Source organism: Dipodomys merriami, unplaced genomic scaffold, assembly GCF_024711535.1.
Source record: "Dipodomys merriami isolate MVZ:Mamm:240054 unplaced genomic scaffold, mDipMer1.0.p SCAF_59, whole genome shotgun sequence".
NCBI lineage: Eukaryota > Metazoa > Chordata > Mammalia > Rodentia > Heteromyidae > Dipodomys > Dipodomys merriami.
In genome coordinates this window covers 2,614,494-2,675,441 of record NW_027206168.1, presented here as the reverse complement: position 1 = coordinate 2,675,441, position 60,948 = coordinate 2,614,494, and the positions used below count along the sequence as shown (strand labels likewise).

Below are 60,948 nucleotides of genomic sequence, written 5' to 3'. Positions count from 1 at the left end.
CTTACGTTCATATTCTTTTTTTTTTTTTTTTTTTTTGTCAGTTGTGGGGCCTGAACTCTGGGCCTGGGTGCTGTCCCTCAGCTCCTCAGCTCAAGGCTAGTACTCTACCACTTGAGCCACAACGCCACTCCTGGCTTTTTCTGTTTATGTGGTGCTGAGGAATAGAACCCAGGGCCTCATGCATGCAAGGCAAGCACTCTACCACTGAGCCACCTTCCCAGCCCCACATTCATATTCTTTATAGTACTTTTATAACTCTAAGTTTAAGGTGCTGCATAATGAGTTAGAAGAGAGACAGAGAAAAAGCAGTCATCATACAATGGAGAAATATGGCGACATTTGACCAGATGACCAAAATCAACCTATGAGGAAACAGATAGAAACTCTACACCTGCAGACAAGATGACTCAAGAAGGGCACCAACCCACTCCCTCCCCCCACCAGAAACAACAACAAAAACCCAGTAACTATACAACTGTTGCTCTCTTCCAACTCAGAAGTGACATGTAGGGAAATAATCTACCCACCTTTAGCATCTACAGATGAGTCTCATCTATCCTTTACCATGATAGTTGAGAAAAAACTCATTTAAAAAGTTTGGTTTTTTTTTTCATGTGTATGTCTGTAGCCTGGAGTTGAGTGTGTATGTGGTGTGAGGAAGGGATCTGATTTTATTTTCCTCCCTTATGCAGTTAGCTAATCAGATCCAGGCTGGAAGCAAGACAGATGCCACCCCAAGAGGTGAACTAGGGGCTCCCATCCTCCACTGGCATGCCTCTCTCTGACTGATTAAGGGATCCTAATCAGCTTGGGGGATTAAGGGCTCTGGCCGGCTGTTCCCACACCCCGCCCTGGGCTGGACAGACGGAAGGGGGATCGACCTGTGACCCCTCACCCGGGCCCTGGGCCCGAGCCCTGGACTTTCTGGTGAGTGGCAAAGGCTCCTCCGCTGGGCCGGGTCTTAGGCCCGACTCAGGACTCAGGTGTGGTCTAGGCGCCAGGGTGTGTCCCTGTTAGCTCCTGTCAGCATTGACATTGTTGACAGGAGAAAACGAGCTGGAACCAGAAGCAGGGGAGGGCAGAGGGTGCGTCCAGGTTTCGCGCTATCCCCTCTCCCCCTGGCCAATCTGATCGTCCAATTCTGCCTATGGGGGTGTTGTGGAAGTGGAAATACCCCGTGGGTCCATGGGTGAAGTGGGATGTAAGAAACAGGCTTGCAGGTGTATATGGAGGGGATGAGGAGCCCTAAGGGAGGTCTGGGGGGAAGAGGGGGTCCTCGATCTCCCGGCCTGCGGCGTCTGTGTTCACAGGAGCCGGCGATGACCGTGTCCGCTGTCCCAGAGGGTGGCCTTCCCGACCCCTCCCTCGGTGCCTCGGCCTGGAGCCCCGAGTTTCCGAGCGGCCTCCCGCGGGTCCAGCCCCGGAGGGGAACGCAGCTGCTCAGGTTCCTGCTCTTCCTGCTTCTCTCATCCCACTCGGCCCTCTCCTCGGTGTTCAAAGTCGGGGTGCTGGGTCCTTGGGCTTGCGACCCCATCTTCTCCCGGGCCCGCCCCGACCTGGCCGCCCGGCTGGCGGCCGATCGCCTGAGCCATGCGCTGGCCCCGGAAGGCGGCCCGCGCTTCGCCGTGGCGCTGCTCTCCGAGCCCTGCCGGACGCCGGGGGCGCTGGGGGCCGTGTCCCCCGCGCTGGCGCGCGTCTCGGGCCTGGTGGGGCCGGTGAACCCTGCCGCCTGCCGGCCGGCCGAGCTGCTGGCCCAAGAGGCCGGGGTCGCGCTGGTGCCCTGGGGGTGCCCGGGGACGCGGGCGGTGGGCACCACGGCCCCCGCTGTGACCCCTGCGGCGGAGGCCATCTATGTCCTCCTTCGGGCTTTCCGCTGGGCGCGCGTGGCCCTGATCACCGCGCCCCAGGACCTGTGGGTGGAAGCGGGGCGTGCTCTGTCCGAGGCACTCAGGGCCCGGGGCCTGCCAGTCACCCTGGTGACCACCATGGAAACCTCGGACCTATCCGGAGCCCGCGAGGCCCTGAGGAGGGTCCAGGATGGGCCTCGGGTCAGAGGTAGGTTCCCCTGCAGGGTGGCCGCAGATTGCTGGGCGGGTCCTGCTGGCAACCGCGCAGCGCAGCGAGTCGCGTCTCTGTTCGCAGTAGTGATCATGGTCATGCACTCGGTGCTGCTGGGCGGCGAGGAGCAGCGCTACCTACTGGAGGCCGCCGAGGAGCTAGGCCTGGTTGATGGCTCCTTGGTCTTCCTGCCCTTCGACACACTCCACTATGCCTTGTCCCCAGGCCGGGAGGCCTTGGCTGCACTGGCCAACAGCTCCCAGCTTCGCCGGGCCCACGATGCGGTGCTCACCCTCACGCGCCACTGTCCTCCCGGCGGCAGCGTGCGGGACAGCCTGCGCAGAGCGCAGGAGCATCGGGAACTGCCTTCAGACCTGGATCTGCAGCAGGTAGATGGCCCCCAAGGAGCAGCGAAGAGGGAGCAGAGCCAGGAAAGTGGACGGGAGAGAAGGGTGGATAGAGCCAGTGAGACGCGGGAGGAGGCGGCCACTGAGGAGGGCGGGGCCCGTGAACCACAGCTCTTTCTGGAGTTTCCTTTGGTCTTGCTTGGGGACATCTTAGTGTATTGCACTTGCCTTGGAAGTATTTCCTATAGGCCCTCAATGTTTCCTCTGGTATCCAACTGAGACAATTGAAGATCAAGGGCTTTGGCAGCTTGTAAGTGCCCAAAGGCCCTAGGTGAAGCAAGAGGCTCCCATGACCAAATCTAAAGATAATTTCCGATGTCTACCTAATACCCAGGATTCCCTATGTTTCCAGAAACTCAGATCAGACAATCTAAGCACAAAAGAGTAGGAGCTTGAAACAATGTAGAGAAGAATTTAGATACATGGGCAGAAAAGTAGCCAACACAAAAGGCCATAATTCGAAAAGGGGACTATAGATCAAAGGGACTGAGATATTCTCCATCAATACCCTGGCTTTCCCCCCAAGAGGATTTAGGGTAACCAATGGAGAGAGAGAGAGACAGAGAAAGAGAGAGAGAGAGACAGAGACAGAGAGAGAGAGAGAGAGAGAGAGAGAGAGAGAGAGAGAGAGAGAGAGAGAGGAGAGAGAGAATGGGAATAGATTGGGATGGGAGGAAGGATCAGACAGTGGAGAAAGAAGAGAAGTGGAAAGAAACTCTCTTTAGTTGTCGGTAAAGACAGTGAAGTGATGGGCTGGGAAGGTGGCTCAGTGGTAGAGCACTTGCCTTACATGCATGAGGCCCTGGGTTCGATTCCTCAGCACCACATAAGCAGAAAAGGCCAGAAGTGGCACTGTGGCTCAAGTGGTAGAGTGCTAGCCTTGAGCTGAAGAGCTCATGGACAGTGCCCAGGCCCAGAGTTCTGACCCCATGACTGGCAAAAAAAAAAAAAAAAAAGACAGTGAAGTGAGTTGTGGCTAATACAACTTTCTACTAGTTGCCCAAGTCAGACCCAAGAGAGTCACCCTGATTCTTTCTACTTTGTCCTCCCACATCCAGACACCAAGCCCCATCACTTTTACTTCCTAAAGCTCACTCAAATCCATTCACTTTCTCTATCCTCAATGACCCTAGTTTGGGCCATAGCATCTTTGACCCCTCTCCCAGAGCATAATCTCCCATATGGTCTCTGCTTCAATCCTCAGGCCTCTCCCATCGAACAACTAGATCAAGCTCTGTACACACTCCACACATCACAACCCAGTTGTAGCCTCCCAGTGGCTTCTGCATAGCTTATTTCAGCTTGGATTAGAGACCCTTGGTGCCCATATAGATGGAGGTCTCCTCACATGATTTATCAGGACTTGAGTCTCTCTCCTCGTTTATGAACTTCAGCCAAACGGAGCTACTTCAGGTTCCCTAAAGTGCCCTTCTCTTTTGCCACTGAGCTTCTGGGGTGTGTTACTTTCTCTCTCTTGCTCAACCCTCTCCTGAATAGTTCTGCTTCATCCCCTAAGGGATGGTTACTTACTTCTGGAACTCTCCTCCTCCTCTTCCTCCTCCTCCTCCTCCTCCTCCTCCTCCTCCTCCTCCTCCTCCTCCTGCTCCTGCTCCTCCTCCTCCTCCTCCTCCTCCTCCTCCTCCTCCTGCTCCTCCTCCTCCTCCTCCTCCTCTTCCTCCTCCTCCTTTTCCTCCTCTTCCTCTTCTTCTTAATTCTGTCACTGAAGCGCCATCACTTTCCCCTATCATTATTTATTGCACTACTTTAACTTCCTCATCTGTCTCCAACTAAATGAGAAGTTTTGAGACAGGTACTGTTTCAATATGTCTCTTACGTTACACATTGCTTGGCATGCTAACATAGTAGAGGCCCAATAAGGCTGTAAGGTACCATTTTGGTAAAAGGAAAAATAAGGGGTGGGGTCGGGGGTTCCATAGAAAACAGAAGCTAACTAAAGGATTGATTAGAAAGGAGGCTTTTAGATGAATAGCAGGTGGTAAGATTGTGTGTGTGTGTGTGTGTGTGTGTGTGTGTGTGTGTGTGTGTGTGTGTGTGTGTGTGTGTGTGTGCAGGACAACCAACTGGAAGGGAAAAAAACAGACTTAGAAGATGCAGTTAGAATCAACAACCTTGAGAGAAGAACTTAGGTCTGGGAAAGAGAGATTGGGTGGGGGGAGGGGGGGAAGACGAGGGGGAATAACCAATAAGAGAAGCAAGAGCCAATGGGGAGAAAGGAAGTGATGGTCGATGGGAAGGGATGTGGGAAGTCGTTGACTAGGAAGTGGTAACCGCCAGTAAGCACAAAGCTTGAAGGTTGTGTGAGGCACAATGAATTCCATTGGCGTATGGATTATAACTCTGGTCCCTGGGTTTGTACTACCTTCTCCAGGTCTCCCCGCTGTTTGGCACCATCTATGATGCTGTCTTTCTATTGGCCTGGGGCATGGCAGGAGCGCTGGCGGCTGCAGGTGGCGGCTGGGTGTCAGGAGCAGCAGTGGCCCGCCACATCAGGGATGCTCAAGTCCCTGGCTTCTGCGGGACTCTGGGAGGAACCAAGGAACCTTCCTTTGTCCTACTTGACACAGACGCGGCAGGAGACAAGTTGTTTGCCACATACATGCTGGACCCCTCACGGGGGTCTCTCCACTCCGCGGGGACCCCAGTGCATTTCCCTTATGGTGGTCCAGGGCCTGGGCCGGATCCCTCCTGCTGGTTCGATCCGGATGTCATCTGCAATGGAGGTGAGGGAAAGCACTCCAGCTCTCACTGAGACTGCTCAGAGCATTCACCAAGTGGTGAAAAATAGTTCTTCCAGATCTTTCTCTGTCATCTGGCTTGCTCAGGATCCCTCTCTTGAGCAGTCCCAAAGGCCTCTGGAAAAATTTCCAGGCCTTCTCCCAAAGTACCCCCCCCTCCTTCCCAACCCTTACCCCCATGTCCTGGAGTCTCCTGGGATTGGTCTGACTTCATGCCTTCCTGGAAAGGGGTTCCTGAGAGTCTCTCCTCTCATTGTCTCTTCAGGGTTGGAGCCAGGTCTAGTCTTCCTTGGTTTCCTCCTGGTCATAGGGATGGGGCTGACTGGAGCCTTCCTGGCCCATTATATGAGGTGAGTGGGGGAGTGAGGGGAGTGGAGGGGGACCAAGGCTCTCTACATGTTAGAAAAGTAGAAAAGGAGGCTGGGAATGTGACTTAGTGGTAGAGTGCTTGCCTAGCATGCATGATGTCCTGGGTTCAATTCCTCAGTACCACATCAACAGAAAAAGCTGTGACACTGTGGCTCAAATGGTAAGATGCTAGCCTTGAGCAAAAGAAACTCAGCGACAGTGCCCAGGCCCTGAGTTCAAACCCCAGAACTGGCAAAAAAAGAAAAAGAAAAGTAGAAGAGGGGCAAGACACCTGTGGGTCATATCTGTAATCCTGATATCTGAGGAGCAGAGTTCAAAAACCAACCTGGGCAGGAAAATTCTACCAAAAATCTGGGAGTGGATTATGGTTCGAGTGGTAGAGAGCCAACTTTGAGGAAAAAAAATAACAGCTAAGGGACAGTGCCCAGGCTTTGAGTTCAAGCACAAAAGGAAGTACCAGCACAAAAGGAAGGAAGAAAGGATGGACAGAAGGGAGGGAGAGGGAGAAAGGAAGAAAGGAAGAAAAGAAAGCAAGGAAGAAAGGAAGGAAGGAAGGAAGGAAGGAAGAGAAAGTGGAAAGTTTTCTTACAGAGGGGAGTAAGGATTCTGGAGAGCTGGCAGAGTTCAGGGGATGTCTACTTTGGGTCTAGCTACACTTTGTTGGAGCTAACAGGACCCCTCTCTCTCATCCCTTGCTGGCCTCTTCTCACTGAACTTGGTCCTCTTTGTGGGAATGACTTCCTTTCCCCCACCAGGCACCGGCTTCTTCATATCCAAATGATCTCCGGCCCCAACAAGATCATCTTGACTCTGGATGACATCACCTTCCTCCAACCACTGGGAGGCAGCTCTCGAAAGGTGAGGAAAACAAGGGGTCAGGACGCAGCTGTCTTCTCCCTACGTATTTGGTCCCTGGCCTGAGCCAGCCCTCACTCCAGTCCCCAGGTGGGAAGGCTAGTTTCTGCCTCCATCTCTGTCTCAGCTCTGAGCTCTGAGAACCTCAATACGTGCAATGGGGATAACAGCCTCTCCCCTGACCACTTTCCTGGGAGCAGTGTGAAAGTGTAAGACAACGAACCTTGGGTAAACTGTAAAGTGTTGTGCGCTTGGGGAGTAATGTCATTATCACCTTTTGTAACTGAGATTCCTTCATCTCCCATCTTTAATCCATAAAACTCAGCCTGACCTCAATCCAGGACTCTGACCTCAGAATACTTGTGATCCCTTGTATTGACCTCTGCCCTCCAGGTGGCCCAGGGGAGTCGATCAAGTCTAGCTACTCACAGTGTGTCAGACATTCGCAGTGTCCCCAGCCAGCCCCCGGACAGCACCAACATTGGCATCTATGAGGTGAGCTTGCCCCTGAGTTTGGCTTTGTTCTGCTCTGGGAGGATCAGAAGAAGGAGGGGGCACACTCTCAAGGAAAACAAACAGTCATGTCAAACCCTGACAACTCCAGATGGGGATAGAAACCCAGTCCAAGAAAAGGATGATGGGCCAGGTACTGGTGGCTCACACCTGTAATCTTAGCTACTCAGGAGGCTGACAGCTGAGGATCATGGTTTAAAGGCAGCTCAGGCAGTGAAGTTAGTGAGACTCTTATCTCCAGTTAACCACCTGCAAACTGGAAGTGGAACTGTGGTTCAAACTGGTAGAGTACTAGCCTTTGGCAAAAAAAGAAAACCTCAGGGATAGTGTGCAGGCCCTGAGTTCAAGCCCCACGACCAACCAGAAAATGAAAAGATGATGGATTCTGCATCCAGTCCTGATCCAGGTGAGGACTCCTCAAATGCTAGTCACACTGCCCTGGATGCTGGAGGTGCCATGAAGCATGCTGGGACCAGGCACAGTGCTATTCCACACAGCCATCAGGCCATTCTCCTGCCATGTTGGGAACCCTGCCCCTGCCCCTCTGCATTTTCACTCAGACTAGGCTTAGAAACACAAGCATTAAAGCAGAAAAAGAACATCTCTTGATCTTCAGTTCAGGGAGAAAATGTAGAAATGACACTAGGTCACCTTCGGACGTTGTGATCCTTTGTCAGAGAGAACATTATTGTCATTTTGAGCAGGTTGTTCTGGCCTTATCCAAAACATGTAGTTTTGGGTGGCAATTAAAAATGTACCATTATTTCCAAATGCTAATTTGAAGTCAGTACTAAACTTTTATAACTCTCTTCTAGTCCATATCTCTTACCAATGAATAGGTCTGTCCATATCTCTTACCAATGAATAGGTCTGCCTGTGATTTGCAAAGGCAAAAGAAATCAGATCAAGTGGCTTCTTGGTCATTCCGATGACAGCAGTAGATACTGAGCCAAGGTCAGGTCCTCTGCATGTTTTTTTTTTTGGGGGGGGGGGTCTGGTCGTGGGGCCTGAACTTTGGGCCTGGGCGCTGTCCCTCAGCTCTTCAGCTCAAGGCTAGCGCTCTACCACTTGAGTCACAGCGCCACTTCCGGCTTTTTTCTTTTTGCTTATGTGATGCTGAGGAATCGAACCCAGAGCCTCATGCATGCAAGGCAAGCGCTCTACCACTGAGCCACCTTCCCAACCCTCCTCTGCATGACATGCCATGATCCTGCCAACAGCCAAGGACAATAAAGCCAGAAAGGAAACTGCCTATTGGTTTCTAATACCCAGACACCTAACACTAGCCCAGTATTCTCTTGTTGCTGGGGATAGTGAGGAGGGCTTTGTCACCATTCACTTTTGCTGGAACCGATGGCTCATGCTTATATTCCTAGCTACTCAGGAGGCTGAGACCTGAGGATTATGGTTCGAAGCCAGCCAGGACAGACAAATTAAGAGACTCTGTTCTCCATTTAACCAGAAAAACACCAGAAATGGAGCTGTGGCTCAAGTGGTAAAGCACTAGCCTTGAGTGAGAAAGCTAAGGGACAGTGCAAGGCCCTGAGTTCAAGCCCCCAGTACTAGCCCCAAACAAAACAAAACAAAATTCACTCAGTGAGACTCTTGGTGGCCATATCTTGTGTGGCAGGGACTGCCCTTCAGGTCTTACACATCTGTCTCACCTCGATACTCACTCAGATAGGCAGACATGGAGCTCCTCATTCCTGAGGCTCTCTAATGGAAGACATATTCTGGGAGAGTGGAATGAGGAGATTCTAGAGTTCCTTGCATCATGGGGCTTCAAACATCTGAGTTCCTAATTCTGTCCTCTCTGCTGCAGGGAGATTGGGTTTGGCTGAAGAAATTCCCAGGAGATCATCACAAAAGTATCCGCCCAGCAACCAAAACAGTTTTCTCCAAGGTAAGAGTCAGACCCATGATGGAGGATGTGATAGCCATCAATTTTCCCCACTCCTTGACTTCTCTTCATAGTGGGGTGCACAAGTGGGTTTCAGTTATGTGTTCCCTCCATTCTACAGCAAGTTATCTGTCATTTTCTCCTTTTCATGGTCTAATCACAATTTAAATGTGATAAATCATGTATTAACTAATCATATAAGCTATATGTTCATCTGTGGGCTGCCTTATTATTATTCTTTTTTTTTTTGGGGGGGTCCGGTCGTGGGGCCTGAACTCTGGGCCTGGGTGCTGTCCCTCAGCTCTTCAGCTCAAGGCTAGCATGCTACCACTTGAGCCACAGCGCCACTTCCGGCTTTTTTCTTTTTGCTTATGTGGGACTGAGGAATCGAACCCAGGGCCTCATGCATGCAAGGCAAGCGCTCTACCACTGAGCCACCTTCCCAGCCCCCTTATTATTATTCTTTACTCTGCTTCTCTCATGGACTTCAAGCTGAGTGAGGGCTTCCCTCTGCCCCCCTCCCCTGCATTTCTAGCTTATTAGAGAGACCCAGTGGATATTTGCTGGCTGTTGGATGAATGATAGGAAAATTTAAAATGAGTGGAGCTGTGGCTCAAAGTAGTAGAGCACTAGCTTTGAGCACAAAAGTTCAGGGACAGCACCCAGGCCCCCAGGTCAAGCCCCAGGACTAGCACACACAAAAAAAATAAAGTTAAAAGTGAGCTTCAAGTGCTGTCAGACCTTTTTGTGCAGAATAATCCTAGGTGTATTGACCCAGGCTGAATAAAGTAGAAAAAAGTTGCAAGGCAGCAATAGACTGGCTTATTTTAGTCCTTTCAACCTTGATGTCCCTCTTCTTCCTAAATACTTGGCAGCCCTTTTTCCTGGCCTACTTCCCAGAAGCCTCTAAGGGAGCCCAAGGTCACTGCTTAATATTGACTTCAGTGAACTGCCTATATGAGACTAAACCATTTAGTACCTGGTGTTTTAAATAAGAAGCCTTTTTCTGGTGATGTGGATCCAAGAAAAGCTAGAAAGAGCACTAGTCAACTTCTAGGCCTGCCCCCCTCCCTTATTTACCAGCTTTGGAAGGCACTCTATCCTCACTAGTGCGTGTGGCCTTACTCCTCAGACTGCTCATTCTCATCTTCCCTAATCTGGGGAGGGTGGGAGTCTCAGATGCATCTAACAATGATACAGGGAAGCAAAGCACCCCAGCCAAGTCCCCAGAATGCGCTCTGAAGATGGTCAGCCTCTTTCTGTTCTCCCTGAAAAGACTGTTACAATGCTGGTCACCGGTGGCTCATGTAGTGCCTGGCATTGTAGCTACTTAGGAGGCTGAGATCTGAGGATTATGATTCATAGCCTGCCCAAGCAAACAAATCAATTAACCACAAAACAAAACAAAAATAGCCCGAAGTGGAGATGTGGTTTAAGTGGTAGAGTGCCAGCCTTGAGCAAAAAAGCCAAACAAGAGTACAAGACCCTGAATTCAAACCCTAGTACCAGCACACACACACACACACACACACACACACACACACACACACACACACACACACACATTGTTGCATCAGGTGGTGGTGTGAGGGACTTCTTCAGGAGGCACTTTCCCCTAAGACTTGACTTTATTGTTAATGAAAGAGAACCAGCCTAGGTTCTGATCATCGTTCTGTGGTTTGTCTTTCCCTTATAAGTTCAAGTTCACTACCTGATGGGTATGTGATCGGCCCTTGACTATATTGTATTTCCCAAAATACAGAAGTCCCCTCACCAACACACTAGATGCCCTATAAACCATTTCATGCATCTTCAATCCCATGTTCCCAGTGTACACACTGGGGCAGTACTCAATAATGCCCCTTCCACACGTTGCCCCCTGTCAAATGCCTGTCAGCTTTTACCCCTTTCAGCTCCAAGAGCTCCGGCATGAGAATGTGGCCCTCTACCTGGGGCTTTTTCTGGCCGGGACAGCAGAAAGCCCCGCAGCTCCTGGGGAAGGCATCCTGGCTGTGGTCTCAGAGCACTGTGCGCGTGGCTCCCTGTACGATCTTCTTGCCCAGAGAGAAATAAAGCTGGACTGGATGTTCAAGTCTTCTCTCCTCCTGGACCTCATCAAGGTGAGTTGCGGGGCTGGAGGGTGTTAGGGAAGGGGAGGGAGGGGGGAGGAGAGGAAGGTGTTCTCACGGAAGAGAGGTGGACAGGCGGGAAGACTGAGGCTACCTCTCACCCCGGTCCAAGGGAATGAGGTATCTGCACCATCGCGGCGTGGCGCACGGACGGCTTAAGTCCCGGAACTGCGTGGTGGACGGGAGGTTTGTGCTCAAGGTCACCGATCACGGCCACGGGAGACTGCTGGAGGCGCAGAGAGTGCTGCCGGAGCCTCCCAGCGCCGAGGGTACGAGCTCCCCTCCGCACTTCAGGGCTGCTCTGATTGGCGGTTTGACTGAGGGGGGCGGGGTCACTGCCTGGCTCGCGGGGCGTGGCCTGCTGGGGAGGGCGGGGTTTTCTCTGAGATGGCTTCGCCTTCCTGGGGACTACACTTGTTGGGCTGAGGGGCTAGAGAGTGTGGAGGTCATAAACCTGCGCTTTCTGGGTGCGGATGAGTCTGTGGCTAGCGCCGCCGCGGTCCTCTGTGAGTTCACGCACCTTTCCCTTTTATCCCCAGATCAGCTCTGGACAGCCCCGGAGTTGCTTAGGGACCCAGCCCTGGAGCGCAGGGGCACTCTGGCCGGCGACATCTTCAGTCTGGGCATCATCATGCAGGAGGTCGTGTGCCGCAGCACCCCTTATGCCATGCTGGCGTTGACACCCGAGGGTAAGGAGAGTTCTGGCCAGGTTGGCACTCAAGTTAAGACAGAGCCAAATCAGACCTAGGCTGGCTTTCCCCGCCTGATTCTTTTCATCAAAGCCCAGTGATGAAAATTAGATGGGAGCTCCCTTAAAGCTGAGGTCTCCTGGATCAAGGCAGGGGGAAACCAAGTGTGGAGGAATGGGTAGATGGAAGCAGATCTGAAGGAGTTTTTCTTTCTTGAGCTTCTCCTGATCCTAGACTCAACCTACTCGTTCGTTGGACTGAGCAGACTTCTCTCTGCATCTCAGAGGTCCAAAGGAGACTGTGGGGAGTTTGAGGGGTTAGGAGAGCAATCTTACCAGATTCAAAGCTACATTTACTAGCTGAGAAATCTACTTGATCACCCTAACCCTTCCTTATCATGTGTGCAATAAATGTTTATTAATGTCACCTCTTACTGAGAAGCCCTAGGTTGAGGGTCTTCTTATTGTTCCTAGAGATCCCTTTCCACACAGCACTGAAGTTCAGGAATAAGAGGACCCTTTGTCAGTCCCTCTCCTTAGGCGTCAACAGCTAGGCCAGAATTAGAAGTAGCTTCTGGCCTGGAGTACCAGCCCTCACAGTCCCCTTATGCTTCTAGAAGTGGTACAAATGGTTCGGAGCCCTCCTCCATTGTGCCGGCCCACAGTGTCCATGGACCAGGCGCCCATGGAGTGCATCCAGCTGATGACACAGTGCTGGGCAGAGCAGCCAGAACTTCGGCCCTCCATAGACCGCACCTTTGACCTGGTCAGAGATTGGGATTGGGCAAGGACTTGGCTAGCCACTGGGATCCTAGATTTAGCATCCTGGGAAGGCCACAGGCAGGCAGGATCTATGTCAGTCCAGGCTACCTTCTAAGGGACAACCTGAGGAACAGGAATTTGGTGGAGCAGATTTACAATAGGAGTGAGCTGGAATCAGGGCTATGGAGACCTTTGGGTGGACAGGCAGTCCTTAGGGTGGGAGAAATATTTAATTCAAGTAACACTAAATGAGAACCAAGTAGGTGTTTGGCTTACTGTGATAGAAAGTCCCTTGGCCTGGGAGTTCAAAGAGTCAACTGGCTCTAGTGCCCTGTCAATTCCTAGCTGAAAATGACTCTTAGGAACCCCCATTTCCCAATAATATCTGAAAACACATAGCCAGAACCTCCAGGTATTTGATGAGAAGATGAATGGGGAAAGAGGGCTCAAGAACATAGCCCCAGAAGAGGGCTTACAAGACAGGGCATGGCAGCTTTACCAAATTCTCCTCCTCCTCCTCTTCCACCTAGTTCAAGAGCATCAACAAGGGCCGGAAGACAAACATCATTGACTCAATGCTGAGGATGCTGGAGCAATACTCTAGCAACCTGGAGGATCTGATCCAGGAGCGCACAGAGGAGCTAGAGCTGGAAAAGCAGAAGACAGACCGGCTGCTTACACAGATGCTGCCTCCGTAGGTGCCCATCATGGAGAAGGGTGGGTGGAGAGGCAGCTGGAGCCCTGCCTGACTGGGACAGCCTCCAAATGACACCTCCCCCCAACACACACACACACACACACACACACACACACACACACACACACACTCACACTATCTTGCCCCTGCCCAGATCTGTGGCTGAGGCCCTGAAGACAGGTTCATCTGTGGAGCCTGAGTATTTTGAGGAAGTGACACTGTACTTCAGTGACATCGTGGGCTTCACTACCATCTCAGCCATGAGTGAGCCCATTGAGGTGGTAGACTTGCTCAACGACCTCTACACACTCTTCGATGCCATCATTGGCTCCCACGATGTCTACAAGGTAGTGTATGGTAGACACAAGACTTCCTGACCTCTGTTTCAGCTGCACCAGTCCCCAGCCCACTAGCCCCAGGCCATTAGCCTAGTCCTCTTCCCCAGCCCTCCCTTACTTCACTCTTCTTGGCCCAATCCCTGACTTAAAGCCTGGATCTCCAGGTTGTCAGTAACAATCCCGGTTGAGCCTAAGTTAGGCCTCTCTCTGTGTACTGGGACGAGGGGGTGCTCAGTACTGAATTGACATAACCTCCAGGTGGAGACAATTGGGGATGCCTACATGGTAGCCTCAGGGCTGCCCCAGAGGAACGGGCAGCGGCATGCTGCAGAGATTGCCAACATGTCCCTGGACATCCTCAGCGCAGTGGGCTCTTTCCGCATGCGCCATATGCCGGAGGTACCCGTGCGCATCCGCATTGGCCTGCACTCAGGTAACTCACAGTACCTCGGCCCTCCCTGTCTTCCTTTGAGACTTCCTTCCCAGTCCACATTCCTGTAGAGGGAGTATTAAAGCCTCAGATGGAGTACCATCCCTCCAAGCCCGCCCCTCTCCGCAGGTCCGTGCGTGGCAGGCGTGGTGGGGCTCACAATGCCACGCTACTGCCTGTTTGGAGACACTGTCAACACTGCCTCACGCATGGAGTCCACTGGGTTGCGTGAGTGTCACAGGGGTGGGAGGAGTTAGGGGGTGTGGAGGTGGGGGTGCGGGGCTTAGGTGGAGATGGGGACTCGGGATGTGAGTTCTGGGCTCAGGGCCCCCTGCCCCGCCCTGCCCTGCCTCAGCTTACCGCATCCACGTGAACATGAGCACCGTGAAGATTCTCCGTGCTTTGGATCAGGGCTTCCGGATGGAGCTGCGAGGCCGCACGGAATTGAAGGTGAGTTTTGGGGTCCTCTCTCCCGCTCCCCACTACCTTGTCTCCTCCTGGAGGTGTCGACCTGGGCCCTGAGCCTCCAACCCTCTCCCAGCCCGCCTTAAATCCCCCTCTTCTCTTCCATCCCTCCAGGGCAAGGGCGCTGAGGACACATACTGGCTGGTGGGCAGGCTAGGATTCACAAAGCCCATCCCCAAACCACCTGATCTGCAACCTGGGTAGGTCTGGCTGGGAAACACTGGACGGACCCCTTTGCCCCTGCTGGGCGTGACCCCCGTAGTCCCCTCCACGCTCCCACAGCCCCCTTCCCTGAGGCCACTGCCCTCCCTCCTCCTATAGGGCCAGCAACCACGGCATCAGCCTGCAAGAGATTCCTCTGGAGCGGAGACTGAAACTGGAGAAGGCCAGGCCGGGCCAGTTCTCCGCCAAGTGAGGTTGGTCCTGAGCGGGTATTGTCTCTCCCCTCAGACTCCTCCCTCCCCATCCCCTCTGATACACCAGTAAGGAAAACGCTTCCTAAGTGGGCCTATACCTCCTAGGTGGGCCTAATGCTGTGGGCAGAATGCCCCAGCCAAGCCAAGTGTATTGATTTCTCTCCTAGTAAGCCCAGGCTGGGTCCTGAATCTAGGGATTTCCCCTGGGAGGGAAGCATGTGTTACAGGGATACTGGTTCCACAGGCCCCGGGTGGCCCAGGAATCAGGACTTCTATCCCGACCTCAGTACATAAACCCAGGCTATGCACTGAGCAAGAGCTGGAACTCTAGGGGTCAACCTCTGCCAGTGCTCAGAGTGAAAGTTGTCTGTGGATTTCTGTCCATCAGAAATCCTGCCCAGAAGTGGCGCTGTAGCTCAAGTGGTAGAGCACTGGCCTTGAGCTGAAGAGCTGAGGGACAGCGCCCAGGCCCAGAGTTCAAGCCCCACGACCGACCAAAAAAAAAAAAAAAATCCTGCCCAGGAGCCTGGGGCTGGTGGCTCTTGCCTGTAGTCCTAGCTACTTAGGAGGCTGAGATGTGAAGATTGCAGTTTTGAAGCCAGCCCAGACAGAATGGTCCTTTCAATGAATTAGCAAAGAGCCAGGGGTAGAGGAGTGGTTGAAGTGGTTCAGCATCAGCCTTGAGCAAAAAAAAGCCAAGTGAGAGTGCAAAGCCCTGATCCAGACAAAAAAGAAGAAAATGCTGCCCATTACCGCTCCTGCAAGAATGTCTGACTCTCCCCTTTCTATGTGAACCCCCTGACTTTTACCTTCTCTTTCTCCTAAAACACTGATCTTTCCCCCAGGATTCATTTGGAAGGCCCTTTCCTGAAAGCTGCTGTTCTAGGTGATCAAAAGTCTGGCTAATTCCAGTGGCTTCTGTCCAAGGATTTTTGAGCCAAGACCCAGCTGCAAACCAGTTTCATGATCTTGGGAAAGCTCTCCAGGATTGAGTTCCCCTCAATTGTGGAATGAGGAGAGAGGGGATCATGCTAAATGGTTTCCATCACCCTGTGGGTCCTGATGGCTGGCCTTGGGATACAGCTCCCAGGCCCCCGAGTCTGTCTGGGGATGTTGGGGTGGGAATTCTCCCCTTTCCAGGGCCTCTGGAGTGCCAGTAAGGAGAATCAGAGTTTGTCTGGCCTGGAGGAAATGGAGGCCCATGTTCAGCCCATGTTCCACCAGGCAGGGGTTGTCATGTGGCTGCTGTTAAGCTTTAAGTCTCTTTCTCATTTCCACTGCACCTCCTCCCCATCAAAAACTGGCTTCTTCCCCAGTGAGCAAAAACCAAGGCCTTTGGCCAAGTGCAGAGAAAAGCTTGCTTTGAGACACTGGGGAAAGGAAATTGAACTGCACCAAACCTTTACTAACCAGAACAGCCAAGGAATAGGTCATTCTCGGTTTAACTGGGTGCTACTAAGCATGTAGTTGGACAGAAAATCCTCTCTGCTTCCTTCTTTGTGATATATGACATTGCCTTGTCCTGTGAAGTCCTCAGTGGATGTTTCTTTCTTCTTTTTTGGGCGGGGGTCCAGTCATGGGGCCTGAACTCTGGGCCTGGGTGCTGTCCCTCAGCTCTTCAGCTCAAGGCTAGTGTTCTACCACTTGAGCCACAGCGCCACTTCCGGCTTTTTTCTTATGTGGTGCTGAGGAATCGAACCCAGGGCCTCATGCATGCAAGGCAAGTGCTCTACCACTGAGCCACCTTCCCAGCCCCCTCAGTGGATGTTTCTTTTGTGGAACTCTAAAGTTCTAGAACCTGGGCCTTGGTATGTTTGAATCCTGGTGTCCTTTGCCATTGCCACAGAACCTAGAAGAAATTGAGAATAGCTGAAACTACACAGTTAATAGTGAGGGTGCATGCCCTGGTGGTATGTAAGTGGATTTGGACATGTTGCCAACGGAAGATAGGAGAATCAGTCCTAGGTGGGAAAAATGAGCTAAGTCAGTGGCGGCAGCATCTGGGGTAGCCACTGAGTCAGAATGCATTTTTAACCAGCCCCCTCCAAGTGTTGTAGGTCCACCAAATCTTCTGACCATAAAAATAAACAACTATAGGATTCTTTCCATTGCAGAATCATTAGAGTTTATAAAACATAAACTAAAATCTAGGTGTAGTGGTACATGCCTATAATCCCAGCTACTCAGGAAGCAGAGATAGAAGGATCATCGTTTGAAGCCAACCAAGGCAAAGTGTGAGATCCTATCTAAAATACAAACCAGAGCAAAAAGGGTTAGGTGTGTGGCTCGAGTGGTAGAGTATTGAGGCCAGCCCTGAGTTCCTACCCCAGTACTACCAAAACAAACAAACCCCAGCCATTAGATTTGCTTTGTTTGGTGCTGGAGTGGTATTCTGAGCTAACATTTAACAATAAATGCTAAATCTGTATCTTTAAAAATGTATATACTCATCCTTCAGTATCCATAGAGGACTAGTTCCAGTATTCCCAAGGATACCCTTGGATGCCCAACTCCTTTATATGAAATAGTATTTGCATAAAAGCTATGCACTTCCTCTTACTTTCTTTAAGTAATCTCTAAATTATTTAGAATACTTAGTACTATGTAAATGCTGTGTAAATATTTGCTATACTATATTATTTAGGAAATGAGGACAAGAAAAAAGGTTCGTATGTTTTCAGTACAGAGGTAACTCTCATAGATCTCACTACATAGTACACACGTGATCCTACAAGGTAGAACCCAGGGATAGGAAGGGAAAAGCATGCTGATTACACCAGGATCACGTGGAGCTTGTATCTCCCCTTACCAATAGTCTGTTGGAGTGAGACAATCGTTTGATTTATACTTTGTGTCAGTACTGGGGCTTGAACTCAGGGCAATGGGCACTGTCCCGTAGCTCTTTGGCTCAAAGCTGGTGCTCTACCACTTGAGCCACAGCTTCACTTCCAGCCATTTGTTGGTTAATTGGAGATCAAATTCTCATGGGCTTTTGTGCCCAGGCTGACTTCAAACATCAGTCCTCAGATCTCAACCTCCTGATTATAGGCTTGAGCCATTGCTGCCATGTTCCATCCATCACTTTAATCCAGGTCTTCACACTTATTTCCTGAAAATCCCTGTCTGCTGCCTGTAGACACTTCGAGTAAAGACTAATGGAGCCACAGATATTAAAATAGTATAGGCACTCCTACAAGTTGCTTTGCTTTTTGTTTTTATTTTCTGATTGATTAGTTGGCTTCTTTTGCTTCCTAAATAGTAAAGAAACAATTTATAAGAAATAGCAGGAAGTGGCGCTGTGGCTCAAGCGACAGAGCACTTGCCTTGGGATGCAGAGCTGAGGGACATCGCCCAGGCCCAGAGTTCAAGCCCCATGACTGACCAAAAAAAAAAGCAAATGCAGTCCTTATACATTCTGGTTACCTAAGGTGGTGTTGTTGTAGTGAGTAATTTAGTACGATTTAAATTTTTTTCAATTGCATTTGAAGATGAATTCAAGTTGAGAACAAAACAAAATAAGAAAAAACCTAATGTGCACATATAACGAAACATTATTTACATTGTTAAATAGCTCCTGTAAGATTTTTCTCTGTACTTAGGTCCCAGGATTGAAGGGCAGATTTCAGGCTGCTGGCCTTGAATCCTGGATGTAACTCAAACCCTACTCTTCCCTTCTTCCCACTCCCTCCTCTCTTACTTCTTCCATCTACCAAAAGATTGGTTATTGCTGTGTGATTCAGGGGGCCCGCAGGGAAGAGTCCTCCAGGGTTAGATATTAAAGGACTAGCTTGGGCAGGCTGGGGCAGAGCACCCCCAGAAAAAGAGGATAAGCAAAAGCCCAAATCACCTTGCAATAGAGACAGAATGGGCAAGGCTCAGCAAGTCCCTCAGATGTTTAAATCAACCTCATTTTCAGACCAGCTGCCGAGAGCTAAAATGATTAAATGAGCTGGGGGTGAAGGGCGAGGGACCCACCTTCCCCCACCCAGAACTTACAAAGCTAGTTGAAGAAGAGAAGGAATGATGGATCCTCATGGTTCAATTCTTTCATCTCCTCCTTTCTCTGTCCCTGACCCTTCTCTCCCCCTGCTGCTGTCCCCAGAGCCTCCTTTTTGCCCACCCAGTCCTCCCTGCCTTTCTCTGCAGTTTTCCCCATTTCTGGGGAATTATTTTGGGGCCCAGACCATCACTGTTAGAGCCCCAACTCAGGTCCTCTCAGGACTCATTATTCCCCAGACCCTGGAAACTCGCAGCCCGTGAGAGCACCTAGCATGCTTACTGGCCCTCCCCACCTTCAGATGTGTTTACACTACTGGGCCAGATGGCCTGTGCCAAGAGCCCACACTTGGGGCTGCCCTCACTTTTGGAACAGCTCTGTAGCTGGGGCCAGCTATGGCCAAAGTAAGGACCTTTCATAGCTGCTGCTTTGATGTCCTGTGGCCCATCTGGCACCTTTTCTTTGTGTTGCTTCTCCTGCCCATCTGTGGTAGGCCCCAGCTACCCTCTTTTTGTGGCTGTGAGGACACTGCATTGTAGGGCAGTGTTCACTGGGGTCTTCTGCTTCTTGCACTGAGGACTCCCAGGCTATGTGTTATGTGTGGTGTTTGTTTGTGTCCTGAGTTGGTGGGGCCTGAAATAAAGGTGTGCTTTCTTCCAGTTTGTGGTATGTGATCCTTTTTGACCCCCCACCTGCTCAAATCTAGCATTGCCAGAAAAGGTTTCAGATAGGGGTGAACCCTAGAGATGACTTGGGGGAGATGAACAGGGGCTAAAGCCCTTAGTGGTACCTCTACTGGGGGGGGACTAGTTCTGAGGGACTAGGCAGAGAAGTCTCAGGCCTCTCAAGCTTGTGGAAAAGATGAATGTCTTTGAAGTACTAGAAGTGGATGACATAGCAAGGTACCTGTGGCTCATACCTGCAATCCTAGCTACTCAGGAGGCTGAGATCTGAGGATCGTACTTCAAAGCCAGCCTGGGCAGAAAAGTCCCCATGAGACTCTTATCTCCAATAAACTACTCAAAAAAAGCCAAAAATGGTGCTGTGGCTCAAGTGGTAGAGCGCTAGCCTTGAGCACAAAGAGTCCCAGGGACAACACTCAAGGCCCTGAGTTCAAACCCCAGGACCAGCAAAAAGAAAAAGAAAAGAAGTGGATGATGTGACTTAATCCCCACCATAGGCAAGAGAGAGGAAGAGAAGAGAAGAAATTGTCTATGGCAGTAACCCATGCTAAAGTCAGAGTCAGAGGACCCAGAGTCTCTCACCTGAGGGAGAAAGTGAGGTCTCTGGACAGAACCCGACCAACAATGTACAGTCTAAGCCCTCAGAACTACCCTTGGGGATTAGAGTAAGGCACAGGCACCCGTGGGTGACTATCTCATAAATCTCAGAACCCAAATATTTCTGTCCTCGGCTCAATGCTCCTAACACCATCACTTGAGAAGGATGTGGGGGCTGGGGGTTTAGCCTAGCGGAAGGGCGCCCGCCCAGCAGATGCAAGGCCCTGGGTTCGGTCCTCAGCCCTGGGGAAAAAAAAAGAAAGAAAAAAAGAAGGATGCGGCTAGATCGTGAGGAAGCATTTATACCTCATTCTCAGTCCCATGAAACTCTGTAGAATTGACCTTTGACTCCCCCCTCCCAGCCTAGCCCAACCAATCACTTCATTCCTTTGACTACAGGGATCGTATCAAAGACAGGGCTGCAAATAAAACTTGGTGCTAAAATGTTGCTGGAAACAACAGGAAGAAGGTGTCTCTCTTCTTGGGTTGCTGAGAGGATAGAACATGCCTCTAGGAGGCTGAGATCTGAAGATCACAGTTTGAAGAAAGGCAAGAAACTCTATGGACTCATTTCTACTTAACCACCAAAAAGAGGTGTAAGGGGGCGGGGGAGCTATGGCTCAAGTGGTAGATGCTAGCTTTGAGTGAAAATGCTAAGGGACAGCACCTAAGCCCTAGGTTCGAGCTCAGTACTAACTATGGCAAAAAAATTTGATTTTTTTTTTTTTTTTGCTTAAAGGGGCAACAATGTCAGCCCAAACTGAATTGAATGTCAGCTCAAAATGCCCTGACATTTTTTTGAAGTTTTGTAGACTAGATGAGGCTTAGAATAGTGTAACAAGAAAGAAAAGAAGACTATCATAGCGTGTGAAGGACGTTGGTAAAGGATGGATGACCAAGGAAAGATGGTTATTAAGGACTCCATGGAGAATCAGTCAAAACCCTCTCTTGTACAGTGGCTGTTCTGTTGATTGGAAACGTAGACAAAGGGAAAAGTGAGTGAGAAAATGAGCACCGCATACAGCCTTGTCAGAGTACGGATCCTGTCTTGTCCCGTGTAAGGTGGAAATGATGCGAATGGCAGTGTGATGTAGTAGTCTAAACTCAGAACAGCACTGTGTTGACATCTTTAGAAGTTAAATGTCTAGACTTACAAAGCAGGGAAGTAGGGGTAGGGACAAAATAATTGCTCCCTGCTCCCAGAACTGGGAAGGAAGCAAATAAAATAGGTTAGATAGTTGCCATAACTAGGAAGTCTAGAATCCTGCAGGGCAAACCCATTTGTCGCCTTGTCACATTCTGCCTCAGCACCCACCCTTGATCATTAGACTCTAGCCCTGGATCCAAAGAAGTGTGTGCTACCCAGCATTCCAATTCCTTCTACTTACAGGGAACAAAAGCTGTGCACCACCAGTCTCTCGAATTCTGTGACCTATTTTCACAGAGCACAACTGAGGTTCCTAGCATAAATGACTTGCCCAAGGCAGATCATCCAATAAATGCTGGAAAAAGGGAGCAAATCCAGATGTTCAGACTCTGGATGTTGAGCTGCTGTCAAGGGTGTGCTAGAGAAGGGTGTGCTGCTGCTGCTCCTTCTCTTCCTCCACCTCCTCCTCCTCCTCCTCCTCCTCCTCCTCCTCTTCCTCCTCCTCCTCCTCCTGCTCCTGCTCCTGCTCCTCCTCCTCCTCCTCCTCCTCTTCCTCCTTCTCCTCCTCCTCCTCCTCCTTTCTATTTCCAGGGCTCTAGCTTAACTTTCTTGATCACAGCTGGCACTCTACCACTTGAGTTATACCTCTACTTCTAGCTTTTCTCTCTCTTTTTTGCTGGTTAACTGGAGATTAGAGTCACTCCAATTTTTCTGCTTGGGCAAGCTTCAAATTGCTCTCCTCAGGTCTCAGCCTCCCGAGTAGCTAGAACCACAGGTGTGAGCCATCAGTGTCTAGATAATGGCTTCTTGATTCTTCGCTGCCAAACACGCAATTGAGACTCGAAGTCACTGCCTGTAGTGTCACATTATTGAAGGCACTGGTCTGATGGACTGTGAACCTGAACACAGTTTACATCTCTCCCACCTCTGCCTTCTGAACTCCAGTTTATTTCAAAGGGCCAGTTTTCCACCTGCTAGAAACGCTTGCTGCTCTGATGGGGAAGGTCATGTCTGTCCCCCACTCCTACCCCAGCTCTGACTGCTTAGCCAGGAGAAGTGGGATGTGAGGCAGCATCATGCGATCCTGGAATCCTTGTCTCCTTAAAGTAAGGGACATAGCAGAAGCTTCACTGATCACCTGTTGGGGAAGTTTCCTGGTCTAGCTTAGCTGCTGCTGTCTCTCAGAGATCATGTCTGTCCAGATGGGACATCTGACGTTGTGAGGCGTGGTGGGGGCTTCCCACAAAGCTAAAACAGTTAAGGCTTCATGGTCTCTGTATAAGTCCATCTGTGTCCCCCTACTTAATTTGGGGGAGTGGGATATGAACTCAAGACCTCATACTTGCTAAACAGGTATTGTTCACTTAAGCCATGCCTCTAGCTTTCACCTACCTATTTTTGAGTATTTTTAAAAATATTTTTATTGCAAAGATAATGTACAGAGGGGTTACAGTTACATGAGTAAAGTAAGGAGTACATTTCCTATCGAGCATTGTTACCCCCTTCTTTGTTTTTCCCCTACTATCTCTTCCCTTCTCACCTCCCCAACTCCTTCCTCCCCCCACCACCCCAAGTTGGAAAGGTCATTTTCAACCCAGTGCCTTGTACATCTAATTGCTACAATGAGTCAACCTGTATCCTTGTTTCAGCATTTTGTTATTTCTCTTCCCCTCACCAAATAGAAAAATGTATATACAAGATGCAGGGCACCAGAATCAAATACAGTGACAACAAGGGTTATACCATAGGGGGAAGAACATACCAAAGAAACAAAAAAAATCACATAGTACATTAAAAATAACAGCAACAAAGAAAAAACCTCTTGTGTCCATATCTTGGGGTTCATTTCGCTTAGCATCATCCAGCTTTTAACCTTTTCTGCTTGTCTGGTAAGATTATCCTAGACATATAATAGTTATTACATCCTCTGCCTAATGTTATCTAGTCATTCCTTCGAATCCTTCGGGGATTGGCTCCAGAACCCCCAAAGATACCAAACTAAGGATACACAAGTCACTTATATGACATGATACAGTATTTGTCTATAATCTATGCACTCCTCCCATATGTTTAAGATCATAGCTAGACAACTTATTATATACAGGCAGTCATAGGGCCTGAACTCAGGGTTTGGGCACTGTCCCTAAGCATTTTTTTTTTTTTGGTCGGTCGTGGGGCTTGAACTCTGGGCCTGGGCGCTGTCCCTCACCTCTTCAGCTCAAGGCGAGCGCTCTACCACTTGAGCTACAGCGCCACTTCCCTGTCCCTAAGCTTTTGTGCTCATCTAGTGCTTGATCATTTTGAGCCACAGTCATGCTTCCAGTTTTGGGTGGTTAATTGTAGATAAGAGTCTCAGAAGCCGGGCGCTGGTGGCTCAGGCCTGTAATCCTAGCTACTCAGGAGGCTGAGATCTGAGGATCGCGGTTCAAAGCCAGCCCGGGTAGGAAAGACCGTGAGACTCCTATCTCCAATAAACCACCAGAAAACCGGAAGTGGCGCTGTAGCTCAAGTGGTAGAGCGCTCGCCTTGAGCTGAAGAGCTGAGGGACAGCGCCCAGACCCAGAGTTCAAGCCCCACGACCGACCAAAAAAAAAAAGAGTCTCAGAGACTTTTCTGTCCAGGCTGGCTTTGAACTGCAATCCTCAGTTCTCAATCTCCCCTTTTCTTTTTTCTTTCTTTCTTTTCTTCCTTCTTTCTTTCTTTCCTTCCCTCCTTCTTTCTTCTTCCCTTCCTTCTTTCATTCCTTCCTCTCTCTCTTTCTCTCTTTCTCTTTCTCTCTTTCTCTCTCTCTTTCTTTCGTTCTTTCATTCTTTCGTTCTTTTGTTTTTTCTTTCACCAATCCTGGAGCTAGAACTCAGGGCCTGGGAGCTGTCCCTGAGCTTTTGTGTTCAAGGCTAGTGCTCAAACACTTGAGCCACTGCCCCACTTCCAGCTTTTTCTGAGTAATTTTTGGAGATAAGAGTCTTACAAATTTTCCTACCCAATCTGGCTTCAAACCAAGATCCTCAGATCTCAGCCTCCTGAGTAGCTAAGATTACAGGCATGAGCCACCAGCACTCTGCTATAATATTTAAAACAGTGTTAGTACTAGGTAAATAGTTGTTATTATTGTATTGCTTAAGAAACAATTAGGAGGGAAAACATTGGAACTGGGAGTGTTGCTCTCTTGGTAGAGTGTCTACCAAGTAAGTTCAAGGCCCTGAGTTCAAGCTGTTGTACCACCAAAAATAAAAGTTAGATTAAAAACACTTTATGGATTCGTGTTTGTCACTATGCACTAATATCAACTCAAAGTGAGTCAAAGGCCTCAGTGTCAGACCTGAAAGTTCAAAATTACTGCAAGTTGGAACAGGAGAAACACCAGAACTCATAGGCACAGGCAGAAACTTTTTGGAAAGAATTCCATGGTCACAGCATATAGGAGTGAATCTTGACAAATGGGACTATGTGGGCTGGGAAGGTGGCTCAGTAGTAGAGCGCTTGCCTTGCATGCATGAGGCCCTGGGTTCGATTCCTCAGCACCACATACGCAGAAAAAAAAAGCCAGAGTGGCGCTGTGGCTCAAGTGGTAGAGTGCTAGCCTTGAGCTGAAGAGCTGAGGGACAGCGCCCAGGCCCTGAGTTCAGGCCCCACGACCAGACCCAAAAAAAAGAGAAAAAAAATGGGACTATGTTAAAATGGAAAAAATAATGCACAGCAAAGCACATAGTTACTAAACTAGAAAGACAGCCAACAGATTCAGAAATCTTTACCAGCAATACATCCAACAAAGGCCTAATATCCAAAATATACATGGACCTCAAGAAACTAACCTCTCCCAAGCATAATAAACCAGTCACTAAATAGGCAAAAATGCTAAGGAGAGACTTCTCAGAAGAAGAGGTAAGAGGGTTGGGAAGGTGGCTCAGTGGTAAACTGCTTGCCTTGCATGCATGAGGCCCTGGATTCGATTCCCCAGCACCACATAAGCAAAAAGCAAAAAGCCGGAAGTGGCACTGTGGCTCAAATGGTAGAGCGCTAGTCTTGAGCTGAAGAGCTGAGGGACAGCGCCCAGGCCCAGAGTTCAGGCCCCACCACGGACCCCCCCCCCAAAAAAAAAAGAAGAAGAAGAAGAAGAAGAGGTAAGAATGGCAAGGAAACATATGAGGAAATGGTCATCATCCTTGGCCATAAAAGAAACACAAATCAAAACAACTCTGAGATTCCATCTCACCCCAATTAGATTGACCAGCATCATGAATTCAAGCAACAAATGTTGGTGGGGATATGAGAGAAAAGGAACTCTATTGCACAGTTGGTGGGAAGGTAAACTAGTACAACCAATCTAGACAGCAGTCTAGAGGTTCCTCAAGAAACTAAGCATAGATTTTCCCTACGACCCAGCCATTCCACTCCTGGGCATCTACCTGAAACATCACCATAAAGACACTTGCACATCCATGTCCATTGCTGCACTATTAAAAATAGCCAAGCTTTGGAAATAGCCCAGAAGCCCTACAATAGATGAGTGGATCCAAAAAAAAAAATGTGGTTCCTATAGACAATGGACTTTTACACAGTCATTCAAAAGAATAATCTTATGTCATTTGCAGGAAAATAGATGGAAGTAGAATAAATTGTGTTAAGTGAGGTAAGCCAAGCACAGAGAGACAAACAGTGCACAGTTTCTCTTCCAGCTTTTTTTTTTCTGCTTATGTGGTGCTGAGGAATCGAACCCAGGGCCTCATGCATGCAAGGCAAGTGCTCTACCACTGAGCCACCTTCCCAGCCCCCATGGTTTCTCTTATATATGGAAGTTAGAGCTAAAATACCCTACCCTAGGACATAATAAATTATACAGGACTCTGTATACAGGCATTCACACATAGTGAGAGGAAAGGAGGATACTCATAGGGGAAGACTACAAAGATGCAATGCCTTTGTGCCTCTAATCATATAAAATAATATTTATCTAAATGAAGTCCAGGAAATAGAAACAAGAGGTTTTTTTCTTTGTTGTGTTTCTTTTCTGTTTGTCTTGTTTGTTTATTTGTCTTTGGGAGGGCCAGGGGGACACAGAAATGGAAGGACAAAGCGTGAACAAATGCAACCATGATACTAAGACACCACGTTGATAATGAACTATACAACTTGTGATTAGGGATGGGAGGGGAAAACTGGGAGAGAGTAAGGGAAGGAGCAACATTGTCTAAAAAGAAGTGTACTCTTTACCTGACTTATGTAACTATAATCCCTCTGTATATCACCTTAATAACAAAAATAACAATAAAAATGAAAAATAATTACTTAAAAATAAAGGCTGGGCATGGTGGTACATGCCTGTAATCCCAGCACTGAGTTTGAGGCCAACCTGGGCTATCTAGGGAGATGCTGTCTCAAAAGCAAAAACAAAAATAAAAAAGTCTATATCTATTCAGTACAAAGACACATTTTTCCCTTTTTTTTAAAGTTGTGGGACTTGAACTCTGGGCCTGGGCGCTGTCCCTCAGCTCTTCAGCTCAAGGCTAGCACTCTACCACTTGAGCCACAGCACCACTTCTGGTTTTCTGGTGGTTTATTGGAGATAAGAGTCTCACAGACTTTCTTGCCCGGGCTATCTTTGAACCACGATCCTTGGATCTCAGCCTCCTGAGTAGCTAGGATTACAGGCATGAGCCACTGATGTCCAGCAGCTCCCCAAATATTTTAGGTGTCATGTTTGTTGAATCCATGGATACAGGACCTATGGATGGAGAGGGTTGGTTATTCTTTTTCTTTTTTTTTTTGGGGGGGGGGGTCCTGTCATAGGGCCTGAACTCTGGGCCTGGGCGCTGTCCCTCAGCTCTTCAGCTCAAGGCTAGCACTCTACCACTTGAACCACAGCACCACTTCTGGCTTTTTTTCTTTTTTGCTTATGTGGTGCTGAGGAATCGAACCCAGGACCTTAGGCATGCAAAGCAAGTGCTCTACCTCTGAGCCACCTTCCCAGCCCCTATTCTTTTTCTTTTATTTCTTTCTCTTATTCTTTTTCTTAAAGAGCATCCTCCTAGCCGGGCGCTGGTGGCTCACGCCTGTAATCCTAGCTACTCAGGAGGCTGAGATCTGAGGATCACGGTTCAAAGCCAGCCTGGGCAGGAAAGACTGTGAGACTCCTATCTCCAATAAACCACCAGAAAACCAGAAGTGGCGCTGTAGCTCAAGTGGTAGAGCGCTCGCCTTGAGCTGAAGAGCTGAGGGATAGCGCCCAGGCCCAGAGTTCAAGCCCCACGACCAACAAAAAAAAAAAAAAAAAGAGCATCCTCCAATACAAATAGGCTTCAGATGTCCATATTGGAATCCACTGCTGTATGTGGTTGCCTGGGGTCAGCCTCACTCCAGCCTTCTCCATCACTGAGGATTCTCAGAAAGAAACAATCCTATCTCCCTCTGGGCACACGCCTTCTATATCCCATGGCTGCCTGGGGAGCCTGGGCAGTGATCAGCTTAAATTCACCTTTTGACTTTGTTCTTTTTCATGAACGGATGCAAGAATTGTCCTCATCCTCAGCTTCTCAAGCAGCTGGGCTGAGGCCCCCTCTGTCTTCTTCCCAGATCTCTACCCTGTGACCCTATTTCCTGTGTTCTGTGACAGACATACTTCCTGTTGTCAAAAGTTTCTCCACCCACACACCAGGGGCTCTCACCTGTCATCCTAGCTACTTAGAAGACTGAACTCGGAGGGTCTCAGGTAAAAGCCAGCCAGAGCAGAAAGGTTCTGAGACTATCACGTTACCCAGCAGAAAGCCAGAAGTGAACATATGGTTCAAATGGTAGAGCACTTGAGCAAAAAATAAATAAAGCCAAATGAGAGTGTGAGGCCCTGAGTTCAAGCCCCAATACCAGCAGGCACACACACATATTAATAATAATAATAGTAATAATAATAGTAATAATAACAATAAGCTTCCCCATCCCAGATCAGTTAGTTCTCTAGAGAGTCGGCACTTGGCTTCATAGGGCAAAGGTCATTCTCACCTAGATGTTGCTTCCCCCCCCCCCACTCCCTCCAGTTCCTCTCTGGGAAGTAGAAATCAGGAGCACTGAATATATTGGGGCCAGTGCATAAACTCTCAGAAGCCCTCGGGCTGGTGGCACAGGTCGGGGCAGCTGGGCTATTATTCTGTTTTTTGAATGTGGAGATCTCATTTCAGTTGTGGCCCTAGTTCTAGTTCTGTGGCCACAAGAAAATTTCACTATACATTTTCTTTTTTTTGGGGGGGGGGTCCAGTTGTGGGGCCTGAACTCTGGGCCTGGGCGCTGTCCCTCAGCTCTTCAGCTCAAGGCTAGTGCTCTACCACTTGAGCCACAGTGCCACTTCCGGCTTTTTGCTTATGTGGTGCTGAGGAATCGAACCCAGGGCCTCATGCATGCAAGGCAAGCACTCTACCACTGGGCCACCTTCCCAGCCCCTATACATTTTCTTATAGTAGAATTAATATACAGTTGGATCTCCATATCTGCCACATCTGCTGGTTCAACATCCTTGGCTTCAACCAACTGCAGATTCAAAATATTGGAGAAAAACTACCTTCTTGTACTATGTATTTTAGACTATGAAGGTTGTATCTATACAAAACCTATGCAGACATTTTTTGTTATTTTTTTCCTAAACAGTGCAATATTATAAGTATATGTATAGCATTGACATTCTATTAGATATTAGAAGTAATCCAGAGATGATTTAAAGCATAAAGGAGCCCAGTGCCAGTGCTTATGCCTATAATCCCACCTACTCAAGAGGCTGAACTCTGAGAGCTGTGGTTCCAAGCCAACTTGGGCAGAAAAGGCTATATGACTCTTTTTTTTTTTTTTGTAAAAATGCTGTACAGAGAGGTTACAATTACATGGGTAAGATAATGAGTACATTTCTTATCAAGCATTGTAGCCTCCTCCTTTGTTTCCCCTTCCCATCCCTTCTCATCCTCTCCCTGCCCCCCCACCCAATCCTTCCCGGCCCTCCCCCCCCCCCCCCCGCCCCACACTAAAGTTGTAAAGTTTGTTTTCAACATAACGACTTGTACATCTCATTGTTGCAATGGGTCTGCCTGTATCCCTATTTAAACAATTTGTTTTTCCCCTTCCCCTCCACAAATTATACAGACATCAAATACAGTGAAAGCAGGGGTTATACTGTGGGGGAGGGACATACAAAGCAACAAAGAAATAATCTTATAAATGTGTTAGAAACAATTGCATGAAAGAAAAAAACATTTGAATGTATATCTTAGGGTTCATTTCCCTAATATCACCTTATCTGACCTTTTCTGCTTGACTCAGGCATATACTAGTTATTGCAAATAAGGGAAACCATGGGACCTATGTTTCTTTAGGCCTGGCTTACTTCACTTAATATAATTTTTTCCAAGCCTTTCCATTTCCTAACAAATGGTGCAATGTCATTCTTTCTGATGGAGGCATAGAATTCCATTGTGTATATATAGCATATTTTCTTGATCCATTCATCTACAGAGGGGCATCTGGGTTGGTTCCATATCTTAGCTATAGTAAATAATGTTGCAATAAACATAGTCGTGCTGGTCTTGTGTGGTCTTATTTGTAAACATTTGGGTAAATGCCCAAAAGTGGGATTGCTGGGTCACAGGGGAGCTCTATGTGTAGTCTTTTGAGGAACCTCCATACTGCTTTCCAAAGTGGTTGAACAAGTTTACACTCCCACCAACAATGCAGTAAGGTTCCCTTCAGTCCACATTCCCTCCAGCAAGGCTGTATGACTCTTATCTCCAATTAACCAGCAAAAGTCCCTAAGTGTGGCTCAAGTGGCACATACTATGTCCTTTTATACAATAGCTATGAGTATTCTCCTGTGTTGGTATTGATGGGTCTTGGAACAAGTCCCCTCTGGCTACTGAGGGATGACTATGAGTACTTTATGAATATATTGTCCAGTTGGCATGGGTTGTTAGCACATACCACTTTTAAATGTCAAGTGAAAAGGACTTCTTTTCATACTACAAAGCCCTCAGGATCTTTTCATCTTCACCCACATACTGTTGGTCTCTTGAATCAGAATATGCTTATGACTGCAAGTTCAACAAGAGGCTTTCCCTTGTGTGTCTCCTTACCCAAACCACCAAGCCAAGCAAATAAATATCCACCCACTTTCTGCTTGTATCATGCCTCACCACTCTTCCCTTTATCCCCAGCCAACATATTTCACAGGGCTTCCCTCTGGGTCCTGATCACCTGCTCCTAAGTTGTATGTCTCCATCAGTTTGACTTGGTCACCACTACAATACCTGGTCATCTCTGGGGCCACGTGGGTTGTAGAACGTGACTATCAGGTCACTCACCTGGGTCCCCGAGTGACCTTTTCTTGAACTTAGCTTTCATCCCAGGATTAATGAATAGCTAGAACTCCTACCACACTCTGGACTAGGGTAGGCCTTGAGAATACAGCAGGGACCCAAATGAAATAGGACCTGAGGGGCTGCAAATATGACATGAAGACTCTTTAGTGAAAGGCTCCAGATCAACTTTTTAATTTTTTTGGGGGGGTCCGGTCATGGGGCCTGAACTCTGGGCCTGGGTGCTGTCCCTCAGCTCTTCAGCTCAAGGCTAGCGCTCTACCACTTGAGCCACAGTGCCACTTCCGGCTTTTTTCTTTTTGCTTATGTGGTGCTGAGGAATCGAACCCAGGGCCTCATGCATGCAAGGCAAGTGCTCTACCACTGAGCCACCTTCCCAGCCCTCCAGATCAACTTTTACCAAGACCTGAAATGGGAATAAGGAAATAGTATGGAGAACTTTACCCTCAATACTCTACCAAAGGATGAGAGCCTTCCTAACGTTAGAGAACAGGCCTAGTCCAGTCTCCACTTTGCGGTAGTTTCCTGGCCCTGGTTCCTGAGCATAGGATAATATCCATGTACCTCAAGGTGGCTGAACTGGATGATCTTAGATTCTCCCCAAATCAGAGCTGGTTCCAGAAACCGATCATTGCAGGAAGCAAAGAGAAGGCTCAAGAATATACCCTGCGATGACACAGCTGAACTGATGCTCCTTCAAGAATCAGAAAGGAGGGAGGGTAAGGATGCTTCATCTTTGAAGAAGGGAGACATTTGAGCCTGATCACATGTTGAAGGGAAGGAGCCTGTAATGAGAGAAAAATGCTGGTCCTATGCCAGCAGCTCTCACCTGTAATCCTGTCTCCTCAGGAGGCTGAGATCTGAGGATCACAGTTTGAAGCTGGCCTGGGCAGGAAAGTTCATGAGATTCATATCTCCAGTTAATTGGCAAAAGTCAGAAGTGGAGGTGTGATTCAAGTGGTATCACATCAGCCTTGAGTGAAAAAGCTAAGCAAGAGCTCTAGGACTGGCACAAAAGAGAGAGAGAGGGGAGGTGAACTGGAGCTGAACTGAGTGACCAGATAAAGAGGTTCCCAAGACAGACAGATCCACGCACAAGAGGTTGGGATTCTGCTGGAAGAGAGGAAGTCCCAGTGAAAGGATTATAGTAGGATAGCCTGGGCCTGGGATTACCATCCTACATGGGATAGGTAACTGCAGATTCTAGAACTTTTCCATGCTGTGGCTCAGGAAATGGGTGGTGAGTTCACCCTCTAGGAGTAGGGGGTGTAGGAGGAGAAGTATTCCATGGGGTGCTTGCCATGTGCTACAAACAGTGCTAAGCACTTTTCCTGAGAAAGCTTATTTACTACCCTGAGTCAGATACTATTTCACTCCATTTCCCCGAGGGGAACACTGAGACTCAGAATAAGTCATATGACCTGGTTCTGGTTGTAACAGCTACTCGATGAGTGTCAGGACTATAATTCTCCCAAGGTCTTACATCATAAGACCTAATAACAAGTCCCCTAAGAAAGTAGAAGTTGCTTAAGAGAACAGCAAAAACAGCTGTTCCTCTGAGGCAGGGGAGGAGAAGAAGGTGGACTTGTTAGTTGCTTGTGGAAAGAGCAGCTGTCAAAGAGCATCCTTTATACTGTCTTAGGGATCATTTGAGACAAAGTTGTCTACCATTAGCAATGCATAGTGAGAAGTTAGGTAAGGAGTATGGAAGGCTTAGGTAAGGGTAGGCAGAGAAGGGCTCAGGAGGTACAGTACCTATGGAACTCAATCTCCAGGGTCTTCAGCCTCCTGGGGATCCCACAGCCCTGACTGTGCAGACCAATATCCAACCCCCCTTTACCTTGGGATGGCACTTCTCTGGGGCAGCTACCACCATATAAGGCAACAAGACCCCTTAGAGTGACCTTCAGGTCTGGGCAGCTGCAGGACCCTTATCTACTATTTGGGCAGCCATATATCCTAGTCTACCATGATGAAGCCCCTGGCCCACACATCCACACCAGGGTCTCTGCTCCTTCTAGCCCCTCCTAAACTTCCTAGGTTATATAGGTCACCTCTGACAATAGCTGGTGCTTCTTCTCACTTCTCTCTTATGAGAAGGGATCCCAGCAATAAACCTCTTTGTTCTCTCCACCTGGACGTCTGCGTGGTTTTCTGGCAAAGTCCAAATAATCTAACAAAAAGTCTATGAGATAGACTTATCTCCAATTAACCACCCAAAGGCCAGAAGTGGCGGTATGGTTCAAAAGGCAGAGCACCAGCCCTGAGGAAAAAAGATAAGCAAGAATGTGAGGCCCTAATTTCAGCCCTAGTGCCACCACAGAAAGAAAGAAGGAAAGAAAGAAAGAAAGAGAGAGAGAGAAAGGAAGGAAGAAGGAAGGAAGGAAGGAAGGAAGGAGATAGAGAGGGAGGGAGGAAGGAAGGAAGGAAGGAAAGAAGGAAGGAAGGAAGGAAGGAGGGAGGGTAGGAAGGAAGGAAGGAAAGAGGGAGAGGGAGAGAGGGAGGTAGGGAAGGAGGGAAAGAGGAAGGAAAGAAGAAAGGAAGGAAGGAAGGAAAGAAGGAAGGAAGGAACGAACGAACGAACGAATGAACGAATGCAGACAGGCAGGTAGACTAATTCCTTCTTACCAATTCTGATCTCCCAGTATTGGCTTTCAACAATGAGCAGCCCAGATCTGAATCCAGTAGCAATACCCATCTCTCCCATTTCACTTATGAAATCTCCAATTCTCATTGTCAGCCAGGTGTTTAGAATTGACTGCACCTCCTGATCACAGAGATGAACCACAGTGTGCTTAAGCCACCCAATGTTTTACATACTCCTGACCACACTGCTTGGCTCATGGAATGCACACCGTGCAATGAAGGAAGTGAGAAGACATTTGGCACCATTTTGAAAATGAAGAGTGCCATATACTTCTGCAAAAATCTCTTGTTTTCCTGATTGGTGTGGTAGGAAGATGTAACATCTGGAACAGCCTCCCAAACCACAGCCGGAAGGTGAGGCTATCCCCATAGAAATTAGAGAGAAAATACAGAAACACACCCAACTTTTAGCTCTCTCTGGAGCCACCATACTGTAATCACAAGACTGGAGAGGCACACCCAGCTTACATAGCCAGCCCAACACCTGGGGCCCACTCTCTACCTGCTCTAGATCAAATTTTGGATCTATGGGAAAGGCAGAATAGAAATTGATAAGGGTGGGTAATCCACTGTGTCTGTGGCATACCCATTTCTGATGCTTTTGATTGCAACAGCCAACTGTTGCAATTCAGGTTGGAATTTTCTGTTGCTTAAACTTGTTTTGAGTGTCCCTACTTGGGCTCTGGGTCCTCCTACTGTGATTCTCTTAGGTTCCCACTTCTGAAATGGCTCCTCTCTTCTACATCAACTTCTCATCCTCACTCCCAATAACCCAAAAGTGCCAGGCACCAGTGGCTCACGCCTACAATCCTAGCTCCTAAGGAGGCTGAGATCTGAGGATCACAGTTCAAAGCCAGCGTGGGCAGGGAAGTCCATGAGACTCTTATCTCCAATAAACCACCAGAAAACTGGAAGTGGCAGTATGGCTCAAATGGTAGAGTGCTATCCTTGAGCTGAAGAGTTGAAGGACAGCACCCAGGCCCAGAGTTCAAGCCCCACAACCGACAAAATAAATAAATACATACATAAATAATAAACAAATAATTTATTTATAAATACTATATTATTACATACTACAGAATATGTTATATATTATACTATATGTTACATATTAGTTCATAAACATTTATTTGTAAATTAGTAAACATTGCTTTGCTTATTTATTTATAAATTACTGATTTATAAATAAATAACATATAAGTAATATGAATGTGAGAAAATAGAATTAAAATGAAAGCAAACACATCACTGAGCCCAATTCTTTATACTATCCCAACCTTCTCAGAATGTTCCACAAAATTCAGCCAAGAGAATTTACCTTTTATTTCCTTCAAGGTTATGCTACACTACAATTCAACAGACAGTTTTCCCTTGATATTCAAGAAGGAATTTGTTTCAGGACCCCCTCAAATACCAAAAGGTGCAGTTGCTCAAGTCTCTCACATAAAATGCTACCTTATTCTCATAGACCTATGCACAGACTCACTTTTTACAACATCTTTAGATTACTGTAAATGCCTAATATAATATAACTTCTATGCAAATAGTCATCTGACTATATTGTTTAGGGAATAATGACAAGAAAAGTAGTCAGCATGCTTAGTACAGATGCAATCATTGTAGACTTAACTCCATGGCTCTCAGGGGTATACAACCCACAGGTATGGAGGGTTTAAAATAATAAAAGAATATAGAATGAGACTATTGGTAGAGCTGGTGGGAAATTAGAGATGGGAAAATGAACAGGTTGGTCTAAGCTCCAATAAAATGACAGTAAAAGGATTCTTTAAAAGTAATGTTGCAAACTGGGCACCCATGGCTCACGCTTTAATCCTAGCTACTCAGGAGGCTGAGATCTGAGGACCATGGTTCAAAGCCAGCCCAGGCAGGAAAGTCCATGAAACTCTTATCTCCAATAAACCATCAGAAAACTAGAAGTGGCACTGTCGTTCAAGTGGTAGAGTGCTAGCCTTGAGCTGAAGAGCTGAGGGTCGGTTTTCAGGCCCAGAGTTCAAGCCCCATGACCAACAACAACAACAACAACAACAACAAAAAGTAATGTTGCAATGGAGTGTCGGTGGCTCACCCCTGTAACCCTAGCCACTCAGGAAATTGAGATCTGAAGATCTTGGTTCAAAGCCAGCCTGGACAAAAAAGTCTGTGAGACTCTTTTTTTTTTGGGGGGGGGGGGCAGTTGTGGGACCTGAACTCTGGGCCTGGGCACTGTCCCTCAGCTCTTCAGCTCAAGGCTAGCACTCTACTATTTGAGCCACAGCGCCACTTCCGGCTTTTTTCTTTTTGCTTATGTGGTGCTGAGGAATCAAACCCAGGGCCTCATGCATGCAAGGCAAGCGCTCTACCACTGAGCCACCTTCCCAGCCCCAAGACTCTTATCTCTAATTAACCACCCCCCCAAAAAAAAATCAGAATGTGGCTCAAGTCAAGGGGAAATGCAAGGCTCTGAGTTCAAACCTCAGTACTGGCAAAAAAAAAAAAAAAAAAAAAAAAAACTACAAAATGGTATTATAGTTTTTAGACACAGTCACAGGCTTTTTATTCTTTTTCCACAAAGAATTGTGGCATAATGGCTCACACCTATAATCCTAGCTATTTGGAAGGCAGAACTTGGGAAGATCGCATTTCAAAGCCAGCCTAAACTGTGCAGCCCCTTCTCAACCATCCACAGCACTCATTCCAGCTACAACAGGAAATGTAAAACAGGAGGATTATAATCCAAGCTCATGTGATAGGGACACAAGACCCTATCTCAAAATAAGTCAGTACAGAAAAGACCTGGAGGCATGGTTCCACATAGAGACCCTACCTGGGGAGTACAAGGCCCTGGGCTGGGAATGTGGCTTAGTGATAGAGTGCTTGCATAGCATGCACGAAGCTCTGGGTTTGATTCCTCAGTACCACATAAATAGAAAAAGCTGAAGGTTGTGCTGTGGCTCAAGTAGTAGAGTGCTGAGCAATAAAAAAGCTCAGGGACAGTGCCTAGGCCCTGAGTTCAAGCCCCAGAACTAGCCAAAAAAAAAAGGGAGAGAAAGTGTGTACAAGGCCCTGAGTTTAAACCCTAGTACAGGGGAGGACAAGAGTTCTTGTCTGTTTCTTATCCCATCTGGATTCTGTGCTAGGTGTGCTGGGCTGTGACCAGTTTGGGCCCATACAATGCATTAGCAGGAACTTCAAGCCTAGGCTGCAAATGGCCTCTGGGGATCCAGGCACTGTGTCATAAGTGATGAGTAGCATGGAAAAAGGCCCACCTAGGCTTCAGCCATTCCACACATGGGATGATTTTTGCTGATCTGTCCCTATGTAAGAGCTCCAGCTCAGACTAGGAAGCCCTGCCCAAGTTACAAAATCATCAGCAAAGAAACAGTTCCTGGTGATTTAACTTACTATGAGTTGAGGTGGTTTATTTTGCATTGATAGCCAAAATAAGAATGTATCACAGGTGAAGGGAAATAACAAAATGCTGAAATAAGGATACAGGTTGATCCATTGTAACAATGAGATGTAGAAGACACTATGTTGAAAATGAACTTTACAACTTGGGGGAGGAGGGGAGAGAAGGGATAGTAGAGGAAAGACAAAGGAGGAGGTAACAATGCTTGATAGGAAATGTACTCATTACCTTACACATGTAACTGCAACCCCTCTGTACAGTATTTTTACAATAAAAACATATTAAAAAACAAAATCCAGTATGCCCTATGAGTAATATCCTCAGAGATATGAGATAAAATTTAAATCATAAATTGTGAACAGGATACTATTAAAAAATATATGCATAACAAAAATAGAGGTTGAAATCAAATGCTTAGTAAAGGGTTAGAAGAGAACATTGAGATTATCTACTAGAAAACAGCAAAAGGCAATGTGATGGAAAACTAGAGAGGAAATAAAATGAAGAGCCAAATCTCACACTTAAATCATAGGAGACAAAAGATAAACTGAAGACAAGTAAATAATCAATGGAAAAAAACTGAAGACATCTTCAAATACTAAAGGGCTTTGGTTTTGAGATGGAAAGAAATGACTGAGAGTACTGTACAGAATAAAAATAGATATACCTGTCATTGTGAAATATTGAAGCAGAGGTTAAAGATAGGATCCTAAAAGCTTTTAGGGGAAGGTATCAGATAATAAAGAAACTCTTTATGAAACTCTGATTTCCTGATGGAGTAATAATGTTACAATTCTGAACCAAAAATAACTTTACAGCCAGATGCTGGTGGCTCATGCCTGAAATTCTAGCTACACAAGCACGCTGGGACCTGGAAGATGGAGGTTCAAAGCCAATCTAGGCAGAAAAGCCCACAAGATTCCATTTTCAAAGAACCAGCAAAATGCCAGACTGAAGACATGACTCAAGTGGTAGAGTTCCAGCCATGAGCAAGCAATCTGAGTGTGAGGCTCTGAGTTCAAACCATACTACCAGCACACACACACACACACACACACACACACACACACACACACATGAACATAATCATGGCTTTCTTAGTAGCAAACCAAAATCAGTCTAAAGCTGAAAAATCAATAAATAATATACATATGCTATTTTGATATGTAGCAGTAAATACCAAAATTATCAACTAAATAGGTGGAAATTGTTTTTCATGAGAAGGAAGAGGAAGAAATAGAGCAGGTGACATCTGTTGCCCAGTAAATATTTGTAAAAGTATTTTATTCTAAATCATATGCATGTAAGTTGGACATGGTATACATACTTGTAATCTTATGCAGGAAGCGGAGTTCACAATCAGTATGAGCTTCAACGAAATACCTTGTCACAGAATAAGTAAAGAAAGAATGAATGAATGAAAAGCATCTAAAGCTTTTCTGTGTGGTGCTGGAGATCAAATTCAGGGCCTTGTGTGTGTAAAGCAAGTATCATACCTACTGTTACTGGAAAGTCAACACAACCATCAGCCTCAGACCTTGGATTATGAAATATTCAAGTTAGACACAAATGTAGTGGAAGTGATAGGAAAATTCATTAGAAAATGAATATGGCAGACAAAGGAGATAATGTAGCTTGATGCCACATGAAGATAGCAGTTCAGTTCATCTTCAGCAATCTTTAGGGTACAAATAGGAGTATTGGGTTTAGAGGAAGAATTAGGGGCAAGGGAAAGGTAAGCATGGTGTGAAGTATCCTGGTTATGGATGGCCTGGCAGTTCAGATTCTCCTGGGTTCTGGGGAAGTTTTCTTTGCTGTCATCATTTGAGGGGAACAATCAGATTCCCATGAGATGATTTCTTCCACTCCAGGGTGCAGCCTGATAAATATTCTCACCTAGGGGTGATCTGTCATACAAGACTCTCCTTTTCATTAGAGGGAATTTTAATGCCATGGCATAAAGCTGTTATGGATCAATATTGTCTTCCCCGTAACCCAAGGCAATTGCAAAGTGACTGTGGAGAGACTAGGTTTATAACAATGGCAAGCACAAAATGATGGCACAGATGCCAGGCGATGCAATTCCCCTAGGTGGCAAATGGGATGGCTCTAGGGTGAGAGTAACAGCATTAGCCTTTGGGCTTTGAGAATTTATTGAGATTTTCTGAAAGAAATGTCTATCCTTACCTCCAGTCTATAGAGCTGAGCTCACCTGTGAATCACTAGGTTTAATTACAGTATTTTTTCTCAGAGATCTTGTGATCTCATTGCCACGATTAGGTTCCCTTTGTATTTTTTTCATTGTTCATGGCTTACTGCCACACTGTTGCCAAGCTACACCTCCTCACACCAAGCCTTGCATCTCTAGCTTGATTAGAAGTTTAAAATTGAAAAGAATAAAAGGACTACCTCTGGGGAAAGGCATGAAGAAGAAGTTACCATATTTGTTTGTCCTTCATGCCAGTACTGGGGCTTGAAATCAGGGCCTTGCACTGTCCAGTGACCTTTTCACTCAATGTTAGAACTCTACCATTTGAGCCATACCTCCATTTCTGGCTTTTTGCTGGTTAACTGAAGATAAGAGTCTCACAGGTTTCTTGGAACCATGATCCTTAGATCTCAGACTCCTGAATAGCTAGGATTATATGCACAAGCCACTGGCACCTAGCTGAGGTGATGTTATGTTTTAAAGAACAGATTTAGCACTAGCTAATCTTCTTCTGAAATAGGGAGCTGGTCCAGGCATCAGAATCAACCTAGAATTGAATTTTTCCCACTGAAGTTACCTTTAAGTTCTATTATGGGAATTTATATATTGACTTACAGCAAAGATACATTTCCTTTCAAATAAATTCAATTAGCGGGGTGCCAGTTGCTCACACCTATAATCCTAGCTAATCAGGAGGTTGAGATCTGAGGTGTTTTGAAGCCAGCCCAGGCAGAAAAGACTATGAGAATCTCATCTCCAATTAACTACTCCCCTCCCCCAAAATGGAGCTGTGGCTTAAGTGGAAGAACATTTGCTTGAGCAAAAAAGTTAACAAAAACAGTGTTTTGGCCCTGAGTTCAAGCCCCATAAATGGCATAAATGGCATAAATGGATGGATTCAATTTTTAAGTGAATTTAAAGCAAAGTAATCCAAAACAAATTTTAAGATGGGAAAAATCTCTAAAGTATCATCACTTTTTCCTAGACTCACTGTACTTAGGTACACCTGCATACCTGTGTTATAGATTCACATTATAAGAATGATCTGTCCAAAAGAAATGTACTCATTACCTGATTTATGAAATAGTAAACCCTCTGCACAACACCTTAATAACAAGAATAAAAATAATATTTTTAAATGATCATCTGCAGACGAAAAGATCTAACACATTTGGGATGCATTATGTAAGAAAATGTTTCTGTATGCAAATTCAATGCTCAGATTTTCTTTTGATGATTCATATAACTAGCTCTAAACTTTGTTCCAGAAGGTTTGAAAAAAGGACATTTTATCAGTATTACTCCAAAGAGATATATTAATGGTTAATAAGTACAGGAAATATGCTGACATTACTAAATACTAAGGTAATGTAGATGAAAAATATAGCACATGCCACTAAAATAACTATTATCAAGTAAACAGAAAATAACCTGAGTTGGTAAAGATCTGTTCACATTGGAGCCTTCAGGCATTGCTGTGGGAATGCAAAATGGCTCTGCCCTTGTGGAAAACAGTATGGCAGTTCCTTAAAAAGTTAAGCATAGAGCCGGTGCTGGTGGCACACGCCTGTAATCCTAGCTACTCAGGAGGCTGAGATCTGAGGATCACGGTCCAAAGCCAGCCCAGGCAGGAAGAGCCCATGAGACTCTTATCTCCAATGAACCACCAGAAAACCGAAAGTAGTGCTGTGGCTCAAATGCTTGCCTTGAGCTGAAGAGCTGAGGGACAGTGCCCAGGCCCAGAGTTCAAGCCCCATGACCACCACCACCAACAACAACAATAACAACAACATCAAAAAAAGCATAGCTACTTGGGAGGCTGAGATCTAAGAAACACAATTCAAAGCCAATCCAGGCAGGAACGTCCATGAGGCTCTTACCTCTAATTAACCACCAGAATACTGGAAGTGGAGCTGTGGCTCAAAGTGGTAAAGCACTAGCCTTGAGCAAAAGAGCTCAGGGACAGTGCCCAGGTTCTGAGTTCAACCCCACAACCAACGCCCCCGCCCCCCCCCCCTTAAATGAAATAGTTAAACTTGGAGTGAAGTATTGTGATATACAACTGCAATCCTAGAACTTGGGAGGCTGAGGCGGAGGATCATTAGTTCAAGATTAGTCCAGACTTCATAGTAAAACTCTGTTTCAAAAAGGCAAAAACAGCTGAATGCTAGTGGCTCATGCCTATAATCCTAGTTACTCAGAAGGCTGAGATCTGAGGATCTCAGTTTGAAGCCAGGCAGGAAAGTCCATGATGCTCTTATCTCCAATTAATCACCAAAAAGATGAAAATGAAGCTGTGTTTCAAGAGGTAGAGTGCCAGCCTTGAGCAAAAATACTCAGGGACAGTGCCCAGGACCTGAGTTAAATCCCCAAGATTGATATTTTTAAAAAGGCAAATAATACCCCAAAAAAGCAATGTAAAAGTCTTGGTAATACTCACAAGCCCAAAGAAGCTTGGATTGTGCTTAATGGAAGAAATAAAGGTCGGCAACATTAAGAGAAAATGAATCAAGCACCCTCAGTATGGTGCCAAATTCTGTATCCTGAGCATGCGCAGTTTCCATCAACTGTGGCTCCTTGGAACAGCACATCTGTGGATAACAGCACATCTGTCGATAACAACAGGGTCTACTGTGTATCTGAAAGAATTATAAATAAGGGATCAAACAGTCCACACAGGAAAATGGGTTCCAATTTGAAGATTTTTTTATACCAACTTCAGCTCTAATTGGTATTCCCAAGTCCAGATTCATTCTAAGTCAACCTTTCTAGAAAATAAGTCTCCTATTGACTCTCAGGTTGGAGGAGGATCCTCACCTACTAGTTTTGAGAGGTTCTGAGGGAATGGAGATGGGGGTGGGGGAGAGGTCTCAATTACATCTGACATAAACTTGCCCGTGTTGCCTATATACCCTTCTCAGAGGTGTCCATCTCCCAATTCCTAAGATTTGGGGGAGTTCTGAAATGCAAACTGACTTACTTCTAGGCTTTTTACCTTTCTCTTGTTTATTAAATCAGCCATATCACCATCATACTCTATGTTGTTGTTGTTGTAGAGTTATGGTTTGTTTGCTGTTTTTGTAGTAGTACTGGGACACTCTCACTTAGCTTTTTTGCATAAGGCTAGCACATACCACTTGAGCCACAGCTTCACTTCTGGCTTTTGAGTGGTTAATTGGAAATAAGAGCCTCATGAACTTTCTTGCCTGAGCTGGCTCTGAATTGCAGTCCTCATATTTTAGCCTCCTGAGTAGCTAGGATTACAGGTGTGAGCTACTGGCACCGATTTTAGGTTTATGCTTTAATCCTGGTACTTCATTATTTTAGGAGATTTCAAAGGTAGATTGTGTGTGTGTGTGTGTGTGTGTGTGTGTGTGTATTATTCTGTCCCCAGTCACTCTGTAACTCACTCTAATCTGGCTTCCACCCCATCCACTCCTCTGAAACAGCTCTGGGTAAGGTCCCCAGAACCACAGTGAGATTTTTGGGTTCTGAACTCAGTTGCTCAGTAGTAAATTGATTTCTTCAATTGTATTCATCAGTTGTAATGCAAACTCCAAGATCTTGATGGCAAAGTGCTGTTTCATTATCTTCTTATTCAGCTCTTTAGCAACACAATTGCCCAATCTCTTCTTGGTTTTCTTGAGCCACCCTTTCCTGGTTCTCCTACCTTTCTGCTCTAATTTGGTCCCCAGAGGCCCACATGTGGAAGGCTTGGGTCCCCTGGGAGGTGCCTCTGAGCCATGGTGAAACTTTTCAATGAGGTAGTGGAATGTCTATAGAATATTATGGGTGTGCCATTGAAGGGGATTATGGGATTCTAGCCCTCTCCTTACCTTTTTTCTTGGTCCCCCTCCCTGGCTGTGATATAAGCTTTGCTCTGCCAGGTCCTCCTGCTATGATGGTCCCAAACAATGTCGCCAATCCATCATGGACCAAGCGCACAACCCATTTTACTTGATAAGCTAAGTGTCTCAAGTATTTGTTATCGTAACAGGAAAGTGACCAATCCTTGCTGCTTCGGCCTTCTTGGCAAAACATCCAGACTTCAGAAGACCTCAGGGCACAGCTGGCATCCTCTTCTCTTTCCTACCTGTTCTCTGCTTAATGATCTCTATTAATCTGTGGCTTAGACAGGCTACTGATTCACATGTACAAACTCTCCAAACCTGACTGCTAAATTCAGAGGTGGTTTTTCCACTCGAATGCCTAATAGGCATCTCAAACTTAGCATTTCTAGACGAAACTACCAAAGTCAAAACTCCTATCTTCTACTCTATTGATACATCTCCTCTTTCTTCCTTTCCTCTCCTCCCCTTCCCTTTCCTTCCTTCCCTCCCTCCCTTATTACACCCCTGCCTTTCCCTCTTCCAACAACCCAAACACTTCCTAAATCCAGGGCTTTAGTATGGACACAAAACTGTCTTCCTTTCTTAGTTCACATGTCATGTCCTCTGGGCTGGTTGGGGCCTTCCCTACCCCAACTTTCCAAATCTTCATATCAGCCCATTTGATTTCCTTCCCTAAATTCAGCATTATCTGACACTAAACAATCAGTATTTGAATATTTATCTTTTTTCTCATGCTTGATTTTTTAAAATCAGTATTTGAATATTTATCTTTTTTCTGATGCTTGATTTTTTTTAAATCTACATAAGGATAAAGATCTGGTCTTGCCTCTGCTTGTATTCGCAGAACCTCTCAGAGTCCTGGAACAGAGTTGGTTGTCAAAATTTGTTATTTAAAAAAAAAGGAAAGAGGGAGGGGGAAAAAGAAAGGAAAGGGGTGGGGGAAAAAACAGCCAGGTGGCTCACGCCTGTAATCCTAACTACTCTGGAGGCTAAGACCTAAGGATCACAGTTGGAAACCAAGTTGGATAGGAAAGGCCATGAGACTCTCATCGCCAATAAACCACTCAGAAAAAAAGCCAGGAGTGGTGCTATGGCTCCAGTGGTAGAGGAGAGTTCAAGCCCCATCACCGACCAAAAACAAAGTTGTCAACTAGAATAAGCTAGTTGGTGTGTGAATTACAGCAGTGTGGCCCTGCGCAGAAGGCCTGGGTCTTAGGCAGACACTCTCAATTCCAGCCGGGCCTCAGTCTCACCGCCCACCCCCCACCCCCCAGCCCAGCCCCTCCCTGCTCAGCACTGCCCTCTGCTCAGCCCAGCCCCTCCCCTGTCCCCTGCAGGCCTGCCCTTCCCGGCCGGAGCAGGCTTGCGCATCCCAGAGGACTCACCACCCAACCCATCCAGCCTGCGTCCAGTAGACAGCCAGGCGCGGTTGGCATCATGGCCAAGTTCAGAGTGCGAGTGTCCACCGGCGAGGCCTGCGGGGCTGGGACGTGGGACAAGGTGTCTGTCAGCCTCGTGGGGACGGAGGGAGAGAGTGCCCTCCTGCCTCTGGATCGCCTCGGCAAGGAGTTCTCTGCGGGCGCCGTGAGTGTGCGGGGCGCGGGGCTGGGAGTGGAGGGGGGGGGGCGCCGGAGGGGACGCACGGCCCCGGCTAGAGCGAACTTCCCCTTCCAGGAGGAGGACTTCGAGGTGACCCTCCCGCAGGACGTGGGGCAGGTGCTGCTGCTGCGCGCGCACAAGACTCTGCCGGCCCAGCCCCTGCTCTGCCCGCCTGCCCCGGACGCCTGGTTCTGCCGCTGGTTCCAGCTCGAGCTGCCCCAGGGCGCTGCGCTCCGCTTCCCCTGCTACCAGTGGCTGGAGGGGGCGGGGCACCTGGTGCTGCGGGAGGGGACAGGTGAGGGCGGGGGGGGGGGCAGGCCGGCACAGTGCCAAGAGAAAGCAGTGGGGGGGGGGTCTCCTACCCTCTCCCCATCTCCTCTCCTCCTCCCACAGCCAAGGTCTCCTGGGCAGACCGCCACCCCATGCTCCAGCAGCAGCGCCAAAAGGAGCTGGAGGTCCGGAGGGCCATGTATAGGTGAGGAGGGCTACTGTTGAGGGGGGCAGGGGAGCCCACAGACATCAAGAGCATGGTGGCTCACTTCTGTAATTCCAGCTCTTGAGCAGTTCAAAGCCAGACAGCGCAGGAAAGTCCATGAGCTTCTTATCTCCAGTTAACCACCAGAAATCTAGAAGTGGAGTTGTGGTTCAAGTGGTAGAGCACCAACCTTGAGCAACAAAAACTAAGAGACAGCACCCAGGCCCTGAGTTCAAGTCTCAGTATCCCCCCCCTCTCCCCCCCAAAAAGGTACCTAGTAGAAATGTAGATTCTGACAACCTTCTGACTCAGACTTTAGGAGAGGTGGTGGTGGAGTAAACCATTTTTTATCTTCAGCTTTTCAGATGGCCCTGGTGCCTGCTGAAGGTTGAAAAACGCTGCTCTAAATGCCTTTCCTTTATCAGCTTCTTTTTTGCCCTGTTTTTTTGTTTTTGTTTTTCACACTTCAACCAGAAATAAAGAAATAAGTCTGCTAAGCCCCAGGAGCAAGGCAAGGGTGGTGCAATGGCACTCTCTGGACTCTGGCTTTAGGATTGGAAATCAGAATAGAGATCTAGTCTGGTGTTAGGCTGTGCTGACAACAGGATGGAAGTTATAATCCAGGGGCTGCTGAAGGGATTCTTGAGGGACTACATTCAAGTACAGACTTTCAAGAGATCCTGCTCTTTTTAAATCTGCTCTTTATTTTTTTTTTCCTCCAAACCTCTGGGGACAAGGCAGCCATAGACTCCTTTGGTTCCTGCTGATAAAAATCATTGCATGAACTACAGCCTCTACCCCCAAGAGATGGAGTAGATGCAGGTCAAGAAGACCCAGAACCGGTCAGTCTAGGTCCTGCCAAAAAGAACTGGAAGATCTTAGGCACATCATTTAATCTATTTTATCAGTTCTTTCTTTTTATTGTTGTTCTTGTTGTTGGTTCTGGGGTTAGAACTCAGGGCCTGATGCTGAAAGCTAGTAGAGCTTTACCACTCGGAGCTGCAGCTCCACTTCTGGTTTCTAATGATTAATTGGAGATAAGAATCTCACAGACTTTCCTGCCCACGGCTGCCTTTGAACCTCCACCCCCAGATCTCAGCCTCCTGAGTAGCTAAGATTACAGGTGTGAGCCATCAGCACACAGCTACCAGTTACTTTCTTCTGAGGGAAAAAAAAAAATATGACTGTCATTTGGATTATTAGGTAAAACAAACAAGGAAATCTTAAGCATGCAACTAATCAACTGCCAAGCCTTATGCAAATGTGTACTGTTACTTATTGTTCTTATTGTTTAAATTTCTGTTCACTCTCTAGCCCTCGGGGGTTAGTGGCTTAGTGGTAGAGTGCTTGCCTAACCTGCATGAAGCCCTGGGTTCAATTCCTTAGTACCACATAAGCAGAAAAAGCTGGAAGTGGTGCTGTGGTTCAAGTGTAGAGTGCTAGCCTTGAGCAAAAGAAGCTCAGGGACAGTGCCCAGGCCCTGAGTTCAAGCACCACAACTGAAAAAAAAAAAAAAAAAGCAAGGCTCTGATCCAAGGTACCAGCATTGCCTGGGAACTTATTAGAAAAATGTAGGTTCTTGTACTCATCCTAGACCTACTAAGTCAGAATGCATTTTAGCAAGTGCCCCATGTATTTGAGAAGTAGGGTTTGAACACCACCTGGTGGCAGGGTCTTTGAATTGCAAATTATCCTTTGAAGTTGAAAATTCAAACCTGGAAAACAAAAGCAATTTTGTTAGGGAGTGCTGGGGACTGGGGCTTGATGGTGACCGGGGCTTAACTCAAGGCCTCGTGGTCACTCACTGTCCCTTAGTTGATTTTTGGGGGGGCTTGAGGCTAGCTCTCTACCACTTGAGCCATAGTTCCACTTCAGGCTTTTTAGTGGTCAACTGGACATAAGAATCACACAGACTTGACTGCTCTGGCTGGCTTTGAACTGTTATCTTCAGATCTCAGACTTCTAAACAGCTAGGATTAGAGTTGACAGGCATGAGCCAGCAGTACCTTGTACCACAAGCAATTTTTTGAGTGAACCAAAAAATGAATATATGAGAAGAGGACTAGCTGGAAGTTTTCAGCTGGCTGGAACATAATTAGGCCATTTTACCTAAAGATCTTAGGTGGTATGACCTACTTGATCATGAGATTTAGAGATGCCATAGGCCAGGGCAGAGGAAATTGTAGCCTCCCGAGCTGTGTGCCTCTCTATCAGATGCCTGCCAAAGTCATGGAAAGCTAAGATACAATCCCACTTTAGGACTGCTTTTCCTCTACAAGATACATCTGTGTCTGTCAGGAATTGTGTGGTTGCCCAACCATAAACCAATTACAACCAGCAGAAGGATAAAAGGGGAACTTGCAAACAGGAAAGGCAGGAAATGTAGCCAGATCTCAGAGATCAAGATGACTCCTGGCTGAATAATTCCTCCCAGTCTAGATAGTGAAAAATGGCCACAGCTATCGAACCTATCTCTGTGTTCAAATATTATAATCCAGATATCCAGAGAGAGCCCACCTATGTGGCTCAATCCAAACATTCAATTCCCTATGAATGACTCTGATTGGCCCAGCTCTGGCCAGGTGTTCAACCCTGAACTAATCAACCATAACCAGGGAGAAGCCTCCTGAAGGAACCTACAGCCCCCTGGTAGCCTTGTGGGTGGATGGGGAAAAGCAGAAGCTAGGGAGATGGTTATTGGCAGAAAGGGGCTGGCTCTGCCAGGGACCCCAAGGGGACTCCTCTGTCTAAGGGCTCTCTGGGGCTTTCTCTCTCTCTCTCTCTCTCTCTCTCTCTCTCTTGGCTACCACTCTACCAATTGAGCCATAGCTCTACTTCTGAGGGGTAGTTTATTAGTGATAAAGAATCTCACAAACTTTCCCCTTATGCGCTGGCATTGAACCACGATCCTCAGATTGCAGCCCCCTGAATAGCTAGGTGTACAGGCATGAGCCAATGGCGTCCAGCCTCTCTGATCTTCTTACTCATCACCTCTCCTGCCCTCTAGCTGGAAGAATTACATCCAAGGCTGGCCTCAATGCCTCGATCAGATGACTGTCAAAGAGCTGGACCTCAACATCAAATATTCTGTAGTCAAGAATGCCAACTTCTACCTCAAAGCCAAATCTGCGTGAGGAAGCCCACCCTGCCCTGCCCCTGGCCTCAGATGCCTCCTTCCTCTGCTTTCTGCCTTCCCCTTCCTCAATTCCTTTGCCATCAGCCCTATCCAAGTCACTGTCGATTCCTGCCAGGTGGTGGCTACTTTAGGAATGCTATTAGGCTCTGGAAGCTGGTTTAGGACCCCACCCAGGATAAAACTGGGTGAGAGGGGAGGGTCTCCCAGGGCCTCTTGCCTTCTCCCCATCTCTCACGTCCATTGGCAGGTTTATAGAGCTGAAATTCAAAGGGTTACTGGACCGCACAGGGCTCTGGAGGAGTCTGAGGGAGATGAGAAGGATGTTCAACTTCCACAGGACTCCAGCAGCAGGTAAGGAGCCTGTGCTAGGGATCTAACCTCTTCCCTGGAGGCAGCAGCTTCCCACAGCTTTTAGGAGTCTCTGAAAACTAGGTACCAGCTCCCAGTGTGATCCTGGGCAGATCCCTGTCCTTTCCTAGACTTTAGATTCCATATAGAGATGAAAGAGGATGTGTACTGAGAGGGAAGTCTACCTCCTGATCCAAAAGCTCTTGAGCTTCTGCCCACCAGACATTGAGTTGGGGCTGTAGAGACTGTCCTTGTGCTCAGAGTGGAACAGGCCAATGGTTATGAGATTCAAAACCAGAAAATTAAGTTGGGCTGGGGTTGTAGCTCAGTGGTAAAGCACTTGCCTAGTATTCAGTATGCACAAGGAAAGAAAGAATGGAAGGAAGAGCCAGACTCTGGTGTCTCATGTCTGTAATCCTAGCTACTCAGGAGGCTGAGATCTGACGATCACAGTTTGAAGCCAGAGTCTATGACAACTCTTTTCTCCAATTAACCACCAAAAAGCCAGAAGCGTAAGAGTGTGTAGTTTAGAGATGTATATGGCTCAAGTGGTAGAGCCCCAGCCTTGAGTGAAAAAGCTAAGGAAGAGTTCATGGCCTTGAGTTCAAGCTCTAGTACCAGCACAAAGAAGGAGAGAATGATTAGATTATCAATGTCCTTTGTGAGATATAATCATTGGCTCTAGGTATGTGTAAAGAGGGACTCACCCCAACTTGGAAAAGACTCTAGAAAGCTCTCCCAATTGGGTTGACCAGGTATTAACAGCAGTGAAAATAGGGTATAGGGCAGAGAGTTTCAGGATCAGGGGATAATTAAAATGAAGGATCTGAAGACAAAAGGATCATATACCTTTGGGGAAAAAACAGAATGCGGCTGGAGCCAAAACAATTGGTGGAAGGAAGGAGGATCAGAGAGGAAGCAGGAGAGGTGGCGGGGTGGTGCTAGTCTGTGTAGGCCTTAGCAAGATTTGTAGTATTCCTTAGCACAATTTTAGACTACTCACTGGTGGCCAGCTAGGAAATAATATGGCCAGATGTACTCTGTAGGGATCAAGGACAAGAGTGGAAAGCAGGAAGTTGGCACAGTCTGTGGTTATGGTAAGAGTCCAGAAGCCTTAGAAACATCACTGGCTATAGGGATAGAGTGGACAGGTAGACCAAGAGACACTGAGGTTGAAGAATTCAAGAGACTTGATGGTAAGGGCTGGGAATATGGCTTAATGGTAGAGTGCTTGCCTAGCACGTGTAAAGCCCTGGGTTCAGTTTCTCAGTACCACACCAACAGAAAACGCTGGAAATGATGCTGTGGCTCAAATGGTAGAGTGCGAGCCTTGAGCAAAAGAAGCTCAAGGACAGTGCCCAGGTCCTGAGTTCAAGCCCTAGGCTTGATTGACACCCCCCCCCAAAAAAAGACTTGATGGGAAAAGGAAGAGTAGGCTACCAAGAGAGGTCCTGGGCATTGCCGTGGGCAATGGAGTGGATGGAGTTGCCATTTCCTAAAGGGCCTGAGCTGGAGGAAGAGCCAAAGCTGGCTTTTTTGATTTGTTGCCTGATACTGTTAAATCATGAGGGTGAGTTGTCAGGTCAACATTGAGACAGTGGAACTGGGGACTAAGATTTACTGTTTGGTAAAAGGATAGGTAAGGAAAGCAAGGGGCCAGAAGAGATTACCCTGGAAGAGCTACAGAGCATCCAGAATGGATCTAGAAGGGAATTCCACCCTGAAGGTCAGGAGACCTGCTAGAGTCAGGGTGACTCTTCCCTGTTCCTCTGCCCTCCTACAGAATACATTTATGAGCACTGGCAGGAAGATGCCTTCTTTGCTTCCCAGTTCCTGAATGGCCTCAACCCTGTCCTGATCCGCCGCTGTCATTCACTCCCAGAGAACTTCCCAGTCACCGATGCCATGGTGGCCCCAGTTCTGGGCCCGGAGACCAACCTGCAGGCTGAGCTGGAGGTGGGGTAGAGACTCTGGACTCTGAAAACCCCATCTCATCCTCTTCCGGCCCAGCCCCTGCTACAGAGGAAGGGGACCTGCTGTGTGCTACATGCCCAGCCCTTCCAATATGTACATACCTCTCAGGCCTGAGCCCTTCTCCCTACTACCTGCCACCCCTCCCCTCATCCTTTAGAAAGCCAGTGGGAGCTCTAGATCTTCTTCTCTTTTCTACAGAGGGGTTCCTTGTTCTTGGTGGATCATGCCATCCTCTCTGACATCCATACCAATGTCATCAATGGAAAGCCTCAGTTCTCTGCAGCCCCAATGACCCTGTTATACCAACGCCCAGGACACGGGCCTCTGCTGCCCCTTGCCATCCAGGTCTGTAACTGAACAGGGGACAGGCGTGGGCAACATCATACTGAATGGTTAGTAGACACTCATGACTACCTCCCTCTTCACTGACCTCCCCTACCAGCTCAGCCAGACGCCCGGACCCAACAGCCCCATCTTCCTGCCCAGTGATGACAAGTGGGATTGGCTTCTGGCCAAGACCTGGGTACGCTATGCGGAGTTTTCCGTGCACGAGGCCCTCACCCACCTGCTGCATGCTCATCTGCTGCCAGAGGTCTTTGCCATGGCCACACTACGGCAGCTGCCCCACTGCCATCCCCTCTTCAAGGTCAGTGCTTCTGCAAGGTGGTCTACACTCCACTCCGCGTGTGCAGATCCTAGAACCCTGTGTTGCCCCTCACACTTCCTCTTCAGAGTGGCCTTTCCCCAGGTATCCGTGTCCATCCAGGCTGCCATGCAGACTCCCAACCTGCTGTGTCTCCCTGTGTCAATTCTGAGAGCAGGCCCCGAGCCAGGGCAAGGTGGACACCATGTTCCAGAGGAGCTTTCTCCCTCAGAAAGAAAAGAAGCCCAAATCCTAAGAAAGGAGAGGCCTGGGGCCGGCAAAAACCAAAGGGAAATGTGTCTTTGAGGGACCCAACCAATTTTCTGTATACTGTCCCTGGGTGGGAGACACAGGTGCTCTGGGGATGGACCCCTGGGCTCTGCTGAGCTTTTGGATAACATGTTCTTGAGACACCCCCTGTGAGAGGGGTGAGGTCTCTTCTCCTGGGGCTTCTGGATGCATTGATACTGATCCAAGCACCTGCTAATCACAGGTGGGCTCTAAAGAATGGTTCCGCATTGCCAGGCCCACAGGCCTTGGTTTTTCATGGTGCAATGCCTGACCCAGAGATAAGAACTAATGGGATGTGGAGTCAGAAGCTCATGGTGCCCACCCAAATCAGTACCCCCATTTGACAAAATGATCTGGTGTCCACGGAAAGGAAAGAGCCTGTCAAAGGGCACAGAACACCATGCTGGTGCCCTGTCCCTGGGCCTAGAACACAGACCCTTGTTTGAGCTGATCCCTCACACCCTTTGTGCCTCATTTCAAGGGACCTGTAGAGTAGGTGTCACTGGAGGGCAGGTGTGAACTGCCCCAGCTCTTCCCTCTTCTCCTTACAGCTGCTGGTCCCCCACATTCGGTATACTCTGCATATCAACACACTCGCCAGAGAGCTGCTCATCGCCCCTGGGCAGGTGGTTGACAGAGTAAGAGCTGCTTTAGGGAGGGTGTTGGGGCTTGGGGCATGGCTCAAATGTAGACTTCCTAGAAAACTTGAGGTCCTGGGCTAGGAAGGTGGCCCAGTGGTAGAGTGCTTGCCTTGCATGCATGAAGCCCTCAGTTCAATTCCTCAGCACCACATAAGCAGAAAAAGCCGGAAGTGGAGTGCTAGCCTTGAGCTGAAGACCTGAGGGACAGCGCCCAGGCCCAGAGGTCAGACCCCACAACTGGCAAAAAAAAAAAAAAAAAAGAAAACTTGAGGTCCTGAGTTTAAACCCCAGTATTACCACCACCCCCAGAAACAGGAGAAAACTTATTCATAGAATGGGGAAAAAAATCTTTGCAAATCATATACTGATAAAGTCTACTATCCTGACTATGTAACTTACAGCTCAAATATAACATGTATATATAACCTAATTAAAGGCTTGGGTGTTTGAGTGCTTACCTAGCAAATAGACCCTGAGTTCAAATCTCAGTACAAAAAAAGAAAAGAAAAGTCCAGGCACCAGTGTCTCATGCTTGTAATCCTAGCTACTCAGGAAGCTGAGATCTGAGGATTGCAGTTTAAAGCCAGCCCAGGCAAGAAAGGCCTTGAGACTCTTATTTCCAATTAACCACCAAGAACCAAAAGTAGTGCTGTGGCTTAAAATGATAGAATACTAGCCTTGAATTGAAGGGCTCAGGGACAGGACCCAGGCCCAGAGTTCAAGCCCCAGGACGAAAGAAAGAAAGAAAGAAAGAAAGAAAGAAAGAAAGAAAGAAAGAAAGAAAGAAAGAAAGAAAGAAAGAAAGAAAGAAAGAAAGAAAGAAAGAAAGAAAGAAAGGAAGGAAGGATGGAAGGAAGGAAGGAAGGAAAAAGGAAGGTGGAAGAGGGGGCTGGGAATGTGGCTTAGTAGTAGAGTGCTTGCCTAGCATGCATGAAGCCCTGGGTTCGATTCCTCAGTACCACATACACTGAAAAATCCAGAAGTGGCATTGTGGCTCAAGTGTAGAGTGCTAACCTTGAGCAAAAGAAGCTCAGGGACAGTGTTCAAGCCTCAAGACTGGCAAAAAATGATAGATAGATAGATAGATAGATAGATAGATAGATAGATAGATAGATAGATAGATAGATAGATAGATAGATAGATAGATAGATAGATAGATAGATAGATAGATAGATGTTCTTCAATTGGAAGACTCTGGGGGTTCTGGGGTAGCAATGGCCCCATCTCTCCCACACCAGTAGTTAACCTCATGCTTCTGAAGCAAAGTCCTGATTCTCAGGAATCCTGCTTCTCAGTCCACAGGCCTTGGCATTGAAGGATTTTCTGAGCTAATAAAGAGGAACATGACACAGCTGAGCTACACTGACCTGTGTCTTCCTGAAGATATTCAGGCCCGAGGAGTTGAAGACATTCCAGGCTACTACTACCGAGATGATGGGATGCAGATCTGGCGGGCAGTAGAGCGGTGAGGGGATTGCCCCCAGGAAGCGAGGGGCTCAGGGGAGGCAGGAAGACTGGGAAGTGGGGGACAGGAAGTCTGCATGTGAATGACCCTGCGCTGAGGTGCTTCTCAGAGAGGGTCAGGGCTGGAAACAGAATAAACTTGTATGTGCCTTGCAGCTTTGTTTCTGAAATCATCGGCATCTACTACCCAAGTGATGTGTCTGTTCAAGATGACCAAGAACTTCAGGCTTGGGTGAGAGAGATCTTCTCCAAGGGTTTCCTAGAGCGGGAGAGCTCAGGTATGAGGACTTTGATTCTTGGGCCCCAAACTCTCTGACCTGTACAGCAAAATCCTCAGGCTCCCAGTAAACCCACTTCTCCTACAGGTATACCTTCTTCACTGGACACTCGAGAAGCTTTGGTAAAGTATCTGACCATGGTGATCTTCACCTGCTCAGCCAGACACGCAGCTGTCAGTGCAGGCCAGGTGAGGGAAGACCTGAGCTAGGAGTGAGGGAGGGAGGGGCCTAACTCCAAGCCTCATGCTGCTTTCTTGGCCTTCAGTTTGATTCCTGTGTTTGGATGCCCAACCTGCCATCTACCATGCAGCTGCCACCACCCACTTCCAAAGGCAAAGCGAGGCCTGAGGGCTTTATAGCCACCCTCCCATCTGTCAATGTCACCTGTGACGTCATCATCACCCTCTGGATGCTGAGCAAGGAGCCAGGAGACAGAGTGAGTATGAAGCTGGGAGTCAGGACAGACCAGGCCAGGTGGAGCTTGGAGCCCTGAGTTCAAGCCCCAGAATCAGCACACACACACACACACACACACACACACACACACACACACACACACACACACACACACACACACACACACACACACACACACACACACACACACACACACACACACACACACACACACACACACACACACACCCCAAAGTATTCAGCAGCTTATCTTCACTTGAAGTGATCCATTTAAGGGAGGGGGACTAGAAGGAGGCCACAGCGTTCCTCAGGTAGGGAATCAGGATGAGAACCATCTATGATGGCTTGCAGCTATGCTGGGCACTTCAGCAGTTCCCTCACTCAATGCTATGGTTGATCCCCAGAGACCCCTGGGTACCTACCCGGATGAACACTTCATAGAGGAAGCCCCGAAGCAAAGCATTGCCACTTTCCAGAACCGCCTGGCACGGATCTCCAGAGCCATCAGAGAGCGGAACCAGACTTTGCCGCTGCCCTACACATATCTGGACCCTCCACTCATTGAGAACAGTGTCTCCATCTAAATCCCTGAAGAATCAAGAGTCCGTGGCTCATGCCTCTAATCCCAGCTATCCAGGAGGCTAAGATTTGAGGATAGCAGTTCCAAGCCAGCTGGGGCAGAAAAAATTCCTGAGACACTTATGTCCAATTAAGCCAGCAAATAGCTGGAAATAGATGTGTGACTCAAGTGGTAGATCACCAGACTTCAGCAAAAAAAAAAAGCTAAGCAAGAGTACAAGACCCTGAGGTCAAGCCCCAGTACTGGCATTAAACAAACAAACAAACAAACAAATAAATCCCTAAAGAACATTGTCCCTTTGGTCACATCAGTCTAGGCTCACTGTCACCAAAAGAAATGGATTCTTCAGAAAAACAGGTCCCCAGTGCTTCTCTGGAACAGCCAAGCCCCAGCCTTGTGTGATTTACGTCTTTTCTCCTTCCCTTCCTCTCTTTCTCTCTCCCTCCCTTCTTCCTTCTCTCTCTGTCTCTGTCTCTGTCTCTGTCTCTGTCTCTGTCTCTCTCTGTCTCTCTCTCTCTGTCTCTCTCTCTCTCTCTCTCTCTCTCTCTCTCTCTCTCTCTCACACACACACACACACACACACACACACACACACACACACACACACACACACACCAGAGAAACAAAATCCAAACCAAGAAACCAAAACACACAGGAAACAGAATCTCATGAGACAAGACTACAGAACCTTTTGAAGATGTCAAGCTTTGAAGTGCCTCGCAAGCCCCTTGTCTTGTCTCCCATCATCATGAACGATAAAGGGAAGACCATAAACCTGGCCCACTGACCACAGCTGGTGAGATCTCACAGTCAGCTGACTGGAAGGCAGAAGTTGAAGGGGCTGCTAAGCCACATGGAAAGTGACCCAGCGTAAATGCCACCCAAAATTTGGAGCGCCACCTAGTGCCCCAGTGTTAGAATGAACACAACAAGGCCCATAGAAACCAGTCAGTGTAGGCAGGGCTCACCTGTTTTCTCCCAGCATCCCTCAAAGTAGATAATAAAGCAAGTTCCACTTCCAGAGAATTAGAACATATTAGCCTATCATTATCCATACCTTGTTTCCTAGATTCCATCTTCAACAACAGATTTGTAACATTTTGTACAAAGAATCCTTTTGTTGATCTCTGTCCCATCAGTATCAAGGCTTTGGGTCTTTAGTCTCACTAGTTAATAAAATAATAAATAAGGGGCTGGGAATGTGGCTCAGTGGTAGAGTGCTTGCCTAGCTTGCATAAGCCCTGGGTTTGATTCCTCAGTACCACATAAACAGAAAAAGCCAGATGTGACACTATGACTCAAGTGGTAGAATGCTAGCCTTGAGCAAAAGAAGCTCAAGGACAGTGCCAAGGCCCTGAGTTCAAGCCCCAGAACTATCAAAAATATAAAGCAATGAATAAGCCATGTGCCAGTGGCTCATATCTATAGTCCTTGCTACTCAGAAGATTTGAAATCTGAAGAGAATGGTTCAAAGCCAGCCCAGGTAGGAAAGTCCATGAGACTCTTTATCTCCAATTTACCACCTAAAAGCTGGAAGTGGAACTGTGGTTCAAGTGGTAGAGCTCTAGTCTTGACAAGGCCCAGGTACCAGGAAAAAAAGAGAGAGAGAATAAGATATAATATATATACTATGTCTACACAAACACAACTATTGAACTCAGTGGAACTATACCTCAGAAAGAGCAGTGTTGCTTTGAAAGTGGCACTTGAATTACTCATTTCTCACTGAACTCAGTGTACCAAAACTGACTTAGAGCTAGGTATCTGTTAAACATTTTTAATTGTGATCAATAAACAATTCCTGCTCACTTTCACCAATAAAGGAGATAAAACTGAGTGGCTTTGAGTATTATACAGTAAAACACTGAAGTCTCAGAAAAGACCAGCTATCCAAAGGGATCCAGTTGACTGAGGCTCAGAATGAATGCACATTCTCTTAGGCACTCTGATAGGAATAATGGTTGTTCCTAACATTTCCTTTCCTTGACCTATTTGCCTCATTATTAAAACTCTACCAGAGAGAAGTTGTTTGATAGAGCTAGACTTCCAGGAACCACTGTTTGCTGCAGAGAGGTTGTGCTCAGTATTTCATGTACTTTCAGTTTTGCTGTGTTTTGTTTTGGGTCCATATTGGGGAGCTCAAGAGGGGCTTAAACTCATGCTCTCTTTTGGCTTTTTCATTCATGACTGGTACTCTACCACTTAAGCCTTATTTCCAGTCCCACCATGTACTTTCTACCATTTCCTAGATGGTCTTTGGTTAGGATGGGGCCAGGTGACTTATTCTGGACAATGAACCATGGCAGGAAGTAGACCATGAACAATGGACCACAGCAGGAAGTAACGTGAGATGAGACAGTTCATCTAGCCTTCTACTCCCCTGTTGAACATATTCCAGGGACATGAGCCCCATCCTTATCTCTAGCACTGGACTATAAGTCCACGAGGACAAGGTTCATAGCTGCGCACCACCATACTTTCCACCTTGAAGCGTCTCAGTATATGTTGAATGGAGGAATCAACACACAAATAATTCCTTACCCATTTGTCTTGGGCTCTCCCAGTGCTCTGTTCACTACCCCAGGAGAATGGGGGAAAAGGTCCTCCCCAGTCTGGCCCCCTCCTCCACCCTGACCTGGAAAACTGCAAGGCCTGAAACAGAGACAAAAGCAAAGTCTGGCAGTCTGACAGACCGACTTAATAAAACTCCTTTGTTACCTTTAATCATGCCTGCGTGGATTTTCTCACTCGAGGGTTATTACATTTGGAGGCCCCAGCGAGATTATCTATCTGGACTACATCAGGCCTTGCCGTGCCTTCCCCCTCTCCCCCCAACTCCCATCCCCAAACCTCCTATTGTAGGTGAATCTCAGCCCTCAGGGAAGAGACCCTCCCTCAAGTGTCTGTTTCCTAAGGACTAACTTGGGCAGGAATCATTTGGAAATCCTCCACGATTGAGTCTGGGTAGGCCTGCATCTTGGGAGACTCAGTGGAAGGCTGGACGCAGCGCTACTTCCCGAGTCTGAGGTTGCAATAAGGCATATCCCATGCCTCCCGGGGCTTCCTTGGGAAGCCATCTGGGACCTCCTTGAGAGGTCATCTGGGGGACTCAGTGGAAGGCTGGACTCAGCATTACTTCCAGAGTCTGAGGCTGGGACAAGACATAGCCATGCCTTCTGGGGCTTCCTTGAGAAGCCATCCGGGATTTCTTTGAGAAGTCATTTGGGACCTCCTTGAGAAGTCATCTGGGACTGCTTTGAAAAGTCATCTGGAGCTCCCTTGAGAAGCCATTTGGGGCTTCCTCAAGAAGTCATATGGGACATGTGAGTTAAGTATCTGTGGCTACTTGACCGTGTTGGTTTGTTACTGTTTCTATCTGTGTCCTGTATACTCCTCCACTTACTCCTTTTTTGCAGAATGGGATAAGGAGCCTCTGTGTCTTCACCCTTGGAATGTATGATTAATAACTTTTTTTTCTTTTAAACAAAAGGCATCTCAGCTTGGATATTCCTGTAATCGTTATCATCTTAAGACCCTCTATGAATTAGAGTGGACTTCTTTTGATGTTGGTTGGCCATCTGAAGGAACTTTTGACCTCCCCACAGCATACAAGGTTCAGCAAGTCATTTTCAGAAATCCTAATCAGGTTCCCTATAATTCTGGTGTGGATTGACATGATAACTAAAAAGCCTCCTTGGCTTGGGGAGTATGTAAAACCCTTCCCCTTATTCTGTCATCAGCACCTCCGACATTTAGTCCCTCAATACCAGAAATGGTTCCTTGTACCAGCCTAAGGGCTTGTCTGTGGATCAGGCCCCTTTACAACCCCTGAGACAGATGCCAACCCCTGGGGTAGACTATAGGCAGGCCCTCTTTCTAGTGTATGTTCCCTTTATAACTAGGAGCCTGTAAAACTGGAAACAACAAAATCTGTCCTTTTCTGGAAAAACCCCAGGGGCTCATCTCATTATTGGAGACAGTATTCACACACCAGCCCACCTGGGACTATTGCCAGCAACTTCTACAGGTGCTTTTCGCCTCAGAAGAAAAGGAGCGCATTGGCACAGTGCCTTGAAGTCAGTCCTCGGACCAGATCATTCCCTCACTGATGACCCAGTCCATTTGGAGTGAGTCTTTCCCCTGAGTCACCCAAGCTGAGACTACAAGAGCAATCGAGGGAAGGAGGCACTTACCAATTACCGCCAGACTCTGTTAGCAGGGATACAGGCAGCAGTTAGGAAGCCATCTAATTTATCTAAGGTGAGTGAGACTGTACATCTCCCCAGTGAGTCCCCCATTGCTTTTCTGGAACAGCTCTTGGAGATCTATAGGACCTATATACCTATAGATCCTGAGGCTCCGGAGAATCAAAGAACCCTAAATATAGCCTTTGTGAACCAGTAGGCCCCAGATATTAGGAAAAAAGCTTCAAAGGTTAGAAGGTTTTGAGGGAAAGGTGTTATCCGAGCTGGTAGTGGTTGCCCAGGTCTTTTATAACAGAGATACCCTGGAGAAAAACATTTTTTAAAAGGTGGTTCGAGCTTTAGTAGCAGCATCAGGCCAGGGATCAGGAAACCTTTGGCAACAGCACAACTTATTTGTAAAGGCAGTAGGGAACCTCTAGGACTAAATCAATGTGCTTATTGCAAGCAAAATGGACACCGGAAAAAGGAATGTTAAAGAAGGGAAAAGATGGAGGCTCAGATTTTAAACCTGGAAGAGGATACAGAATAATGGGGCCAGGGCTCAGTCCTCAGCCTCCCAGAGTCCATGGTAACATTGCAAATAGGGGGCAAAAAGATAAACTCCTCGTTGGATACTGGAGCTGCTTATTGGGTATTGAAAAAAATCAGAAGGACCAATGGCTAAACAAAGATTAAATGTTCAGGGGGCCACTGGAAATATTGAATCCCATCCATGGTTTCTGGCTAGAATTACCAATCTGGGAAAAGAAACGAGGACTCACTCCTTTCCTGTCATTCCAGACTCTTTATCCTGCTTTGTTACCTTTAATCATGCCTCCGTGGATTTTCTCACTCAGTGGCTTATTACAAAAGGAGATGACATCATCAAAGGATTGGGGTGGTCTCACCTCCATCAGCTGCACTATAACTCACACTCTAGCTCTTCTCCTTCTCCGGGAAAACACCAAATGGCAGATGATGCCAGTGCAGCCCAGAGATCTTGGGGCCTGGGCTTGGGAGGCCATGGGGGCTTCCTTAGAGGCTTCTGTAGCAGCCTCCGGGGTTGAGGTTACGGCCACAGGGCTCATGGAGGCAAGGCCAAAGACAAGGAATGGATCCCCATCACCAAACTGGGCCGCCTGGTTAAGGACATGATGATCAAGTCTCTGGAGGAGATCTAGCTTTCCTCCCTGTCCATCAAGGAGTCTGAGATTATTGACTTCTTCCTGGGGGCGTCACTCAAGGATGAGGGGTTGAAGATTATGCTGTGCAGAAGCAGACTCCAGCTGGCCAACGCACCAGGTTCAAGGCATTTGTAGCCATTGGCAACTACAACAGCCATGTTGGTCTGGGGGTTAAGTGCTCCAAGGAGGTGGCCACTGCCATCCGGGGGGCATCATCTTGGCCAGGCTCTCCATCGTCCCTGTGCGGCGAAGTTACTGGAGGAACAAGATGGGCAGGCCTCACACTGTCCCGTGCAAGGTGACAGGCCACTGCGGTTCTGTGCTGGTGGCCTCATCCCTGCCCCCAGAGACACTGGGATCCTGTCAGCGCCTGTCCCCAAGAAGCTGCTGCTGATGGCTGGCATCGATGACTGCTACACCTCAGCCAGGGGCTGTACTGCTACGTTGGGGAACTTCACCAAACCAACTTTGATGCCATCTCTAAGACCTACAGTTACCTGACCCCTGACCTCTGGAAAGAGATCATATTCACCAACTCTCCTTATCAGGAATTCACTGCCCATCTTGTGAAAACCCACACCAGAGTCTCCGTGCAAAGGACCCAGGCTCCAGCTGTGGCTACAACATAGAATTTTATACAACAATAAGAAAGTGAATCAAGCCTTTAAAAAAAAACCCACACTCTACTAAGCCCTGACACTGGGGGGAGGATTTAGAAAGGGGACCAGATGAGACACCTCTGGGTGAAGGTACTTCTCCAGGGTACAGAGTTCAAGCAAGACACACAAGTCTCCCTCAAATAATCTGCTCTGCTGCCCCAAATAGTTTCCATGTCCTGCACAGTAGAAACTGCAGCCCAACCAGACCCATCCTTGCCTGGTCACTGGTCACAGGGGACATGATGGCGGTGATGTGTGAGGCTACCAGCTCCTTCTTGAGTGCGGGAACCTGAGGCTCTCAGTGGCCTGGGTGGAACTGAAGCAGAATAAATGGGGGGAAATGAAGCATGGGAAACAGGCGCCAGGAATTCAACCTTGTATTAATGAATGGCTTGATTAAGAGCATAGG

The 60,948-nt window shown here is 47.5% G+C and overlaps 2 protein-coding genes across 2 annotated transcripts; both read left to right on the top strand.

Annotated features, from left to right (window-relative positions):
- Nucleotides 1–1,319: 1,319 nt before the first annotated feature.
- Gucy2d (guanylate cyclase 2D, retinal) lies at nt 1,320–14,782 on the top strand. The gene is made up of 18 exons (XM_070001336.1): nt 1,320–2,055; nt 2,143–2,447; nt 4,855–5,206; nt 5,487–5,571; nt 6,346–6,448; nt 6,839–6,940; nt 8,781–8,861; nt 10,772–10,978; nt 11,100–11,256; nt 11,527–11,676; nt 12,293–12,441; nt 12,968–13,131; nt 13,289–13,481; nt 13,731–13,905; nt 14,032–14,130; nt 14,258–14,352; nt 14,482–14,567; nt 14,689–14,782. The coding sequence occupies exons 1-18, from the start codon at nt 1,320–1,322 to the stop codon at nt 14,780–14,782; spliced, it is 3,333 nt and encodes a 1,110-aa protein (XP_069857437.1).
- Nucleotides 14,783–44,103: 29,321 nt separating this feature from the next.
- On the top strand, nt 44,104–55,089 carry Alox15b (arachidonate 15-lipoxygenase type B). The gene is made up of 14 exons (XM_070001371.1): nt 44,104–44,250; nt 44,341–44,560; nt 44,659–44,740; nt 47,748–47,870; nt 48,124–48,227; nt 50,008–50,180; nt 50,397–50,543; nt 50,641–50,844; nt 51,684–51,770; nt 53,069–53,238; nt 53,394–53,515; nt 53,603–53,703; nt 53,781–53,951; nt 54,337–55,089. The coding sequence occupies exons 1-14, from the start codon at nt 44,104–44,106 to the stop codon at nt 54,514–54,516; spliced, it is 2,031 nt and encodes a 676-aa protein (XP_069857472.1). The 3' UTR covers nt 54,517–55,089.
- Nucleotides 55,090–60,948: the final 5,859 nt, after the last annotated feature.

Bases quoted from the DNA above. Each gene is read 5' to 3' on its own strand.
- Alox15b (XM_070001371.1), top strand. From the start codon at position 44,104: ATGGCCAAGTTCAGAGTGCGAGTGTCCACCGGCGAGGCCTGCGGGGCT. The intron at 50,181-50,396 runs GTGGGGTAGAGA...TCTTTTCTACAG, and splicing joins ACCTGCAGGCTGAGCTGGAG to AGGGGTTCCTTGTTCTTGGT. The intron at 53,952-54,336 runs GTGAGTATGAAG...GTTGATCCCCAG, and splicing joins GCAAGGAGCCAGGAGACAGA to AGACCCCTGGGTACCTACCC.
- Gucy2d (XM_070001336.1), top strand. From the start codon at position 1,320: ATGACCGTGTCCGCTGTCCCAGAGGGTGGCCTTCCCGACCCCTCCCTC. The intron at 6,941-8,780 runs GTGAGCTTGCCC...TCTCTGCTGCAG, and splicing joins CCAACATTGGCATCTATGAG to GGAGATTGGGTTTGGCTGAA. The intron at 10,979-11,099 runs GTGAGTTGCGGG...CCCCGGTCCAAG, and splicing joins TCCTCCTGGACCTCATCAAG to GGAATGAGGTATCTGCACCA.